The sequence below is a fragment of the Gopherus flavomarginatus genome, chromosome 4 (genome assembly GCF_025201925.1).
Source record: "Gopherus flavomarginatus isolate rGopFla2 chromosome 4, rGopFla2.mat.asm, whole genome shotgun sequence".
Classification (NCBI taxonomy): domain Eukaryota; kingdom Metazoa; phylum Chordata; order Testudines; family Testudinidae; genus Gopherus; species Gopherus flavomarginatus.
In genome coordinates this window covers 28,476,320-28,546,216 of record NC_066620.1, presented here as the reverse complement: position 1 = coordinate 28,546,216, position 69,897 = coordinate 28,476,320, and the positions used below count along the sequence as shown (strand labels likewise).

At 53.1% G+C, this 69,897-nt stretch overlaps 4 non-coding genes across 4 annotated transcripts; 2 read left to right on the top strand and 2 right to left on the bottom strand.

Moving 5' to 3' along the window:
* Positions 1-20,746: 20,746 nt before the first annotated feature.
* Positions 20,747-20,820, bottom strand: TRNAT-AGU (transfer RNA threonine (anticodon AGU)). Its single transcript has one exon. It is a non-coding gene; the product is annotated as a tRNA-Thr (tRNA).
* Positions 20,821-31,341: 10,521 nt separating this feature from the next.
* Positions 31,342-31,413, top strand: TRNAQ-UUG (transfer RNA glutamine (anticodon UUG)). Its single transcript has one exon. It is a non-coding gene; the product is annotated as a tRNA-Gln (tRNA).
* Positions 31,414-33,703: 2,290 nt separating this feature from the next.
* Positions 33,704-33,797, top strand: TRNAI-UAU (transfer RNA isoleucine (anticodon UAU)). Its single transcript has 2 exons — positions 33,704-33,741; positions 33,762-33,797. It is a non-coding gene; the product is annotated as a tRNA-Ile (tRNA).
* A 7,275-nt stretch (positions 33,798-41,072) lies between these two features.
* Positions 41,073-41,154, bottom strand: TRNAS-UGA (transfer RNA serine (anticodon UGA)). Its single transcript has one exon. It is a non-coding gene; the product is annotated as a tRNA-Ser (tRNA).
* Between the last annotated feature and the right edge of the window lie 28,743 nt (positions 41,155-69,897).

Genomic DNA, 69,897 nt, shown 5'->3' with positions numbered 1-69,897 from the left:
CCAGGCTGGCAGTGGACTGAGCAGGCCAGCTGAACCACTCAACCTGCTGTCAGCCTGGGGTTCCATTCACTCAGCCGGCAGCGGGCTGAGTGGGCTGGTGGCGGGCTGAGCAGGGCCGATGGGGGGTTGAGTGGCTCAGTCTGCTGCCAGTCTGGGGTGTCAGCAGCACTCAGCCTACTGCTACTCTGGGGTTCTGGCTGCCGGCCCCTTGCCAGTCAGGAGCTCAGCCGCCAGCCCCACTCTGCCTCCTGCCAGCCTGGGTGAGCAGAATCCCAGGCTGGTAGTGGGCTGAGTGGGGGTTGGTGGCCGGGATCCTGGCTGGCAGGAGTTGGTGGTCAGAATCCCAGACCAGCAGCGGGCTGAGCAGGGCCTTGGATCCTTGTCTAGGGTTCCAGCCACCAGCTCGCTGCCAGTTTGGGGGTTCATTTACTCAGCTGGCAGTGGCCTGAGCAGGACCGGTGGCCAAGACTTCAGATAATAACAATAGTTTATTTATATAATATAGACATAGAGAGAAACCTTCTACAAACATTAAAATGTATTACTGGCACGAGAAACCTTAAATTACAGTGAACTTGGCACACCACTTCTGAAAGGTTGCCGACCCCTGTTATAGAGTGACCATATGTTGTACTAAGATTCTCCTGCTTTTTTTTTTCCCTGTGAGTCAGTATAACTTTTGCCAGCCCAGAAGTTGGGCAGCCAATGTTTTACGTTTTCACAATGTTTTCTCCAACTTTCATAAAGTAAATACATAGTTAATATGAGTTAAAAAGGCCAGGGACACTTCTTTGTGAAGAATCTGTACAGCAGATCATGCCCATAGACGATCCAGAAAAGAAATTTGAGGTTGAATTTTTTAATGTTGTGATGGATAAAGCAGTATCTGCTGTTGATGAAAGGTTTAATACCTTGCAAGTACACCATGAACAGTTTGGATTTTTGTATGACATAACTAAATTCAACGAAATAGGAAAACAAGAGCAACTAATGACAAAGTGCAAGAACCTAGAGAGCCTCCTGAAGCACGGTGATAGTTTTGATTTAAATGGACTTGAACTGTACGAGGAATTGAGTACACTGTCATCAATGTTGCCACATGCAAAATCGGTGATGGACATTGTACAGTTTATTCATACCCACAAACTTGTTGACATATACCCTAATGTGTGCATTGCCACTCGTATTCTACTGACAATTCCTGTGACAGTAGCATCAGGAGAACGGAGTTTCTCAAAACTAAAGCTCATTAAAAACTATCTCCGCTCTACAATGAGTCAGGAATGCTTAACTGGTCTTGCTATTCTTGCAATCGAACAAGACACGACTTTGTCTTTGTCATACGATGACATTATTACTGATTTTGCAGCCAAAAAAGCCAGAAAGATTGCTTTTAATTAAAAACAAATCTTTGTTTCAATACCTTTTCATATACATTTCCAATAAAATATTGATAAATTAAAAAAAAATATTATTTGCATCATTCTATCATATCAGAATTTTTTCTATAGTGCTGCTTCTTTAGTGCTAGTCCATCAGCATTACAGTGTGCTTCATTAAGTTAAACTGGTTTTAATAGCATGAATGTGGCAAGTTTTCCAATACTGTAAGCTTATGTTTATGTTGCTAAGAGCAGATCAGGCACAGGGGCACCAGTTTAATAATCTCACCTAGGGCACCATAAATCCTAAGGCCGGCCCTGCCAGTGGTTCTCAAACTTTTTGAACTGGTGACCCCTTGCACAAAACAAGGTGCTGAGTGCGACCCCCCCCATCAATTCAAAACACATTTTTTCATATTTAATGTTATTTTAAATGCTTAATTTATAACCCAATTCTTTAAAATGAGTTTAACTTTTCTCACCACTTTTAAATTAAGCCTAGAACACACTTTGATTGAATTATTGTTATAAGCAGAAAAGGGTTTTTAAAATAGTTACTGTTCTGTACTGGGGGTGTGAAGACATTTGTCAATATCACTTTTCACAGAAGACTTTGCTCCATTGCCACCCTCATTTCTGCTGCCTGCAGAGCTGGGCGGTTTGTGACCCTCCACATAATAACCTCACCCCCCCCCCCACGAGGGGCTGTAATCCCCAGTCTGAGAACTCCTGGGCTGCCCCCTTCCCGCTCTGGCTGGGACACTTGACCCCTGTTCCATTCCCAGGGGGCTCGTGCTTTCCTGGAGCTGGATCGGCTGCTCCTGAGGGGAGCCAGAGCCGGGGGGTGGGAGATGTCAGTGGGGCCAGCAGCGCTGGAAGCCACAGACACAGGGGGGCAGAGATGAGCTGAAGAGGGGCCGCTTGTGGAGAGTCACTTCCATACCCGCCCCCAGTGCTCCCCCCTCCCGCTCCCCCCATCCCCTGGGGCCTGCCTTAATTCAGATAGTCCCTTTCCCGTCATATCCCCAGCACATCAGTGATTGCAATAGCAGGGGGCAGGTTTTCTCTGGGGCACTGAGCTTTGCCAGGTGGTTGGTGGCTCCTTTCTTTCCTCACCCTGGAGTAAACTCAGCTCTTTATTCCATCCTTGATTTTTCATGGAATAACAACAGCAGCATGAAGAAAGAAGTGGGCACCGCGGGTCTCGGGGAAGAAACAGAGAGGTGCAAGCGGTGGGCTGGGCTGGGCAGGGGAGGGGCAGAGAGGTGTGGGTGGTGGGAAGTGCAGGTCTCAGGGGAGGGGCAGAGAGGTGCAAGTGGTGGGCTGGGCTGACTTGGCAGGGGAGGGGCAGAAAGGCGTGAGTGGCAGGCAGGGTGGGTGTCACAGGAGGGGCAGAGAGGTGTGGGTGGTGGACAGGACAGGGGACAAAGAGGTCTGGGTGGTGGGCAGAGCAGGTCTCAGGGAAGGGGCAGAGAGGCATGGGTGGCAGGCAGGATGGGTGTCACAGGAGGGACAGAGAGGTGTGGGTGATGAACAGGACAGTGATTGCGATAGCAGGGGGCAGGTTTTCTCTGAGGCTTTGCCAGGGGGTTGGTGGCTCCTTTCTTTTCTCACCCTGGAGTAAACTCAGCTCTTTATTACATCCTTGATGTTTCATGGAATAACAACAGCAGCATGAAGAAAGAGGTGGGCACAGCGGGTCTCAAGAGAGGCACAGAGAGTTGCAAGTGGTGGGCTGGGTTGGGCTGGGCAGGGAAGAGGACAGAGAGCTGTGAGTGGTGGGCAGTGCAGGTCAGGGGAGGGGAAAAGAGGTGCGAGTAGTAGGCAGAGCAGGTCTCAGGTGAGGGGCAGAGAGGCATGGGTGGCAGGCAGGATGGGTGCACAGGAGGGGCAGAGAGGTGTGGGTGGTGAGCAGGACGGGGGACAAAGAGGTCTGGGTGGTGGGCAGAGCAGGTGTCAGGGGAGGGGCAGAGAGGTGTGGGTGGCAGGCAGGACGGGTGTCATGGGAGGGGCAGAGAGGTGTGGGTGGTGGACAGTGCAGGTCTCAGGGGAGGGGCAGAGAAGTGCAAGCGGTGGGCTGGGCTCAGCTGGGCAGGGGAGGGGCAGAGAGGCGTGGGTGGCAGGCAGGATGGATGTCACAGGAGGGGCAGAGAGGTGTGGGTGGTGGACAGAACAGGGGACAAAGAGGTGTGGGTGGTGGGCAGAGCAGGTCTCAGGGGAGGGGCAGAGAGGTGTGGGTGGTGGGCAGACCTTGGGGCAGAGGGTGTAGAGGCACGAGCAGCAGGCAAGGTGGCCTCAGGGGAGGAGAGGAGCGAGCAAGAGGCGGACTAGCTTCTAGGGAGCTTCCAGCGCTCATGCCCAGCCTCCCTGCATGCAAGAGTCATGGGCCACCTGTTCTCTGGGTCTTCAATAACCAAGCCCCTCCCCAAGCTGTGTTGCTGGGAGAAGCCCTCCTGTTCACACAGCACTATCTGCATCAGGATTAAGTTGATATAACTGCATTGCTCGGGGTGTGTGTGAATTTTTTACAGCCCTGTGTAATGTAGTTACACCCACCAAATTTTGTAGCGTAGACCTGTCCAAAGAATCACTCACACAAACCTTGGGAGTAAAACGTCACCTGCTCCTCTCCAAACACAAGCAAAGCTTGTCCGGCCCCTGTGGGGGTTGACAGACAGTCAGGTGTGGGCAGATAGGCTGCTTTAAATAACAGCAGGCACCATGGCTTAGCAGGTTAAAGCACCTGTTTAGTAAACAGGTGATCCTATGTTCAACTCCCAGTGGTGCCTTGGGGAGTGGCTTTTGGAGCACCTGGCATTGGCTACTGTCAGAAAACAAAATTCAGAGCTAGATGGACCAATGGTCTATCCTAGTGTGGCTATTTCTGTGGTTTAAATTACACTCACAGGCACTGATAACAGAGTTCCTGAAAGTTAGGGTGTTAAAAGCTGACAGGTCAGTGATCCAGTCCCCTCAAGGATGACCCCCTCCCTCTGGGGCAGGGGCAGGTCTGAGTTCTCACACCAAATGTGGCTCCCAAAATCTGTGGGCGGCTCATTTAGTTTACACCCAAGGTTGAGACCTACGTTGTGCATGGTGTCTGGGAATGAAAATCCTAAACAGCCCTTTGAAATAACGAATGCAGCAGGACGTGATTCTGTCACTGCCCCAAAGCAGACAGACCAATGGAGAAATGCCATTGAGTCCAGGGTAATACTTGACTGCGGTTTTACCATTTCCACTTGCTAAACTCCCTCCCAACCTTCTGGGTTCCTAGAGCAGGGTACTGAGTCTGAGCCCAGACATGCGCACTGCACCTTTACTCCAGACCTAGCTGCATGATCCTGATTAATCCAACACGGGCCAGCCGAGGGTGTTTCATTGCACTGGGGACGTAGCCTAATGTTATGTCTACACTGTGATTAAAACATTCAGGGCACCTGTCTCAAAGCCTGGGTCAGTTGACTCAGGGTTATGAGGCTTGGACTGCAAGACTATAAAATGACAGTGCAGACATATGGACTTGAACCCAACCTCTGAGGCCCCACGAGGGGTGAGGGTTTCTGAACCCAGGCTTCAGTGTGAACACAAATATCTGCAGTGCAGTTTTTAGCCCCACAGCTTTAGCTCCATGGGCCCAAGTCAGATGACCCAGGCCAGCCATGCTGCCATCTTTATCTCAGGAGAAATGGACTCTAAGGGTATGTCTCCATTGCAATGGAAGCCCAGACGGCACGCTATGCTCAAAGCAGCACCCTGGAAGACCCATATTGATCACTCTCATATAATGATGACATGGTTTGTACGAAGTCTGCCTGGTGAGGTATCATTTCAAAAGTCTTGATCTGTTGAACATTAACATCATCTTGGATTGTGTGTGTTAGCATTGGTTGGGAAGATATGAAGTTTTGCTCTGTGTGCATTACTGAAATATGTTATGAGGTTGGGAAATGCCCCCCAGCAGCTTTTCAGGTGTGACAAGGGAGGAGCCAGACTCGCTGCTGGCCCATTGAAGGTATCCACACTCCCAAGGACTATCGCAGGAACTGTGTACAATGCAGACTTCTCAGAGATAGCACAGCAACAATGGACACTGCTTGATTCACGTTGTAGCAAAGGTACTTCCTAGCAAGTTGGAAGGAACTATGAAAGAGGGGTAGAGATATTATAAATTGGCCTCTCTTCCTCACAACTCAATACCTGTAAACACATTTGGAGGACAAACACTAAACTGAGATAAATCAGAAGAGAATAATAATAATACATTCAAATCAAAGCCCCCAAACAGACTAGTATTTGTTTTTCAGCGGAAAATTTTCAGTTTGGGGGATTTTGTTTTCTCAGTCAGACTTTGCTAAGGGAAGCAGGGAGAAAATGTTTGAGTTGCCTCCTTCAGAACAGCTTGGCCTAGACACTAGCTCTGGTTCATGGATGTGGCCTTGCTCAGGATGGGGGTCTTTTAATTATTTGGGAAGGTCCCAGGGCGCTCGGGGGAGATTATGAGGATATTGCCTTTTGAGATAAAAACTAAGAAATACATTACTAGAGAAAATTATTTTTAGAAATCTGGGATTTAGACATTCAATTTAAAGCAAAGGGGAGGGAGGTCTGAGTTTCTGAGAAGGTTTTTGTTTGCAAGAAGCAACATTGTTGGGTCTGTTATTGTACCAAAGGGGGAGATGGTTGTCTATAAAGGAGAGGTGAAAACTAAATGCATCTGTTGAGGATTCACTTTGAACCCATGCGGGCAGAGAACAATGGATTAGTAGTCCATCACCTTAATCACGCTGCCACCTCATCTGAGCTATCAAGAAAGGGACAGGAGGAGAAATCTAAGGCCAGCAGTGATACGGACAATATGGAGTTTTTAAATACTAAGCGGAAGAATGGGCTGAATGAGCTTCTCCCTCACATCTAGTGAGCAGCTGGGGGAAAGACTTCAGGAACATACAGTGTTTGCAGAGACACATCTGCTCTGCTTAGCTATGCAGCATGTGGGGGCTGCTTCCCTAAAATGACCAGTTTTGGCTGGTGTTGGGTTACAAATCACTTTAGCACAGAGTGGAATGAAATGTTTTTATCCTTCCTGTATGAGTGAAGGGCAGCAGAACATACCTAGTCCATCCTGATGGTGGGGTAGGTGGGTGAGAAATAGCTTTTATTGGACTGCATAGAAGTGATTGAGGACATCATCCTAAATCAGTGGTCCCCAAGCTTTTCACACTGTGCCCACTTAACCATGGCTGTGGCCCCTTGGAAGCCGCGTTCGAGAACCAGGGCTGGGACTGGGACTGTGGCTTGCTGGGGAGAGGGCTGCAGACACAGGTAAGGGGGTTGTGGCTGGGCCAGAGGCTCTGGCTGAGGGTAGGGTAGGTGATGAGCTGGGACAAAGTGGGGCTGAGTGGTGCTCCCTCCCTGCCCTCCATGGGGGCTGGCTCAACCCTGAGGTGCCTCCATGAACATTCCTCTGTGCCCCCCTTAGGAGGCATGCCCCACATTTTGGGAATCACTGCCCTAAACTACCCCTAGTCACTAAGCTGGGGCTTGTGATGCCAAAGCCCAGGGACAGGGAGCTTTGCCAGAATGGCGCCTGCAGGTCACATACTGGGGGGCTGACACAGGCTCAGTGCTCTGGAACAGCTCTGAGCCAAACCCAGGCAGAGTCCTCATCAGTGTGACACTGCCCAGGGGACGCTGTCACTGGGGGAAACCTCCTTGCCTTCAGCACATCCTGGGACTGACCTTGGACTTTTCAGCACCCCTGTTCCATGCCAGGAGCTTCTTGTAGTGAGTCACCTTAGCAGTACACCTGGGAAAGCCTTACTGCCACCCCCGCCCAAAGGAGTCATGCACCCCAACTTCCACAATCCCCAGTGACTCTCAGCCAGTGTTGTAAAACAGAAGGTTTATTAGTGGTCTGGAATACAGCCTGGGAAAGTTCTTTGTTAGCACAGGAAGTAGGAAGATTCAGCAAAGTCCATCTTCATGAGACCCAAAACTCAGAGCCTGGGCTCTCCCCTTGAGTCCCAAAACCAGCAGACTCCTTGCTTCCAACAGCCCAACTCAGTCAGGCCCTTTTGTCCCTCTTCTGTCCTTTGTTCTGTTTCCCTGGCAACCTAGTCACCTGGCCTCCATCTCTTTCTTTGTTCTCTGAAGGACGGAAATCACACCATGTAGAGGTCAAGCAGAGGCGTTTATTGCACACAGCACTGGCGGAGTGTCACCTTGCTTATTAGGCTCAGAGGCACTGTCAAAAATTGATTACAACAGAATATATAGATTTTCCATGGGCGGGGGAAAGTGATGGGGTAGGCAGTTCCGCACCCCAGCTTAGGTTTTGCAGCAAGACAAGAGAAACATATTAGCCAATGGTTAACAGGTTACATAATGTCTCTGCCCATGGTCTCAAGTTAGCAAGTTAACGTTTAATGAATACTTTGATAAAATGTTATTAGTGTAAAATATCTATGTTGAATTCTGATTTGGGGTCCATAGGAATGGAGCAACTCCTTTGATTGTCCAACAGATACATTCCTAGGGGTTAAAGCAAAGAAACAGTGAAAGTATATGGCAATAAAGATTGCTTTCTGTGTGTCTTAAGGCAGGCATCGGTTCCTGGGAAGGGAGGTGCAAGGATGCCATATCTTATACTGACATGTGCCAACTTCTCATAAACTCAAGGTTGGATCTGTGGGAAGAAAGTGTCCCTACAGAGGAGACTAACACGATAGGAAAAAGGATTCTTTGTTCAATCTGCAACTCTGAATAAGACACAATTGGTTAGTTCTTAGCTCCAACACCTGGCAATTTGCTGACCAGGCCTATCTTAGCAAGCAAGGCTTTCTGTTTACCCCAGCTTTCTCTTAGCTGATCACGATTTGCTAGGCCTCTGGTCCCTTGACCATACTCTGGACTTTGGGTCTGGAAAAGAACTGGCACAATCCATAGAACAGGTTGTTATATAAACTGCACATGCATTTTAACCTTTCACACCCAGTAATGGCAAAGTTCTTGGCTCAGGCTTGTAGCAGTGATGGAATAAACTGCAGGTTGAAATCAAGTCTCTGGAGTCCATCCACACCTGGTCTGGGTCATTCAGTCCTTTCTGGAGAATTTCAGTTTGTAACAAAGTCCCTCCAGAGGTATGAAGCAGGATTGAAAACAAAATGGAGGTGAGGCATCAGCATTTTATAGTCTCTTGCCATGTGGTCTTCGCTTTCTTTGTCCCAAGGACACTTTATCCAGCATGTGACATAGAAAAACCTTAGAGTTCTGTCCATAGGCAGGTCCCTGCATACTTTGCTGAGTCACAAGGTGTATCTGCCTTCTCTCAATGGGTCAATTGTATAGGTGATGGTCTTTAATGGGCCATCAAGCAGGCTAGGCAGAACTGACACTAGCTTATCTGGGGTGTTCCCTGGAAGCATAGCACCAGTTTGAAATATGGGCAGCATAGAGCCAATATTTACAACATCAACTACAAAAAATGATACACATCTAGAGATAGCATAATTCTAATCAGCCAATCATAACCTCTCCACAGACCCCTTACATGACAACCTTCCTACAATTTTGGCTGCAAATATATAAGAGTGGTCGCAATGGTGATCTGTACAGTTACAGATTATGTCAATAACGTCACAGGAAGTGACACGGCATCAGTGAGACTAATACTGGAATATTGCCTCCAGTTTTGGTGTCCTCATTTGAAAAAGATGTTGTGAAATTGGAGCTGGGGCAGCAAAGAGCCACCAAAGGTTCTTAGGGCTGCAGAAAAATGCCTTCTAGTGAGCTATTGAAAGAGCTGGACATGTATAGCTTATCAAAAGAAGATTGAAAGGTGACTTCATTGCAGTGTTGATGGGCCTTAACGGAGAGAAAAGATTGGGTACGAAAGGGCTCTTTAATCTAGCAAAGAAAGGAATAACAAGACCCAATGGCTGGAAAGTAAAAAGAGACAAATTCATATTACAAATAGGGCACAAAAATTCAACATTGAGGATGTTTCACCACAGAAACAAACTACCAAGGAAAGTGGTGGATTCATCATCTCTTGATGTCATTTAATGAAGATTAGATGCCTTTCTGGTGTTTGCCCCAAAAGTAGCTATTGTGTCATACAGGAGGCCTGTGATATGCAAGGGGTCAGATTAGATGCTCTAATGGTCTCTTCACGACATAAAGTCGACTAATTTCTGAAAAATTGAGTGTAGCATTGGGAGCAGCATCTGATGTTTTCTTGGCTAGCCGGCTTGCTTCCTAGAACAAACTCTTCTTGAATGGGGTGATCCACAGGGAGTAGCTCAAACCTCCAAAGTGCCTAGCCAGGGGCAGGACATTAGCACAGCAAGAGAGGGGTGTGGCAGTGACATCACAAAGGCATTTTGCAGGACCTCAGACTATTGGTCAAAGGTGGTGGGGAGGTGGTGACCTCACAGAGAGATGCTGACATCAGCCAGGCAGGAGAGGGGCAAGGGGCCAGAGAAACCTCAGAGACCCCTGTGGCTTTGCTTCAGCAAGTCTCCTTCTCCAGGTCTCTCTTTGAGGACTGAGAGAGTATTCGGGTTCATGGACGTGAGTGCTAGGAGGAACCTCTTTTGAGTTTTCTCCTTCCCTTTTCCTGATTTTACTAGAAAACAGCCATCCCTGTTTAGAAGGTAAGAACCTCCTCGAGGGAAGGGGTGTCCTGGGCATGTCACAGTTTGGATGCCAGTGGCTCCCCCACACTGTAAGGAAGCTCCCGCCACCCTGCTCTGTGTTCGCAGTGCGGGAGAGAGCAGCATTCCACGGCAGCAATTTGTTCCTGGCTGCCAGAGCAGAGCAGCACGCTCTGCTGTCAGAACTTCCCAGAGCAATGAAAGGGGAGGGGCCCATGGCTCTATAGCAGAAATGCAGGGCAGGCTAGTTTATGGCGAGCATTGTGGGATACTAGAGGAGGCCAGTTATGGTGATATAATGAACAGCAGCATCTACTCTGTCACTTTAAGTTTGCTGCAAAAAGTTCTAGACTTATCATCGAAGTTGTTTTATTTTGTCAGCAAAACAGGGCAGTTCTGTCACCAGACGTGGCATTGCAGTGTGTACACCAGCCACAAGCTGCCAACTGAAGGAGAGTTGTGTGTTTTTCACACACCTGAGCAATATAATTCTGCTGAAACAACTTTGTAGTGCAGACCTGGCCAAAGATTCACTCACACACAACTTGTAAGGAAAACGTCACCTGCTCCTCTGCTGTGCAGAATCCAAACAAAAGCAAAGCTTATCAGGCCCCAGTGGCAATGGCAGGGAGTCAGGTGTGGGCAGACACTGGGTTTCAGCCACCCACAGGCACTATGTGTTAACTGACTAAAGTGTCTGCTTTGTAAACAGGAGATCCTTGGTTCAACTCCCAGTGGTGCCTGGTTGTTGGGGCACATGTTTTTGGCTACTGTCAGAAGACAGGATTCAGAGCTAGATGGGCCTTTGGTCTAGCCCAGTGTGGTTTTTCTTATGGTTTAAATAACACTCAGAGGCACTGATAATAGAGTTACTGAAAGTTTGGGCGTTAGGAGCAGGTAGGTCAGTGGTCCAGTCACCACACAGATGACACTCTCCCTCTGGGACAGGGGCAGGTCTGAGCTCTAATCCAAATTCTCATTGTGGCTGCCAGAATCTGTGAGCAGCTTGTTTAGTTTACACCAAAGGTTGGGTCCTGCTTTCTGCATCGTGTGTGAGAATGAAAATCCTAAATTGCCTTTTGAAATAACGAATGCAGCAGGACGTGTTATTGTCCCTACCCCAAAGCAGACAGACCAATGGAGAAATGCCGTCAAGTCCAATGTAATACCCCACTGCCATTTTACCTTTTTTGCTTGTTAAACTCCTTCGATCTGCCTGGCCCAGGCTGTCCTCTGCCTTAGCTGCTGCTCCCAGCCTGCTTTAGAGTCAAACATGCAGGGGCCCCAGGGAAACAGGCTGGGACAGGGCAGCAGCCTCGGTTGGGCTGGGAAGATGCTGGGAGTTCTGGTTCCCTGAGAACTGGCCCGGCTCCCTTCTCAACAGCGAACAAATCAATTCCACGTCCCCTCCCCAGAAAAATCAGCTTGGAACCAAGAGCAGCACGGGACGATTCCCTCTAGTTCCCACAGAGGCAGGAGAGAACCCAGGGTGTTTCTGGCAGAGCTTTTGGAACTGAGGTGGGGAAACCAGCCTTTAATAACAGGCAGCTCCAGTTTAAGCTTAGTGTTTTTAACAATTTCTACAACATTAAATAACCCTTCAATCGTAGTGTCACCATCCATAAAATTGCTTCAGCCTTATAGGTTCCTAAGTGCAAAACTAAACATCTCTTCAAATCCAAGGGAGTGGAGATCAGTCAATGTTCAGAGTCATCCCACATAAAAGAACCATGTTGTGGTACATACTGGCCCCACCATGTGGCCATCGCCTTTCCCTCCTGTCTCTTAAAAGTTTTAGTATTTTGCACAGAAACTTTCTTCCCTCAGGAGAGACCTGGGAACCAGGGCTGCCAGCCAGACAAACACCTTTAAGAGGAGGCGTCATCTGTCAAAAAATGATCTCCCTCCTTCAGTTCAGTGACACCCTGAAATGTTACTTATCAGGGCAGAGCCTGAGGATTGAAAGCAGCTACATCAAACCCCTGTATATCTAACAGGACTGAACACAAACACTCCCTTGTATCTGAAGAGATGTTTAGTTTTACCCTTGGTAAACTACAAGGCTAAAGGGAAAGGCGGTGGTGGTGTCAAATATAAAGAGTGAAACACAAAACAATCATCATAGTTATGCCCATAGTGACTGCAAAATCTTTCTATATTCTTCTTATTATCATCAGTGTATTATTTTCTCTGTCATCTAGACATTGACTAAACCTTGACCAAGAAATTTGGATCTTGATAAAATAATTGGCTACCCCTGGTTAAGGCAATGGACTTGACACCCACTCAGGCAGTGATTAGCTGCCAAATTCTGTACAACTGGTTCCCTATAAAAAGTTCTGATTTAAGGGGGGGGAGTGGAGGAGGGGCTGGGGGAGGAGAGACATATCTGTGGGGCCTGGAGCCCCTGCAGGGCCTGGGGCAAATTGCCCCACTTGCCTGCCGGCAACTCTAGATCTTGCAGCCCCTTCCCCCCTTACCTTGCCGGCAGCTCAAAGCAGCAGGACAACTCAGGAGCTCAGCTGAGCTGCCCAGCTGCTGGTCATGCTGCAGCTCTGCGAGGGGGTGGGGGGTCTGTGGGGAGACATCCTCGTGGGGCCAGGGGCCCAGGGCAAATTGCCCCACTTGCCCACCCCACCCCCATGGCCCCAGAGCTTGCAGCCCCCTTACCTTGCCGGCAGCCTAGAAGTCAGCTGAGCTGCCCAGTTGCTGGCCATGCTGCAGCTCTTTGGGGTGGGGGAAGCAGGGGAGGGCCCGGGAGAGACATCCTCGTGGGGCCAGGGACCCCTGCAGGGCCTGGGCCAATTGCCCCACTTGCCCCTTCCCCTCCCCTCTGACCAGCCGTGGAGCGTGCAGCAGGACCCCACACACACCTTGCTGGGCCTCTCAAAAAGTGGCAGCAGGACAACTCTCGAGCTCAGCTGAACTGCCCAGCTGGTGCTGGCAGCTGGCCATGCTGCAGCTGGGGGGAAGCGGAGGAGGGGCCCGGGAAGCCTCAGCCTCCCCAGCTGGGAATCCTGGGAGCAACAGGATGGTCCGGCCCATGGACTGGAGTTCTTTGTCCACCTCCTGGCCCTTTAACAACTGGTTCTCCACAGAGGTCTAATTTTAGCAACCAGTTCTTGGGAACCTGTGAGAACCGGCTCCAGCTCACCTCTGCACTCGGGTGTCTCCATGCAGGTTGAAGTGCTAACAACAGTGGCTGCCTTGCAGCCATAGCTTTTAATCAGGGCAATACATTGATACAAATTCCTTTTAAATCATTTCTCAGCCAGAATCCATCACCCACATTCCTTAAGGCACTGGGCCACCATGTGGGCGTTTCATTTCCCGCCTCAATTTCACACAGAGACACAATTTCATTTGCACAGATCCATGAACAGCAAAACCTCCCCATGTCTCTTGTCTGAGCCAGGGCATTTGATTCCAGTGAACTCTTCTCTTCTGCAATGGCAATGGTCAGACAGAGGGGACATGGCCACCTGCATCCCTGCCAGGGAGATATTGGCTGAGATCTTTCTTTCTGCTGCAGTTGTTAGTCCATGAAACATCAGAGATGGAATGCAAGGCTGAGCACACACACCAGTCCACATGGCAAGAGAGTATAAAATGCTGTTGCCTCACCTCCATCTTGTTTTCAATGCTGCTTCATACCTCTGGAGGGACTTTGCTACAAACTGAAGCTCTCTACAAAGGACTGAATGACCCATCTCAATCCAGAGACTTGATTTGAACCTGCAGTTTATTCCATCACTGCTACAAGCCTGAACCAAGAACTTTGCCATTACTGGGTGTGAAAGGTTCAAATCCATGTGCATTTTATATAACAACCTGGTCTATGGATTGTGCCGGCTCTTTTCCAGACCCAAAGTCCAGATTATGGTCAAGGGACCAGAGGCCTAGCAAATCATGATCAGCTAAGAGAAAGCTGGGGTAAACAGAAAGCCTTGCTTGCTAAGATAGGCCTGGTCAGCAAATTGCCAGGTGTTGGCGCTAAGAACTAACGAATACTGTCTTATTCAGAGTTGCAGATTGAACAAAGAATCCCTTTTCCTATTGCGTTAGTCTCCTCTGTAGGGAGACGTTCTTGCCACAGATCCAACCTTGAGTTTATAAGAAGTTGGCACATGTCAGTATAAGATATGGGATTCTTCAACCTCCCTTGCCAGGAACTAATGCCTGCCTTAAGACACACAAAAAGCAATCTTTATTGCCATATACTTTCACTGTTTCTTTGCTTTAACCCCTAGGAATGTACCTGCTGGACAATCAAAGGAGTTGCTTCATTCCTATGGACCCCAAATCAGAATTCAACAGAGATATTTTATACTAATAACATTTTATCAAAGTATTCATTAAATGTTAACTTGCTAACTTGAGACCATGGGCGGAGACATTATGTAACCTGTTAACCATTGGCTAATATGTTTATCTTGTCTTGCTGCAAAACCTAAGCTGGGGTGCGGAACTGCCTACCCCATCACTTTCCCCCGCCCATGGAAAATCTATATATTCTGCTGTAATCAATTAATTGACAGTGCCTCTGAGCCTAATAAGCAAGGTGACACTCCGCCAGCGCTGTGTGCAATAAACTCCTCTACTTGACCTCTACATGGCGTGAATTCCGTCCTTCAGAGAACAAAGAAAGAAGTGGAGGCCAGGTGACCAGGTTGCCAGGGAAACAGAACAAAGGACAGAAGAGGGACAAAAGGGCCTGGCTGAATTGGGCTGTTGGAAGCAAGGAGTCTGCTGGTTTTGAGATTCAAGGGGAGAGCCGAGGCTCTGAGTTTTGGATCTCATGAAGATGGACTTTCCTGAATCTTCCTACTTCCTGTGCTAACAAAGAACTTTCCCAGGCTGTATTCCAGACCACTAACAAACCTTCTGTTTTACAACGCTGGCTGAGAGTCACTGGGGATTGTGGAAGTTAGAGGTGCATGACTCCTTTTGGGGGGGTGGCAGTAAGGCTTTCCCAGGTGTCCTCCTAAGGTGACTCACTACAGGAAGCTCCTGGCATGGAACAGGGGTGCTGAAAAGTCCAAGGTCAGTCCCAGGACGTGCTGAAGGCAAGGAGGTTTCCCCCACTGACAGCGTCCCCTGAGAAGTGTCAAACTGATGAGGACTCTGCCTGGGTTTGGCTCAGAGCTGTTCTAGAGCACTGAGCCTCTCTCAGCCTCCAGCATGTGACCTGCAGGCGCCACTCTGACAAAGCTCCCTGGCCCTGGGCTTTGGCATCACTAGCCCCTGCTTAGTGACTAGGGGTCAGTTTAGGGCAGTGATTCCCAAAATGTGGGGCATGCCTCCTAAGGGGGGCACAGAGGAATGTTCATGGAGGCACCTCAGGGTTGAGTCAGCCCCCATGTAGGTCAGGGAGGGAGCACCACTCAGCCCCACTCTGTCCCAGTTCTTTGTCCACCCTACCTTCAGCCTGAGCCTGAGCCCCTGGTCCAACCGCGACCCCCTTACCTGTGTCTGCACCCCTCTCCCCAGCAAGCCACAGCCCTACTCCCAGCCCTGGTTCTCGACCGCGGCTTCCAAGGGGCCACAGCCATGGTTAAGAGGGCACAGTGTGAAAAGTTTGGGGACCACTGGTTTAGGATGATGTCCTCAATCACTTCTATGCAGTCCAATAAAAGCTATTCCTCACGCACCTACCCCTCCATCAGGATGGATTAGGTATGTTCTCCTGCCCTTCACTCATGCAGGAAGGATAATAACATTTCATTCCACTCAATCCTAAAGTGATTTGTACCATCCAAAACTGATCATTTTGGGGAAGAGGCCCCATCATGCTGCATACCTCGGCAGAGTAGGTGTGTCTCTGCAAACACAGTCTGTTCCTGAAGTCTTTCCCCCAGCTCCTGACTATGTGTGAGGGGGGAGCATATTCAGTCCCTGCTTCCGCTTAGTATTTAAAAACTCCATATTGTCCCTCTCACTGCTGGCCTTAGATTTCTCCTCCTGTCCTTCTTTTAGCAGTTCAGATGAGGTAGCTGAGTGGTTAAGGTGATGGGCTGTTAATCCATTATCCTCTGCACGCATGGCTTCAAATTAAATCCTCATCAGATGCATTTAATTTTCACCTCTCCTTTATAGACAACCATCTCCCCCTTTGGTACAATAACAGACCCAACAATGTTGCTTCTTGCAATCAGAAACCTTCTCAGAAACTCAGACCGCCCCCCTTGCTTTAAATTAAATGTCTAAATCCCAGATTTCTAAAAAAAAATTTCTCTAGTCCTGTATTTTTTAGTCTTTATCTCAAAAGGTAACATCCTCATAATCTCCCCCAAACACCCTGGGACCTGCCCAAATAATTTAAAGACCCCCATCCTGAGCAAGGCCACAACCGAGAACCAGAGATAGTGTCTAGGCCAAGCTGTTCTGAAGGAGGAAACTCAAACATTTTCTCCCTGCTTCCCTTGGCAAGGTCTGACAGAGAAAACAAAATTCCCCAAAGTGAAAATTTTCTATTGAAAAACCAATACTAATCTGGTTGGGGACTTTGATTTGAATGTATTATTATTATTCTCTTCTGATTTATCTCAGTTCAGTGTTTGTCCTCCAGATGTGTTTCATGTATTGAGTTGTGGGGGAGAGAGACCAATTCATAATGTCTCTACTCCCCTTTCATGGTTTCTTCCAACTTGCTAGGAAATACCTTTGCAACGACGTGAGTCAAGCAGTGTCCATTATTGCTGGGCTATCTCAGAGAAGTCTGCATTGTACACGGTTCCTGGGATAGTTCTTGGGAGTGTGGATACCTTCAATGCGCCAGCAGCGAGTTTGGCTTCTCCACTGTCACACCTGAAAGGCTGGTGGGGGGCATTTCCCAACCTCATAACATATTTCAGTAATGCACACAGAGCAAAACTTCATAACTTCCCAACCAATGCGAGCACACACAATCCAACGTGATATTAATGTTCAACAGATCAAGACTTTTGAAATGATACCTCACAATGCAGACTTTGTACAAACCAAGTTATCATTATATAAGAGTGGTGAATATGGGGCTACCAGGGTGCTGCTTTGAGCACAGTGTGCCACACCTCGGCTTCCATTGCAATGGAGACGTACCATTAGTGTCCATCTCTCCTGGGATAAATGTGGCAGCAGGGCTGGCCTGGCTCAACTGACTTGGGCTCATGGAGCTAAAGCTGAGAGGCTAAAAACTGTGGTGCAGATATTTGTGTTCACACTGATGCCTGGGTTCAGAAACCCTCACCCCTCTGGGGGGTCTCAGAGGTTGGGTTCGAGTCCCTATCTCTGCACTGTAATTTTATAGTCTTGCACTGCCTAAATCCCATAAGCCTGAGACAGCTGACCCGGGCTTTGAGACAGGTTCCCTGGGTGTTTTAATCACAGTGTAGACACAACGTTAGGCTACATCTCCAGTGGAATGAAATACACACGGTTCGTCTATGTCACATTAATCAGGATCATGCAGCTAGGTCTGGAGTAAAGTTGCAGTGCGCATGTCTGGGCTCAGACTCAGTACCCTGCTCTAGGAGCCCAGAAGGTTGGGAGGGAGTTTAGCAAGTGGAAATGGTAAAACCGCAGTCAAGTATTACCCTGGACTCAATGGCATTTCTCCATTGGTCTGTCTGCTTTGGGCCAGGGACAATAGCACATCCTGCTGCATTCGTTATTTCAAAGGGTGGTTTAGGATTTTCATTCCCAGACACTGGACACAAAGTAGGTCTCAACACTGGGTGTAAACTAAATGAGCTGGCCACAGATTTTGGGAGCCACAATGGGCGTTTGGTGTGAGAGCTCAGACCTGCCCCTGCTGCAGAGGGAGGGGGTCATCCATGAGGGAACTGGACCACTGACCTATTAGCTCTTAATACCTAAACTTTCAGTAACTCTATTATCAGTGACTGTGAGTGTAATTTAAACTGTAAGAAAAACCACACTGGGTTCAACCAAAGGACCATCTAGCTCTGAATACTGTCTTCTGACAGTAGCCAATGCCAGGTGCCCCAAAAGCCACTCCCCAAGGCACCACTTGGAGTTGAACCCAGGATTGCCTGGGTTATGAAACAAGGGCCTTAGCCTGCTAAGGAAAGCAAATGTGAATTTTGTCTTTATGGGCCACTGACAAAAGCATCCTAGACAGAAGGACTAGGCTAAAAAGAAACCTAGCAGCTGTTGCAGTAGTTCAGTTGGGTGAGTGCTAAGCTAAAGGTCTGCGGTTCAATCCCCAGCTCTGGTAGGCTCTTCTTTCTCCCTTTGTGCAGGGCTGACCTGTTTTCTGAAAGTGCAGCAGTTCCTTTAACTGCCACAAACCCCTCATTTCAGGCTATGCAGCAGGAAAAGACAGCATGGGCTTCTGCACCGAGCTGGCCCACCTGCCCTTTCATTCTTCTCTTGTTCTTTGTCAGCAAGAGGTAGAAAAAGAAGCTTTCCTTCAAGCAAGGTTCAGAAGGGCGACATCAGGATGACTTCCTGAGCACCAGCTCCAGTCCTCTGCTCTGCCAGCTGACCTATTGGAGGGCTGCCACCACTCACTCTATGTTTCCCCATCAGTGTGTGCCAGGGCGAGCACAAGCTAAACGGACAGAGTTTCTGTAGTACAGTGGTTATCATGTTTGCCCAATACACAAAAGGTCCCTGGTTCAAAACCAGGCAGAAACAGGCTGGCTTCCTTTTCTCAGATCCTCTTGCTGTCCAGGAAGGCACTCCTCTTTCTGCTATTGGCCTGTCCCTGGGATAACTCCAACCCCTGCATGACAGAGGGTGCTGACGTCAGTGGAGAAAACACCTTGGTGTCAGTCTGGAGAACCTAGAGCGGTTAGGTGTGTCACCTTTTGGAGGCTTGTGGCTTGGCCTCCTCTCCCCTTGGAGGTTGGCCTATAGATTGATGGCTTTAGAGGTCAGGGGCTGGGCTGGCTGTGAGCAACTGGGAAGCAGGAAACCCCCATCTGCCCTTCTGAGGGCCGAACCTATGGAGGTGTGGTTGGCTTCTGGGAGATAGACCCCTTTGCCTGCCTCTTGGCATCCCAGAGATGGCTACTTGCAGCCCAGGAGAAGCGAGGTCCTGGGTGGAAGGAAAAGAAGCAACGGTGAGGCTGAGTGGGCTCCTTTCTGGCCGAGATGGTGGGCTGTGAAGGGCCTGGGAGTTGCCTGTAAGCCATAAGTGGACTTGGTGCAGTGAAAACTGCTGCTCCATTCTGGCCAACCTGGGGGTGCTATTGATAGCTTGGGAGTGGGGGCAGGGGGCTGGCTGTGAGCAAATGGGATCCAAGAAGCCATAGCCTGCCTCACCAGGGTCCGAGTCTTCTTCTTCTCTCCTGCCATGGGAAGCTCAGCCTTAAGCCTGCCCAACATGTGCTGCAGCTCAAGAATTAAGCCTTCCTGTGGGACCTGTGCTGGAGATGACCATGGACCCCTGTGCGGTACTGGCCACAAGATCAAGCCGTTGGGTCGAATGGGGCAAGCTGGAGGCCTCGAGACTTAGTCCGCGGGGCTAGCAGGTCAAGCTGTTTTCCCACATGTAGGGGAGGCCGCTGCTGTGGTTCGCCCTTCCTGTGATATAATCCAGGGGTGCAAGGCTGCAGATCTGGGGGGAATTGGCGGGAGGCTCTCTATCGTTAGTTTTATGAGTGGCTGGGAGAAGCATTTATGTAACTCAGTTGGATGTGCCCCGACCTGTGGATGTCTGTGTAAGTGCAATATGTGCCAGAGATTTGCAGCCTGTCACAGCATCACAGTGTGAGAGGGAATACAGGTGGTGGGACACAGGGCTCAGGGGTCCCTCTATTCAGGTTTCATCCTGTAGATCCCATCACAGACTTTCAACAACCACATTGGATGCTCACTGAGACAGAGAGAGAGATGCCAAATGGTGATCTCCAGGGCCTGCAGACATCAAACGATAAGGAATTCTGCACACAGAGAGGACCCTGCTAGTGGAAAATGCCTTTGGAAAAGCCCCTTCTGTCACCAGCTGTGGTCCTACAGTGCTCAGTGCTCTGCGTTGTGGCCTCAAGAGCCATGGATGCAAGTTGAGTTACGATGACCTTTTCCTTGTCCCCACGTTTCTTAGGTGCCTCCTTCTGACACTTGTCAGAAAAAAACGACCAGTTTCTTTTGGAAGCATCTGCACTGCAAGGCAAAGGCAGTCTTCTCTGCTTCCTCGAAAGATTGACCAAAAGGTGGGAAGAGCAGACACATTTGGCAAGGCACCACTGGGTGCTACATCTCTAACCTCCACTTTACCTGGCAGGTGCCTTGGCCAGCTTAGCCACGGTGCTGCTCTCTGGGACTTTTCTCTCAGCTGCTCCATTTCTCACCAGTGACAATCAAAAGGAAGGTGACATGGCCTCTGTGTGTGGACATCCCCAGCAAACCCCAAGGACGTGTGGCACAGGCTCTCATGTTGCAGCAATTGCAGTTGAAGCAACCACCATGCTAATGCCAGTCACAGCAGCCTTTTCATCAGCTCCAGGCTTGTGATTTGATTCTTTCCAATGCTTCTCTCCAAAGAAGGGTTAGGGGTTGTTATAAAAGTGGATGGGTAGGGTTCTGTGGCCTGCCTTGTGCAGGAGGTCAGGCTAGATGATCATATTGGTCCCTTCTGACCTATGAGTCTATGAGAAGCCTTTTCCTTAGCAAGCAGTTACTTGGATACCAAGGGAGGTCTCTTCTGTTTCCTAGAAAGACACAGGAAAATGTGAGCAGAGGAGACAAAAGCCATACAACAAGACACCACTGGGAGTTGAACCCAGGATCTCCTGTTTACTAGACAAGTGCTTTAGCCAGCTAAGCCATGGTGCCTGCGTCAAGAAAGTGTTTACAACTGTTCCATTTGATGGTCCAGGACAACACCTGCAAATTCCAAAATACAGACCTTCCCCATTTCCCTCAAGACTTGTAGACTTTGAGGTGTCTGGCTCTCTGTGCACAGAAAGCCACAGCTGAGTTGACAGAGGGCTTCTAACATGTGCTTCTCCCACCAGACACTGTGATCATATACTGGTTAGTGATCTGTGTTTCAGTCACAGCAACCTCGGCTCAGTTCTGAGTCATGGTAACCTTTCCTTCAGCTTTAGACTTCTCATTTGCCACTTTCCAAGTGTGGTGGGGTAACTGCCCCAAACAAGCAGGAAAAAAATTAAGGCAGCCTTGCAGAGGCAGCGCAGAACCCAGCCAGTCAGGAAAGGGCTTATTGGGAGAGGCAATCAGGAGAAGGCTTGCTGGAGCAGCCCATGTATACAGGGCTGCTCAGCACAGCAAGAGTCAGTCACTCCTTGGAGTGTGAGGAGGGAGGATTGGCTGCCCTGAAGGAAGGAGAAGGAGAAGGAGGGGTACCATGGTCAGAGTAGTGCTGGGTGGGTAAGGGGAGCATGAGTGACCTCCTGGCTGATTACTGCCAGACTGAGGCCCTTACACAAAGGTGGAGGAAGGTGCTAGGTCTGTGGGGAAGTGGTCCAGGGAAACAGATGGTGAGGGTTGGAGGTGCACCCCTTTTGCCTCAGTCTCCACTGACACAGGTGGCTACACCCTGGACTGCAGCTGGCCACTGAGGCAAGTGTCTGGGTAAAGGACAGCTGCTCCCTGGAAGGGGGGGAGAGAACTGAGTGGGGCACAGCCGGAGGGCTCTGTCCATAAGAGGACACTGAAGTCCTGAGAGCGACATGGGTCCTAATGATAGAACAGATTGCAGCCAGATGCCACTGGATGAAGGTGCACTGGTGGACCAGACCTAATTGCCAGGATGGCCAACAGGAGGCACAGCAGTGGTGAGACATGCCCCATGGCACCAAGACTCAACCGCAAGGAAGGCTCTCTCTGTCTTGAACCACCACTTAGAAGGATTCTGATGACAGGTCTTTTCTTTCTTATGAAGAGATACGAAAAAGGAGCCAACAGACACATTAGGTTCAGCAAGGAAGAACTGTTAGGCCAAGCCAAGATTTCCTGGTTAGTAGGAAAGCTCTTCAGCCAGCTCTTCCCAAAGACCACTATCCAGAGGCCTTTTAACAGTCACTGCAGGTGTTCACCACAAAAGAGACAAAGAGATGCCAAAATAGAGTTCTCCACTGCCTGCAGCCATCAAGCTACCAGGAGTTCTGTGCACAGAGAGGCCCCTGCTGGTGGAAAAAGGCTTTGGTAGAGACTCTTCTGACTCCAGCCGTGGTCATATAGCGTTTAGCACTCTGTGTTGTGGCTTCAGCATCCACAAATGCAAGTTCAGTTAGGAGATGTTTTTCTTGTCTCCACATTTGCCTAGTGACTCCTTTCAACACTTGTCACCAAAAAGACCTGTTTCTTTTGCAAGCAATGTACAGCTAGGCAAAGGCAGTCTTCTCCATTTCCTCAAAAGATCACCAAGCTGTGGGGAGAGGAGGCACATTCAGCCAGGCACCACTGGGTGCTGGATGCTGAATCTCCTCTTTATTCAACAGCTGTCTGTGGAGGAGATAAATCTAGACCGTGTAGAGGTCAATAAAAGGAGTTTATTACACACAGCGCTGGCGGAGAGTCACCTTGCTTATTAGGCTCAGAGACACTGTCAATCAATTGATTACAATAGAATATATAGGTTTTTCATGGGTGGGGAAAAGTGACAGGGTAGGCAGTTCCACACCCCAAGATAGGTTTTGCAGCAAGACAAGATAGCACATTAGCCAGTGGCTAACAGGTTACATAATATCTCCGCCCATAGTCTCAAGTTAGCAAGTTAACATTTAATGAATACTTTGATAAAATGTTATTAATATATAATAACTATGTTGAATTCTGATTTGAGGTCCATAGAAATGGAGCAACTCTTTTGATGGTCCAACAGGTACATTCATAGGTGTTAAAGCCAAGAAATAGTGAAAGTATATGGCAATAAAGATTTGTTTTCTGTCTGTCTAATGGCAAGGCATTGGTCCCTTGGAAGGGAGGTGGAAGGATGCCATATTTTATACTGACATGTGCCAACTTCTCATAAATTCAAGGTTGGATCTGTGGGAAGAACATCTCCCTACAGAATAATCAAACACAATAGGAACAGGGATTCTTTTGTTCAGTCTGCAACTTTGAATAAGACATGATTATTTAGTTCTTAGCTCTAACACCTGGCAATTTGCTGACCAGGCCTATCTTAGCAAGCAAGGCTTTCCATTTATCCCAGCTTTCTCTTAGCTGATCACTATTTGCTAGGCCTCTGGTCCCTTGACCATACTCTGGACTTTGGGTCTGGAAAAGAGCTGGTACAATCCATAGACCAGGTTGTTATATAAAATGCACATGGATTTGAACCCTTCACCCCCAGTAATGGCAAAGTTCTTGGTTCAGGCTTGTAGCAGTGATGGAATAAACTGCAGGTTCAAATCAAGTCTCTGGAGTCCATACAAAGCTGGGATGGGTCATTCAGTCCTTTGTAGAGAGCTTCAGTCTGTAGCAAAGTCCCTCCAGAGGTATGAAGCAGGGTTGAAAACAAGATGGAGACGAGGCATCAGCCTTTTATAGTCTCTTGCCATGTGGTCTTTGCTTTCTTTGTCCCAAGGACACTCAATCCAGCACGTGGCATAGAAAAAAACCTTAAAGTTCTGTCCATAGGCAGGTCCCTGCATACCTTGCTAAGTCACAAGGCATATCTGCCTTCTCTCAATGGGTCAGTTGCATAACTTGTGGTCCTTAATGAGCCATCAAGCAGGCTAGGGAGAACTGACACCAACCTGTCTGGCTGGGGTTTCCTGGGAAGCGTAGCACAAGTTTGAAATATGGGCAGCATAGAGCCAATATTCATAACGTCAACAACAAAAATGATACACATCTAGAGATAGCATCATTATAATCAGCTAATCAGAACCTCTCCATACACCCCTTACATGACAACATTTCTACAATATTGGCTGCAAATATAGAACAGTGGTCGCAACGGTGGTCTATAGTTACAGAATATGTCAATAACATCACAGGAGGTGACACAGCATCAGTGAGACTGATACTGGAATATTGCTTCCAGTTTTGGTGTCCTCATTTGAAAAAGATGTTGTGAAATTGGAGCTGGGGCAGTAAAGAGCCACCAAATGTTCTGAGGGCTGGAGAAAAATGCCTTCTAGTGAGCTATTGAAAGAGCTCAACCTGTTTAGCTTATCAAAATAAGATTGAAAGGTGACTTCACTGAAGTTCCTTAATGGAGAGAAAAGATTGGCTATTAAAGGGCTCTTGAATCTAGCAGAGAAAAGCATAACAAGACCCAATGCCTGGAAGGTGAAAAGAGACAAATTCATATTACACTTAAGGCACAAATAATCAACGGCGAGGATGATTCACCACAGGAACAAGCTACCAAGGAAAGTGGTGGATTCACCATCTCCTGATGTCATTCAATGAAGACTAGATGCCTTTGTGGAATGTGTTTGCCCCAAAAGTAGCTATTGTGTCATACAAGAGGTCTCTGATATGCAGGGGGGTCAGATTAGATGCTCTAATCATCTCTTCTGGCCATAAAGTTGACTAATTTCTGAAAAAAGGAGTGTAGCATTGGGAGCAGCATCTGATGTTTTCTTGGCTAGCCGGCTTGCTTCCTAGAACGAACGCTCCTTGAGTGGGGCGACCACAGGGAATAGCTCAAAGCTCCAAAGTTCCTGGCCAGGGGCAGGACATTAGCACAGCAAGAGAGGGGTGTGGCAGTGACATCACAAAGGCCTTTTGCAGGACCTCACACTATTGGTCAAAGGTGGTGGGGAGGTGGTGACCTCACAGAGAGATGCTGACATCAGTCAGGCAGGACAGGGGCGAGGGGCCAGGGAAATCTCAGAGACCCCTGTGGCTTTGCTTCAGCAAGTCTCCTTCTCCAGGTCTCTCTTTGAGGACCGAGAAAGTATTTGGGTTCAGGTACGTGAGCACCAGGAGGAACCTCTTTCGAGTTTTCTCCTTCCCTTTTCCTGATTTTACTAGAAAACAGTTATCCCTGTTTAGAAGGTAAGAGCCTCCTTGAGGTTTGAAACCTGTTCAGTCTGATCCATCTGGTGACAGATGAATTCTAGGCATGGAAAACACGAGCTTAAGGTGGCAGAATTTTATTCTACACCTGGGATTTTGTCCCTTAGAATCACTGGGAACATTAGGGTTTGTCCTTTTTGTTTCACCTTTTCCTCCCTCCCTTCCTCCTTTCTCTTCTTCTCTTGCTTCTAGTGTCCCCTCTGGGTGTGTGTGTGTGTGTGTGTGTGTGTGTTGCGGGGGAGTGCTCGGCAGCTCCCACTATGGGAGGTCCACCGAAAAATGTGGGGCTGAAATAGTGCTTGGGCAGTGATTCCCACCAGTGACTTGGCCATCCTTTGGGCTCTCTGGTGAGAACCCTCAGCCTCTCATCCTCAGTCTCTACCCTGATTGGCTGAGCTGGGGTTATTGACAGGGAGGAGTTTCAGGTCCTTGTTGTTCTCTTTGAAGACCAAGGAAATAAGTCATATGTTTGATGAATTTTGCAGCTTCTCTGCATTAATGGTCTCTGAGCAGTTCATGATTCTCTCTAACATTGCAGTTCTCCTACAATACTTGCTGAATAATTACTGTGCACTGTTGTTGATCTGGAGCTCATCTGAGAGCACTTTACTCAAGTCATTCAATGTCTGAAATTCAAGATCCGATGGTTAGTTTGAAAATCAGGGCTCTTGGGTCCTACTCCCAACTCTGCCACTGGCTGGCTGTGTGACCTAAGACAAGTCAATTCTCCTTTCTCAGCCTTAGCTTCTCCCTCTTTCAAGTAGGAATAATAATGATCCACTCCTACCTACCTTACGGTATGTGGAGGCAGGACTGGCTCTAGGTTTTTTGCTGCCCCAAGCAAAAAAAAATTTGTCTGTCTCCCCATCCCCCTGGTGCCCTAGCCCTGGGCTCTCCCCACACTCAGCACCCCCTGCCTCCACAGCTCTGGGCCTCCCCCCACCCCCACACCCCTGCTGCCCCAGCCCTAGGCTCTACCCCATGACCCTCACCCCCCTGCTGCCCCAGCCCTGGGCTCTATCCCCTGACCCTCACCCCCCTGCTGCCCCAGCCCTGGGCTCTACCCCCTGACCCTCACCCCCCTGCTGCCCCAGCCCTGGGCTCTACCCCCTGACCCTCACCCCCCTGCTGCCCCAGCCCTGGGCTCTACCCCCTGACCCTCACCCCCCTGCTGCCCCAGCCCTGGGCTCCTCCCCACCTGCACCCTCCTTCTGCCCCAGCCCTGGGTCACTGGTAACTTGCTCCCAGGTTGGGTCATTCAGCAGGAATTTTGGATGTGCACAGAGCACAGACAGGATTGGTTCCCACATGGTTACAGAGCTGCAGTAAAGTGGAACAATTTTCAGCTTGTGTGATTGGAGGATATCTGGATGCATATTATAAGACTGTCCTCCATAAATGAGGAAAAGTTAAGGTGCCTTTATTATTACTTTTTTGTTCCACTCTTCGTTTCTTTGGGGAATTTGCCAATGCAATATCACGGTCTTCCTTTTAAACAAACAAATAGGCAATGGCTGTTGAAAATAACAATTCCAGTCCTAAAAACCTCTGGGAAGCATTTCTTGCTCAATTTTATCCTACTTTTTCTACAGGAAATTACAGTGGATCAGTATATTTGATTTGGGAGAAATGAAGTACCAGCTGCCCAAACTGAGCTTGAGCACTCCTGAATTTTGAGGTGTTCAGATCTGGAAGGCAGGTGCTAGATTCCCTTTCTGAATATTAGCTAAATCTGGAAAGGAAAAGTCAATTTCTGCTTCCATGGCTCAGAAGTGGAAATCCTCCTACGTGCCTCATACCGTATCTAAAGCTGCCCAGGTCCAGTAGAGCCTCCCCTCCCTTACTTTTCATTTTAAATTCTAGTGGGACCCACATACCTCCCTTGCTAGGCTTCAGATAGAGAGGGGCACTGTCCATTTAGTCCACCCAGTTCCTTCTTTGGGGGCTGCAAGGTGAAGTCACATCAGTATCCCTAAGGCAGTCTGGGGATGTCTTCTGAAGGGGCTATCTGGGCCAAAGCCTTCTACTCCTTGGGCACATTTGTTCCCCATTCACAGTGCCACCCCGCTCTAGCAGTGAGCTCTCCATTCCCAGCAAGCTGCAGCATGAAGTTTCAGCTACTATACTCCCTCCCCCTCCCTTCCCTGTTGATAGCAGCCAAGGGAATGCTGGGAAATGTAGTTCTTTCCCTGCTCCAGGGCTGGCTCTATAGGCAGGGAGCTAACCAAGGAACTACAACTCCCAGGGCCCCCTGTTGTTTCTCAGCTCCCAGGCTTCAGAGTAGCAGCCCTGTTAGTCTGTATCCGCAACGAACAGGAGTACTTGTGGCACCCTAGAGGCTAACAAATTTATTTCAACATGAGCTTTCCTGAGCTACAGCTCACTTCTTCGGATGCATAGAATGGAACACACAGACAGGAGATATTTATACATACAGAGAACATGAAAAGGTGGAAGTATGCATACCAACAGGAAGAGTCTAATCAATTGAGATGAGCTATCATCAGCAGGAGAAAAAAACCTTTTGAAGTGATAATTAAGATGACCCATAGAAGGTGTGAGGAGAACTTAACATAGGGAAATAGATTCAATTAGTGTAATGACCCAACCATTCCCAGTCTCTGTTAAGGCCTGAGTTAATTGTGTCTAATTTGCATATTAATTCAAGTTCAGCAGTCTCTCTTTGGAGTCTGTTTTTGAAGTTATTTTGTTGCAAAATTGCCACCTTCAAGTCTGTCACTGAGTGGTTAGAGGGGTTGAAGTGTTGTCCCACTGGTTTTTGAATGCTATGATTCCTGATGTCGGATTTGTGTCCATTTATTCTTTTGCGCAGAGACTGTCTGATTTGGCCAATGAACATGGCAGAGGGGCATTGCTGGCACATGATGGCATATATCACGTTGGTAGATATGCAGTTGAACGAGCCCCTGATGGCGTGGCTGATGTGATTAGGTCCTATGATGGTGTCACTTGAATAGATATGTGGACAGAGCTGGCATTGGGCTTTGTTGCAAGGAGAGGTTCCCGGGTTAGTGTTTATGTTGCATGGTGTGCAGTTGCTGGTGAGTATTTGCTTCAGGTTGGGAGGCTGTCTATAAGCGAGGCCTGGCCTGTCTCCCAAGATCTGTGAGAGTGGGAGATCATCTTTCAGGATAGGTTGTAGATCTTTGATGATGCGCTGGAGAGGTTTTAGTTGGGGGCTGTAGGTGATGGCTAGTGGCGTTCTGTTATTTTCTTTGTTGGGCCTGTCCTGTAGTAGGTGGCTTCTGGGTACTCTTCTGGCTCTGTCAATCTGTTTTTTCTCTTTAGCAGGTGAGTACTGTAGTTTTAAGAATGCTTGATAGAGATCTTGTATGTGTTTATCTCTGAGGGATTGGAGCAAATACAGTTGTATCTTAGAGCTTGGCTGTAGACAATGAATCATGTGGTGTGTCCTGGATGGAAGCTGGAGGCATGTAGGTAAGTATAGCAGTTAGTGGGTTTCTAGTATAGGGCGGTGTTTATGTGACCATCGCTTATTAGCACATTAATGTCAAGGAAATGGACCCCTTGTGTGGATTGGTCTAGGCTGAGGTTGATGGTAGGATGGAAATTGTTAAAATCACGGTGGAATTCCTCGAGGGCTTCTTTTCCATGAGTCCAGATGATGAAGATGTCAACAATGTGGTGCAAGTAGAGTCGGGGTGCTAGGGAACGAGAGCTAAGGAAGCGTTGTTCTAAGTCAGTCATAAAGATGTTGGCATACTGTGGGGCCATGCGAGAACCCATAGCAGTGCCGCTGACTTGAAGGTATATGTTGTCCCCAAATGTGAAATAGTTGTGGGTGAGAACAAAGTCACAAAGTTCAGCCACCAGGTTAGCCATGATATTATCGGGAATACTATTTCTGATGGCTTGTAGTCCATCTTTCTGTGGAATGTTGGTGTAGAGGGCTTCCACATTCATAGTGGCCAGGATGGTGTTTTCTGGAAGATCACTGATGGATTGTAGTTTCCTCAGGAAGTCAGTGGTGTCTTGAAGATAGCTGGGAGTGCTGGTAGCATAGGGCCTGAGGAGAGAGTCCACATAGCCAGACAATCCTGCTGTTAAGGTGCCAATGCTTGAGATGATGGGGCATCCAGGATTTCCACGTTTATGGACCTTGGGTAGCAAATAGAATACACCTGGTCGGGGTTCTAGGCATGTGTCTGTACAGATCTGTTCCTGTGCTTTCTCAGGGAATTTCTTGAGCAGATGGTGTAGTTTCTTTTGATAATCATCAGTGGGATCAGAGGGTAATGGCCTGTAGAATGTGGAGTTAGAGAGCTGCCTAGCAGCCTCTCGTTCATATTCTGACCTATTCATGATGACGACAGCACCTCCTTTGTCAGCCTTTTTTAAATGATGTCGGAGTTGTTCTTGAGGCTGTTGATGGCATTGTGTTCAGTATGGCTTAGGTTATGGAGCAAGTGATGCTGCTTTACCACAATTTCAGCCTGTGCACGTTGACGGAAGCAATCTATGTAGAAGTCCAGTCTGTTGTTTCGACCCTCAGGAGGAGTCCATGCAGAATCCTTTTTATTATAACGTTGGTAGGAAGGATTCTGTGGGTTAGGATGTTGTTCAGAGGTGTGTTGGAAGTATTCTTTGAGTCGGAGATGATGAAAGTAGGATTCTAGGTCATCGCTCCCAGACTGGATCCCTCTTAGCTGCTGCCCCTGCAAATGGGCTGCCCCAAGCACCTACTTGCTTTGCTGGTGCCTAGAGCCACCTCTGGGACCAACACATGTTTGTTTTCATCCTCTGAGTCTGGAAAACCACAAAAGCCTCTTCTTTTGTACTGGGGCAGGCAAAAATAAGGTGACACTAAATTATTCTGATTGCTAAAAGCAGGTTTAGGGAGTTGTGTATTTTTGAAAAAAAAATAAAAAAAAATAATATCCTTCTAACTAACAGCATGAGATAAAAAAAGAACACAGACAAACCTTGTCAGTAATGTCCTAAATGGGAAATCAGCAGCGGTTTGTAGCTAGGGGAGCGTACAGTCTGAATGTGTATGACCTGACCCCAGCCCCCACCCCCACATAGCAGTAGGGCTTGGCAATCTCTCTGTGCATTGGTGTGGCAGCTGAGTGGTTAACCAAGCAGTGACAATCCAAGGAGGTTCCCTGAGTCAGTTTCACTCCTCAGGAGATTGTGCACAATAAAAATTCTGTGCATAGTGGTTTAAAATTCTGCAAATTTTATTTGCCAATAAATAAATGTGGAGGCTCCAGCATGGCAGTGGGGAGCACAGGCTCCCGGATGCCCAGAGGTGGGATATCACCCTGCAGCCCCCTCTCCCTTCCAGGGAAACAGACTCTGTGGTGAGGCTGCACCCATCTGCCGCCTACTCCAGGAGCCCCCAAAAGACTCCCCAGAACTGCTCGTGACCACTCTTGTGGCTTCCCTTTGCTTCCCCATCAGAAAGCCTGAGCAGCTGGCCCTGGGCGATTTGAAAGGGCCTGGGGGCTCCTGCCACCACTACCGGCAGCACAGGCTAAAGCAGATTCCTGCCCACCCTCACTTCGCACAGCGCACCACTCCCAGAAGCATCTGTCATGTCCCTGTGGGGTGTGTCTCTTGCATGCTGTCCCCGCCTCAAGTGCCAACTCTGCCATTGGACTGCGGCAATGGGAGCTGCAGGGGTGGTGCCTGCAGGCAGTGGTGACAGGAGACCCCCCCCCAGCCTCCTCCATGTAGGAGTTGTGCCAGAGGAGGGTGTGGGTCACTTTTAGGAGCTGCCTGAGATAGGTACCACATCCTAACCCCCTGCTCCAGCCCAGAACCTGCACCTCATGCACCCAAAATCCCTCCCAGAGCCTGCCACTGCCCCCCTTGCACCCAACCTCCTCCCACAGCCCAGATTCCGCATCCCACCCACACCCAAACTCCATCCCGGAGCCCGCCACTGCCCCCCCCTGCTTTGTTGGAGGCTTTGTTCCAGCAGCTGGGGAAACATCACAACATTAAAGAAACCAACCGTACCAAGTCCTGCAGCATCGCCTGTGGTGTTTCTACAAGAGCATCCAGGCTGTGGAGCCAGTCAGAGCGTGACTGTATGACTGGATCAAATGACAGCTGGCCGAGTTCCAGGAGATGAGGCAGCAGCTGGCCGATATGAGCAGTAGCACGGAGTGAAGGGAGGGGCGGCCTCCTCTGACATTTTTGCTGCCTGCAGAGAATGGAGACAAAGCAGCAGGATGCGGGAACTCAGGGCAGGACCCATGGATCTAATGGAAGAAGAGAGAGGAAGCTGCTAGTGGGAAGCAATAAGTGCAGGGTGAAAACCAGCCAGCTGAGAGTCACAGGGGTCTAGAAAATGAAATGGCAGCAGGTCCCATGGTGTAATGGGCAGCACTCAGGACTTTGAATCCTGGAATCTGAGTTTAAATCTCAGTGGGACCTCCTGGAGCAATGCTGGTTTCCTGCAAAGCCATGGAGCTCAATGTGCTTGGCTCCCCTCTCTCAGGGTGAACTGGAGTGAGTTTTTTCCCCTCCTGCTGGGTGACTGATGCCCACTGGAGACAGGTCTTTGGTCCGGCTGGTTCAATGTGCTGGTTGCTATAGGTTGGGGTCCTAGAACTTAACATTCTGGCTAGAGAGCCCTGTGGTTGACCATATGGTTGTTTCTCACTGCTTCACCTGATGTCCACAACTTTGGTCCCTGCAGCTGCCACACTCTTCCTCTTGCCCACATGGCATTCAAAGGAAGGAGTGCCAGGGCCAGGCTTCATAGTCAAGGCTAGGCAGGAGGGAGGAAGAGTCCCAGGCTAGAGCCCAACACATCTTTCCTGCTCTGGGCACCTAGAGCAGAGGCGGCTGGTGCTGACAGCTCCAAGGGAAGGCTTAAAAGCCAAAGAGCAACCGAGGGCAGGGCTAGAGGAGGAGATAACCATGCCTATGTGTGGCCAGCAGACCACCACAAAGACACCCGGTCAGCCTGCTCTCTGCCATGCCAAACCCCCACTGAAGGCCACCCACAGACCAGCATTCGTTCTGTGACCAGCATCACAAGGTGGTTGGAAAGCAGATGGGGCCTCTGACTCAAAGGGCTCCTTTTGGCGGTGGGGCAGGAGATATTTCCCCCAGGAGGCTCTTTCCCAGCTGCTGAGAAGCACAGAAGTGCCTGTTGTTTGCGCTTGCGTGAAAGGGGTTAGGTGGCCTGGCTAGCTCAGCTGGCAGCACCTCTGGCTCTTACTCTGAAGGTTGAAGTTACAATTCCCTGTCTGGGTCCTTGGGGCTCCTCTTCAACAATACAACACACAATCTGCCTAAGCCCCCACCCAGTAACCTGGGGAAACTAGCCCTGGCCACTGGGTGCCTCTAAGAGGCGATACTTTCCCCATTCACAACCACTGAGTGTAGAAAAGAAACTTTAAGAAAAAGGAGGAAACTCACTTTGTATTAACTTGGGAAAACACCACAACGAGGATTCATAACACAACACTATGAGCAAAACACCTGCCCCACAGTGTGCTGGGCAGTGGCCTTTTGGCCCGGACTCTTAAATCCAGACACCAAAATCTCTGTGGATGTGCCCCTCCCTTCACTGCACCTCACCCACAGCTGCTGTCCTGGGTCAGTGAAAACCTAGAGTTCACCTCTAACCTCCCGGTAGGAAAGCCCCTTTCTCCCTCCGCTGTCTGGCCACATTGCCGGTCACTTGCCGTTCCACATTGTCACCGCTCTCCTGGCCACCCTCTCTGCCCTGGGACGTCTTGTGGTCCCACCAGGAGTGGAACAGGCTCCCTAAAAGCAGGGCCATCCAGAGGATTCGGGGGCCTGGGGCAAAGCGGGGTAGTGGACATAAAAAAAGGGGCCACCCCCTGTGGCTCTTGTACTCATTGGGCGGCGTCCGAGTCTTCAGTGGCAGCGGGTCCTTCACTCGCTCCGCGTCTTCGGCAGCACTGAAGGACTCGCCACGGAAGTGCATCCAAAGACCCGGACCGCTGCCGGGTGAGTAAAATTTAAAAAGGCGCCTCTAGCCAGGGAAGGAATTCTTGGCCAGGGCTTACGGGGCCCCTGCGGGGCCCAGGGTCCAGGGCAAATTGCCCCACTTGCCCCCCCCCGGGCAGCCCTGCCTGAAAGTGGCGGCCACCAGAGCCAAAACAGTAACCCCACCCCTTCCACTCAAGGCCACGCCCATGCCCCCCTTCTCCCCAAGGCCCCGCTCCTACGCTGCCTCTTCCCCCAAGACCCCTCCTCCCGCTCACTGCTCTCCATCCCCTCCCCTCATCATTCACCCTTACAGTCATTACAAAGTGGCAAGGCAGAACCCTCCCATTTTGAAAAGTCCTGGAGTGTTGTTCCCCCCTGTTCAGGCACCCCTGGGGCCCTGCACTTCACACAGCTTTCCCTGATTTCAGCTGTTAGTGAGGAAGCCTCACTGCTAGCACAGTCTCGGCAGTTTCTTGCATGAGAAACACTGTCCCAAAGCAGGACTAATGCTTAGACCTGGTTAACAGTGATTTCAGATCTGTTGGTCTGCAGCAAGACTCTACATTGAGTCTTAATCAGCTCTGTTATTACACAGGGAACAACAAAAGGGTCAAATAATGCCTGGAATCCTTAAGAAGAATCCACCCTACCAAGTACAACACTTGTCGCTACCTGCTCTCAGCTCCACAGAGAATGTTTTGGGGTCACTCCTTGTCTTTATCAGCCTAGGTGTCTCAGAGCATCATAATAAACAAGTGCTCCAGTGGCACAATTGGTTAGTGCACAGTACTTATAGGGCAGTGCTGAGAGGAGCTATGCTGAGGTTGTGAGTTCAAACCTCACCTAGAGCACTGGTTTTCATTACCCAAGTGGCATCACCCCCTCATTTGGCCTTGTGGAATGTACAATTCCAGCCCTGGGACACTGAGAAGGGGAAGAATTAAAAATACCCCATTCAATTATTACCTCTTCTCCAGAGTGCAGGTCAGAATCTACAATCCTTTCTCCTCCATCAGCCCCTGAGCCAGGATCCCTTAAGCAGAGCCTAGAGTCCACCATGGCATCTGTACTATTGACAAAGACAAAGTAACAGGGACAAAACTCTCAAATCCCACCTGGTGCAGGGAGCCAGGTTTGTGCTTCAAATTCTGTTGTTGGTACATTTCCAGGCCTGGGAATGTCCCACGACAGTATTTAATGGGAAGCTGCCTGCAGAACAGTTACACTGCACAGAGCTGCTGTGCAGGAGGGGTGGGAATTAGTAACATTTTGAGGACCGTTTGGGAAATAAGCCTTTGCTGACAAGGTTTGTCTCTGTTCATATTTCGCTTTCAGGTGTTATGCTGAGGGATCTTCTGTATATTTCTGTGAGGTTAATAACTATCTCCCCAACATTATTTACTCAACTTAAAATTTGTTGTCACATGATTTTTGCATCTCTTTGTGAAAATACAACTGACTCACGTGGCTTTCTACAGGGGATCATGATGTTAAAGTTGGGGAATTCAGTCTCTCTACTTCTGGAGGGAGTGTTGCTTTTTTACAGCTGCCTCACTGCCAGGCACACTGGGCTGTTAGCTGCACCCACTGTCCTTGCCAGGGGCCCCTGCTGAACCCTGGGCAGCTGCACTGCAGTGCTGGGGTGACTCTGCAGGGGGAGAAGCTGCTATGGAGCAATGTAGAGCAGGTGCAGGAAGGAGACGAGGTCACTACTCACATTCTGAACTGGATTTCAAGTCCATCGCCTTAACCAGTCGGCCACAACTACTTGATGTACAATTGTTTCACTACACGATAATTCTGTTCTCAGTGAATTGTCACTTCAAATTGTTTGCTCAGACCAGCTTCCCCAGCACACTCATGGCTGCACATCAGTGTGAGTGTGTCCTTGGCTGAACAGCGAGAATTCCTGCCCATTTCCCTTTTGGTTGGAGCAGGATTATAGTGCGCTTGTGTGAATGACATTGCTGTAGATTGTTCATTCCCAACTCTGACAATTCAGACAGTCCTTTTTCTATTCAGATCTCCAGCACATCACTCCAACAGCAGGGGGCAGGATTTCTCTGGGGCACTGAAATATTTCAGGGAGTTGATGTGCGAACTCAGCCTTGCATTCCACCCTTGGATGTTTCCTGGACCAACAACAGCAGCAGAAAGAAAGAGCCAAGCCAATATCTCCCTGGCAGCGATGCAGGTGACACGACCCCTCTGTCTGCCCATTGCCATTGCAGGAGAGAAGGGTTCACTGGAATCAAATGCCCTGGCTCACACAAGACACACAAGGAGGTTTTTCTGTTCATGGATCTGTGCAAAGGAAATTGTGTCTCTGTGTGAAACTGAGGTCAGAAATGAAACGTCTACATGGTGGCCCAATGCTCTAGGGAATGTGAGTGAAGGACTCGGGCTGAGAAATCATTTAACAGGGGTTTGTTTCAATTTATTGACCTGATTAAAATCTACGGCTAAAATCTATGGTTAAAAGGCAGCCATTGTTGTTAGTACTTGTATCTGTGTAAGGACACCCCAATGGGTGTAAAGTCCATTGCCTTCACCAGGGGCAGTCGATTATTTTATCAAGGTACAAATTTCTTGGTCAAAGCCTAGACTCCAGAGAAAACAATACACTGATAATAAGAAGTATATAAAAAGATTTTGCAGCCACCATGGGCATAACTATGATGTGTCGTGTTTCACTCTTTATACCTGGCGCCACCTCCTTTCCCTTTAGCCTTGTAGTTGACCAAGGGCAAAGCTAAACATCTCCTCAGATACCAGGGAGTGTTTATGTTCATTCCTGTGAGCTACACAAGGGTTTGATGTTGCTGCTTTCAGTCCTCTGGCTCTGCCAGGATAAGGAACAATTCAGGCTGTCACTGAACTGAAGAAGGAAGATCAGTTTTTGACAGGGAGAGGGACGCTTCCTCTTAAAGGCGTTGTCTGGCTGGCAGTCCTGGTTCCCAGGTCTTGCCCGTGGGCCTCCAGCAGTTTTGGGACTGGGTCACTCCCTTGGCCCCACCTGCCACCCCCAGGCGCTCCCCGTAAGGGGCCCTGGCAGTGCAGCGAAGCTGAGCAGTGTCTGCTTGCTCGCTCCAGTGGCTGCCAGCCCCTCCCAGAGTCTGCATGCCCTCCTTCTACACCCCCCAGCCCCCAAGCTCCCTCCCAGAGCCTGCACGCCCCTCCACACATGCCTGCCCCCAACTCCCTCCCACAGCCTGCACCCCTACCCCTCCTCTTTTTCCCCCTACCCACTGCCCCAGCCCAGAGCCTGCACCCAGCACCCAAACTCCCAGAGCCATAACAAGGAATTTTTTTGCCCAAGGCAAGGGCCGGCTCCAGGGTCTTTGGTGGCAGGTCCCTGAGTCCCTCTCGGAGAGAAGGACCCACTGCCGAATTGCTGCCGAAGAAGCAGTAGCGGTAGAGCTGCTACCGAAGCGCCACTGATCGTGGTAGAGCTGCGCCCCTCCACTTTGCGCGCTCGAGGCAAGTGCATCACTTGCCTTGTCCTTGTTACGGCGCTGCAAACTCCATCCCAGAGCCTTCACCCCAGAAACCCTCCCCCACCCAAACTCCCTCCCAGAGACCAGCCTCTCACCCCTTCTGCACCCAAACTCCCCCCAGAGCCTGCACCCCTCCTGTACCCCAATCCCCAGCCCCAACCCAGGTTGTGAACCCTAGACCTCCTCCCCCCACCCAAACTCTTTCCTAGAGCCTTAGGCAGGTGTGAGGCAGAGTTTTGGGGGGCAGGTTCTGAGCGGTATGAGTGACATTATTGGACTACTGGGAGGATTGGAGGATTGGCACTGGCCCTAAGGTAAATTGAGTTTGAGACCCTGCTTTAAGGTATTGGAGCAATGCTGGAGAGACTGACGGGCATGGAGCTGGGGAGCTGTGTGTGCTCCAAGAAGAGCTGTTGTTGTGCTCTGGTGACACAGAGCGGGGGTGGGAGTTTGTAAGCTGTGGTGTTTGTATAGAGAGAAAGTTACTAACCCCCAGGTTCAAAGCTGTTCCTACTCTGAGCTATACATGACACTCTCTGTTGAGAGTATAGATCAATGGGTGAATGTTTCTCTGCAGGATAATGGCTTCCTAGTTCCCATCTAAGTTATTCCCTTGAAAAACTTTTTTGAATGAAAATCGATTTCCAGACCCATCTCCAATATGTTCAGGAGTTCGCTGAACGGAGGCGGGGGGCTTGAGATGAATTTAAACACTCAGCATTTTCCTGTTCAAATGAATAAAGACCTAGCAGAGCTGTCCTGCAGCTGAAATCAGTTCCAATCCTCGGCGTCTCTAAGAGGGACACTCTGTATCTGAGGCATGTGCGACACCTCTGTGGTGATGACAGGTGAAAAAATGCTGGATTGAATGAAAGCTGAGACCATAGGAGGGGAAAGTGAATGGCAGCACCACACAGGGTCATAACACTGAGACACGGGGCTTCACTGTCACTGCCCCTGTGTTTTCCATCATTTATATCCTAAGGAACACACACTCCCCCTCCCCCACACACTGTCACACACAACCTTCTCCCCTTGAGCCCTCTCCCACACACACTCCATGGGACACAGCCTCTCGGTGACTCACCCAGATGGGGGTTTGTCTCTGCATCTCCCCAGCAGGGGAGCAGAGAGCCGAAAGGGCCGCAGGAGACCAATGGAGCTAGGCAGGACTAGAAAAGACTTCCCCTCCCTTCTCCCCTCTAGAGTCCTGTTAATCTCACCCATGGGACATTCCAGCACCAGGTGGGTTCAAAGCACCAACCTTCCCCTCAGCAGTGGAAGGGGGAACCATCTCTATCACACAGAAGGAGACTCCCCACCTCTTCTGCAGCCATTAATATGGATTTGTTTTAGCTAATGCAACCCCCTCAACCCCTAATCCAGCCATGAATCAAGGAGACAAGCCTCTCATTCAGGCAGCAGAGGTGCAGTGGGTTAGTGCACAGAACTAATAGTAGCAGTGCTGAGTGGAATGATGTTGAAGCTGTGAGTTCAAACCTCACCTAAAGCACTAGTTTTCTTTAAGCAAATAAGTTCTGCCAATCAGTTTGCCCTGCAGAAAATACAATTGCAGCTCAGAAAACACCAAAGTCCCCTTGCTTTACAGAGAGCAGGGCAGATTCCACAGATCTATCAGGCTCTGCTCTCCACCAGCCGCCTGTGTCAGCAGGGGTCAAGCAGAGCCCAGAGCACTGCCTCCGACTCTCCCTCAATCTTTGCTCCCCAAACCACCTTAGTGCTCACCCTCTTCGCTGTGAGACTCAAACTGTGCCTTGCTTTCTGTATGTTGGCGTGGTTTTCATCTGTTGTGTTGATGTGCATGTGGGTCCTGTGTGATTTTGGTGGATGCCTGGCATAGTTTTGTGTGCGTGTGTGTATGACTTTTGCATACAGATTGGTTTTTTGCTTAGTATTATTTTGGTATGTGGGTTTTGTGCTTTCTTGTTGTGGGCTTTTGCTGGATTTTTTGGTGTGGATTTGTTCTTTCTATATTTTGTGTGGCTTTCCCTTATGTGGATATGGCTCTGTGCACTGTGGGGCTTTGGTTTTTGTCATGTCTGTGTGGGTCTGTGCAGTGTCTGATTTTCTCATTCTCTCTGTGTGATTGTCTGTCTGTTTGTATCTTCATGTGTAAATTCACTGGAACTTTTCAAAATCTCCACAGCTTTGCCAATTTTCACCAGGAATTTTTTTCCATTAACAAATTCTTACTTGTTCTCTACCAGTTGGTGACCATTGCCCCAGGGGCTGTCAGTCTCAGGGTCCTGATTTCCCATGGACCCTTCCCCCTTCTATTGGGACTGGGAACTAGCCAAGCAAAAACCCCACTAAGTTTTAGTAAAGAGCCCACAGTCCCTTACATGAGCCAGCCCCACGAGGGTCACCGATGTGCAGAGAAAGCAGCATAAGCTGGTCCCATGGTGTAATGGGCAGCACTCAGGACTCTGAATCTTGCAGTCTGAGTTCAAATGTCAGTGGGACCTTGTGTTGGTTTGTGGTAAAGCTCTGGAGCTCAAAGTGCTCAATTTCCCTGTCTCCAATTGTTTAAGAGTGAGTCTTTTCCCTCCTGCTGGGTGACTCACACGCACTGGAGCCAGGTCTTTGGTTGGGATGGCTGCAATGGATTGGGGTGCAGAGGTGGCTATGGCTGCCTGTAGTTCTGTGGTTTGACCTGGTTGGGATTCTTGCTGCTTCACCTGATGCCCACAAGTTGCGCCCTTGTGCTTCTTGCCACACTTTTCCTCTGACCCACCTGACGCTTGAAAAAAGTAGTGCCAGGGCCGGGATTAATAGTCAGGGCTTGGCAGGAGGGAGGTGGAGCCCAGCCTGGAGCCCCTCACACCTTCCCTTCTCCAGACACCTAGAGCAGAGGCGGCTGGTGCTGACAGCTCCACGGGAAGGTTTATAAGCCACAGAGCAACTGAAGGTGGGGCAAGAGGAGGGGAGGAGCATGCCTATGCATGGCCAGCAGACAGGCACAAAGACCCCCAGCTAGGCTGCTCCCTGCCATGCCAAACATCCACTGAGAGCGACCCACAGACCAGCATGCAGGGCAGCTGCTGATGCCCAGTGGCCAACATCAGAAGGTAGGAAAGCAGGGCCAGCCCCCTGGTGTGGCCTCTATCTGTTCCCTCTCACAGTGCTCACCTTTGCAGTGGGGCAGGAGATTTTACCCCAAGAGGCTTTTCCCCAGCTGGCGAGAAGCAGAGAAACACCCAGGCTCCCAAGGTGCTATTTACCAACCCCCTCAAGCACAGGGGCAGGTGCACACTTGGAAGAGGGAAACTGCTCTACACGCCAGCCCGGGCAGCCGCTCATTATCTTTGGGAAGTCAGAAATGGCAAGGGCTTGACTGGAAGCACCTGCGGCTCATGCCCCAGCCTTTGTGACCCTCAACCCCCAACTCCTTGCCAGGACTCTAGCTGAAGCCAGAGCATTGGTCTGAGCGGCCAAGAAGAGATTCCAGCCCTGAATGGAGCAGGACTTTCAGCACGAAGGTAAAACTGCAGCAACACAACCATGAAGAGACTTAAACCCTCAATCTTCTGATTTGAAGTCAGACATCTTATCCATTAGGCCAGAGAAGAAAAGCCCCTCCAAACACTTCTTTACAAAAGGCAGACACTGTGTTTCTCAGCTCTTCTACTGAGTGGGGCCGAGACTCCCTGGACACAAGAAGTAGAGTTCCCAGCGACACGTGAGAATTAATTCTATGGAGCCAGGTGCAGGACTTTGGCAGGGAGGCTCAGGCATGAGGGATTGGGGTGCAGTGGATGGGCTGGCTGTCTAAGTGAGGAGATTTAGTGACCCTCAGGTGCAGGAAAGAGGAAGAGAAGGAGGAATTGGCAGTGGTCATGGAGAAGAAGAGGAGGGGTGGAGGCTCCTAGCAAGCCTGGCTAGCTCAGTCAGTAAAGCATCAGGCTCTTAATGGGAGGAGCCAGGGTTTGAGCTGCTGTCCAGGGACTCAGCTTTTAAGTTGCCTTGTGTGCCAGGAGCCAAATGATTCCTGGTGGTGTCCAGAGCCATGTGTGGGACAGAGGCTGAGACTTGTGGCACTTGCTCTGCGGCAGGGATCCTGGCAGCTCAGGCTCAGGGAAGGCTTCTGCGCTCAGAGGTGCTGACTTTGAGAGTTCCCAGGCAGTGCTCAATGCCTGCTCCACCTCAGGCCCTGCCCCCAAATCATCAAATCTCTTCCCACCCCACCCTGCCCCACTTCTTTCTCTCCTCACTCCTCCAGCACACCCCATCAATGGCCAGCAGGAGGCGCTGAAGGAGAAGAGGAGGAGCTTATCAGCCAGGCCTGCTAGCAGGTGGGAAGTGCAGGGGCAGAGATGGCTGCTGGGCACCTTTTTTCCTCTCTGTTGGTTCTGCAGCCCTGTAGCACCCATGGAATTGCTGACTTGGCTCCTTTCGCACGCTAGAGAGAGAAGCAGAACCAGGGCTATGGCTGATCTATGGAGCACTAGGTGAGTGCCAGAGGCTTCAGGTGCTGAGAAGTGGTGTCCCAGGAATCTCTATGAAAGGAGCAGAACAGGATTTACTTGGGGGTGGGGAGAGAATTGAGAGTGTCTCAGGGGGTTGTTGAGGGGTATTGCCCGGGTTAGAGAGTAGCTAAAACACAGGCCTCACTGTGAGCAGGATTTGAACCTGCGCAGGGGAACCCTATTGGAGTTCAACTCCAACACCTTAACCACTCAGCCATCACAGCTGTGAGCACAAAACTGCCCCCCTGCCAGAGAAACTGGTAAAGAATCACAATGCCCAGGCATGAAGTCATCTGAACTACAGAATTCCCACCGCAAACCTGGCTCCCAAAGCACAGGGGGGATTTGGGGTTTGTTCTCTTTGCTTAGCCATGTGCAGTCGCACAGAGAGCGCGTTTAAAAGTCTCCCCTCCCACAGAGCGGGAATGGGAAATGATTCTCAACTTGAAGCTTGATGTGAATGAGGATGTCTGGGCCACAGGGCCGGGGACTGATCTGTGCTATAGAAACCAGTGACACACGGAACCAGGCTAAGGAAAATGTTTCCTGGAGTCAGTAACTGGAAGAGCAGCAGTATTGTGCAGAGAAATGTCTCACAAGAGGAGTCAGCGCACTGGTGGATCAGTAGCAGAAGTCACAGATACAGCGGGGGAGGTCTGTGGATCGGGACTGAGGGGCACTGGCAGAGCAGTGAGAGGGGAGCCCAGGGCTGGGATAACAGGGGCTGTGGGTCAGGACAAGCAGTTCTGCATGGAGTGTTCAGAGGTGCCCTGTATCTGCCTTTCTCTGCACTGTCCCTGCTCCCAGAATGCACCAGGCCCTGGACTGAACTCTTCCCCTGCAGGCTGAGCTGCTTTCGTTTGCTATGATCCTGTTGGATAGGGAGGGAGGAAAGTGACAGTCCCAGCCCAGAGCCAACGCCCCCCTGTCGCCCAGCACCCTTGGCCGGATCCACCCAGCCTAGTAGAGAACTCAGCAGGGCAGGGCAGCCAGGAGCTGTGCCCTGCCAGGTGCTCAGGGGCATCTACCCTGCAGCTGGGGGATCTCCCCAGCGTGGTCCATGGGAGCTCACGCACTAATGGGGTAGTGGCAGCAGCTGCGTGGTGGGTTGGGCTGGTGACCCGGGTCCATCTCCTGGGGTCAGCTGGGTTCATGCTCAGGCGACTGGCCCCAGTCACCGGCCGAGCCCCCCAGCCACGCTGCTGCTGTTAGCGCTCTAGCCTTGGGTGGAAGCTGCTGGCTGGCTGGACCCTGAGGGTGGATCCGGCACTAGGGGAAACCCTCCGGCCTGGAGATTCGTTGCCGAGATTCCTGGGAGCTGCCCATCCCCATGGCTTGTGTGGCTTCTCCCCGGGGCCCAGCAATGGCTCTGGAGGGCGACTCGCGTCACCTGGGGGAGGTGATCCAGGCAGTGGGCTGCCGGGGGTCTGACTTACTGATAAAATTGGTCTCTTCACTCCATGGTGCTCGGCGGCCTGGATCAATACCGACACCTCCCAGGAACAGGTTTGGGTTGAATGGGGTTAGAATTTCCCTCCAAATCGATTTTAGGGTCTGATCCTGCAAGTCCCCCATGTACCCAGTACAGGATGGGTCCAGGCACCTCACCCGCTCCGGTGCTGGCGTGTACAGCAGAGAATTGGAAGCGGCAAATCGGGGGGTCCTATAAAGAGACTAGAAATACAAGAAATTACTTTTGAAAGGAGAAAAGAAAAAGACGACATTCCCAAGCTGTTTAATAGGGTGAACTGTCCCTTGCAGGCTGCGAAGGGAAATCTCAGGGGTTGTGTTCACCTGTTCCCAGGGCTGTGTCCTCAAGACAGATTTGTGGGAGAAAGAAAATCACCACCGAGAGAGGAGTTGGGCTCAGGGTGGATTTTTGTGCTTTGGCAGGAAATTTAGGACCTGGGACTGGAGCCTTAAAGAGGGAGCGGGTGAAGGCTCCCCTCTGCTTTCAGGCTGAAGGAATCCTGGGTTTGGTCAGTCCATCTGGGGGGTCACATCGCTCCCAGGCAAAGAGAGGAGGAGAACTCCTCTCACAATGACACATGCGGATCCTGGAAAAGAAGAAAGAGACAAGAGACCAGCAGCAGGTGAAGGTGACTGAGGAGGGGAATCCCTTGTGCATGTTACAGAACACTTGGGCAGCTGTGGCCATTCAAACACATTGAGCTTTACTAACGAGTAAGGCCAGACTGCTGTGACTCGGAGAAGGGTTTAGGTGTCATAATGGACAAAGAACTCAGCATGAAATCCCCATGCGATGCTGTGGTCGTCCTTGGATGTACAGACAGGAGAACAGTGACTAGATATAGGGCACTAGTGTTATCTCTGTATAACATTGGTCAGACCAACACTGGACTTTTGCACACAGTCATCCTGGCCACATTTTAAGATGAAGAATGTAAAATTGGATGGGGGGGCAGAGAAGAGGAAAAAAAGCGCTGAAAAGTTGCCTTCCAGTGCGAGACGAGCTCAATCTGCTCAGTTTATCACAGAGAAGACCAAGAGGTCACTTGATGACAATGCATAAATCCCCTCCCAAAGAGAAAATCCTGGGTACTGAAGGGCTCTTTAACCGAGCAGCAAAGGCAGAACAAGAACCAGTGGCTGGAATTTAATGGCAGAGAAACTAAAATGAGAAATAAGGGACACATTTGCAATTGGGTGATTAAACACTGGAACAAAGTACCCAGGGCAATGATGGATTCTCCATCCCACATAGGAGTGGCAGGAGGGGACGGGGGGGACGGGGGCTGAAGAGAGTGCTCACAGGTGAGATAGAAAACCATTTATCTCCGGTGCTTGGCTGGTGGCCTTGCTCTCATGCTCAGGGTCTCCCTGATCTCTATTGCTGGGGTCAGGAAGGAATTTCCCCCAGCTCACACTGGCAGGGATGTTGGAGTTTTTGTCATCCTCTGCGGCATGGGGCACAAGTCACTTGCCAGGATCAGCTGGGTACATCTCACCAAATCAATTCCAGTGCAGGGGCCTCCAGTATTGGTACCCCTCTGCCTCTCCTATGCTCTGCCTGTGGCACACAACAGGATATTCTCCTAAGGGCTGCAATATTTTGGTTTAATCCCGGTTGTTGGGGTCAGTGCAGGGGTGACTTTGTGGCCTGTCACGTGTATGGAGGTTAAACAGGATTATTTAGTTGTCTTGACTGGCCTTAAAATCTAGACAAGGATGTTCTGGCTACAATGTTGCAGTGTCTGACCTGTGGTCTCTCCAGCTCCCAAGGGCCTCGTTCCAATCGAATCCCAGGCCAGTATTCAGAGACTGGCAGCTGCAGCGCAAGGCAATGGGGGCTGGTGGGAGTCACTTTGGGGCTGTCACTAGCCACAGAAAACAGAACCTCTCCCAACATCCCGACTGCTGCCCATCAGGACATCTGGCCGTAGAGGAGGCGGGCCAGTGACCCCCGTGGAAGGAATCAGGTGGGATGGAAACCCCCAGGATGGGGAGTTGTGTGTTTCAGCCATGTTGGTATCACTCAAACACATGCACTGTACCCACATGCAGAGCCAGTTCGTGCTGTAAAACCCCCAGACCCGCGAGAGATGTGTTAATCTCAGCACAAGTTCTGCTTTAACCCATTAGAAATAACCCTGTAATTATTGTGGTGTCTCAGTGCCAGAGGACGCCAAACCCCTGAGCTGTCAGTAGAGGGCCAGGTGTAGCGTCACTGGACACTGTCAGTGCTTCAGCAGCGAGGGCTTGTACTTGCTGGCCCTGGTGGCTCAGACACATGGCTAGGGAAAGGGGAAGGTTACATACACCCCCAGCCGGAGCCCTCACCCCCTCCCGCACCCCAACCCCCTAGCCAGCCTGGAGCCCCTTCCTGTACCCTGAACCCCTCATTCCTGCCCTTCACGCCCCTTTACAGCCCTCACCCCAGTCCCACCCCCACCCCCCGTTGCAGCCCAGAGCCCCTTCTCATACCCTGAACCCCTCATTCCTGCTCTTCAACCTTCTTTACAGCCCTCACCCCCTCCTGCATCCTGCCCAGCCCGGAGCCCCTTCCAGTACGCTTAACCCCTCACTCCTGGCCTTCACCCTCCGTTAGAGCCCTCACCCCCCTCCTACACCCCAACCCCCTGCCCAGTCCATAGCTCCTTCCTATACCCTGAACCCCTCATTTATGGCCCTCACCCCCCATTAGAACCCTCCCCCTCTCCCGCATCCCCACCCCCCATCCCAGCCCGGAGCCCCTTCCCATACCCTGAACCCCTCATTTCTGGCCCTCACCCCCCATTTGGACCCTCACTCCCTCCCGCACCCCAACGCCCTGCCCAGCCTAGTGACAGTGAGTGAGGGTGAGGAAGAGCGAGCCACCGAGGGAGGGGGAATGTAGTGAATCAGGGGTGGGGCCTCAGGGAAGAGGCGGGGCCTTGGGGAAGGGGCGAGGTTAGGCTGTTTGGTTTTGTGCGGAAAGTTGGTAACCCTACTTCAGGCCTAAAGCCTGGGGTGACCTCTCCACTCCAATCTCTAGCCAAGCAAATTGGAGCCTGCAGGTTTCCAGGCCAGGTTCACTTCGTGTCTCTCATTGGAGCTGCTCTGTACTGGCTCCCTGCCCAGCCGTTGCTGCTCCCCCAGAACCCCACCCAGACCTGCAGCCAGCTGTAAGCTCTGGGAGTCACAGCCTGTTCCACATGTGGCTCTGCATCCGTTCCTGGGGATTGCCCTCCGCATCCAGCTCTCTGCAGCTCCTCAGTCTGTCATGCGGCCACCGCTTCCCAGAACAGCCCGGTCCTTTCCTGCCTCAGGACCGTTCCCCTCACCTGGCCAGAGGAAAGAGAAGTGCAGCGGGAAAGGAAATCGTGGGGATTGTAGTCTCATTCTTAGCAGATCTCTCACAGTCCCAAACATAGGCTGAAAGACGCTGCAAACAGACAAAGTTCCTCTCTGCCCTATCAGATTATAAGTCCCGCGGTTGCTGGGGTCACATTGATTGCCCCCTCTTGCTTAAAGAAACAGTCTTATAGTCTGCAGCTGCCTTTTCAGCTCCTTTCTGTACCTTTAACTGCAAACTTTATATTATATCCTTGTGGTAACACTCTGATTTCCTGTAATTTTTTACCGATTCAACTCCAAAAGATCCATGAAATGCTACCAAGAAATAGGAAATTGAGAAAGTCAGTGTGTTTGTGAAAATGTTCATATTTTTTAAAGCCATCTCTTGGGTCAGTGAACCCTGATCCATGGACATTCGAGCCACACTGAAGACTGGGCACCTGAAGGGAATGTCCATTTGAGAGACAAAGTTTCCCTCTTCCCCAGCAGCAGGCTCAGCAAAGCCAGCGTCACATGAGCTGGCAGAGACCATGTCCAGGACAGGTCGGTACATTTCCAAAACCTTGGAGACCATGGCCTGAGGCTCAGTAGGACTGACACTCTGTAGACCCGAGTTTAGGAAAAGAAAAGGGATGGACAGTGAAATGAAATGAAAAAAAATTCTCAATATTTTAGCTTTGGGTTTAGATTTCCATTGAAAACCACAAAGGTTTCTTGAGAAATTAAAAAAACCCTTCAGCCCAGGCAGCCCGAGGTGCCGGGCTCCCTGGCAGGCCGACACCTCAGCCACCTCTTGCCTCATGGCCTAGGCTCTCAATGCTCTGCTGGTTGCCTCCTCCCTTGAAGGCCCCCAGCTTACAGAAACAAGCACATGCCTAGCAGAAGACGGTTTTGATTCATCGACTTTGGGGTTATGGACCCAGCACACTTCTGCTGTGTCACTCTGCTGGCTCTTTACCTACAACCTCCAGCACCTACACTTGCCTTGTGAGCTCTAGCGCTGGCAGGCAGATGCACAGGCTGCTAGGCAGCAGCCTTGGTAACAGCAGACATGTGTCTCTGTGGCGCAATGGGTCAGTGTGTTTTGCTGTTAATTGAAAGGATGGTGGTTTGAGCCCACCCAGGGATGGTGATAACCCCTTGCTCCTCAAGACCTGCTGGGAGCCTCAAAGGCCACCTCAAACCCATCTCTCTTGGCCTCAGTGGTTTCAGCTCAGGCCTGAAGACTGTGCTGGATGCGATTCAGAAATCCATCTCCCAACACCCATGCCGGAGGCTCAGGCTTAATCCTCAAGGCCGAACGCAAAACCTTCAGCCAGGCATGTTTTGCTCCATTCCCGCCTCCGCCCAAGCGGCAATGGAGAAATGTAGGAGAAACGCCGGCTAAAAGACGCCTCCCTCTCACTTCTCTGTAGGCTGTGACATTATTAATATCAACTGGGACCATATAGATCATTGCTGCCACCACTGTTATATATTTGCAGCAAATATTGTGCAAAAATTGTCGTGTGAGGTGTCTGTGACAAGATTATGATTTGCTGGTTATAATTATACTAGCTGTATGTGTGTACCATTTTTGTATCTGAAGTTATGAATATGGGCTATGTACTTGTATCTCAAATGTATTTGATTTCAAGTAGCCTCAGTGATGCATTTGGTCAGCTTCTTGAGAAAGGACTATTCTCAGTTAGTGCCCAATCAAGAAATGCTTCACTGACAATGGACTTTGGAAAATGCCAATCCACATCTGAGCTTTCCTGGGAACATTCAAACTAACATGTAAACAATGGCGTAGGCCTGCAAATTGAATCATGCATGGACATGTGACCTGCCCATGTGACTCCAGACTCCATCTTGCTGCTGTGATTTTCCTAGGTCAGCCCTAGGACCAATCCTATTCAATTTATTCATAAATGATTTGGAGAAAGGGGTAAAGAGTGAGGTGGCAAAGTTCACAGACGATACTAAACTGCTCAAGATAGTTAAGACCAAAGCAGACTGCGAAGAACTTCAAAAAGATCTCACAAAACTAAGTGATTGGGCAACAAAATGACAAATGAAATTTAGTGTGGATAAATGTCACGTTGGAAAAACATAACCCCAACTATACATACAATACAATGGGGGTTAATTTAGCTACAACTAATCAGGAAAGAGATCTTGGAGTCATCATGGATAGTGCTCTGAAGACGTAGCAACGAATTGACACATATGACCCCAAGATGAGATCATTAATACACTAATCTGAGAAGAAAGACACCCCAACACTAGTAAGAAGAAGAAATACAAAAAGGGAAGAGGGGAGAAACCCCTACTGAACATGCATTACACCTAGTGACGGCAGCAGAACAGATTATTGGCTACACAACCCAAGAACGGGATCTGCATGTTGCTGTAGACAGATCAATGAAAAGCTCCACTCAATTCACAGCTGCCAGCAAAAAAGTTAACATCATGTTAGTATTCATAAGGAATGGGCTGGAGAATAACACCGAACATTTGTATACAAACCAAAGGGGAAGCCTCCAATACCCTGGGACCACCCTGCCTACTACAGCGCTGCACACAGGATATTTTATATCTATCTTTGAGAACTGGGGAAGAAATGGGTCTAAAAAGAAACATTTGCTAATGAGAGAAAACCACCCGAATATGAAGAGATTTTATATTAAGTGAGAGTAATTGGACAGTGGAAGTTCAATTAACAGACAGCAGTAATTTCCCCCCCACCCCCCACCACACACACACCGTTCACATGGCAGCAGGGAGCCCTTTGGGGAGGTGCTTTAAGAGGGTACGTGAGGGGAGTGTGGAGCAGGAAAACTCCCTGGCAGTGGGGAGGAGGCAGAAGCAGGGGCAGGCAGGTGACTGGCAGTTGGGGGTAGCAGTAGCCAGGACTGCGTAACTTTATGCTGGACAGTCTCCACTGGGGACTTTTTCCTTCTGTCCCCTTCCTCGCCAGCAGAGAATGGCCACCCCAGCCCACCCCAGAGGCAGCTGTGTCTCAGGGCTCTGCAAACTGCATCCATTAAGCCTCTTCTCATCTGGCGAATGATTCAGGACAATTTCCCAAAGAAAGGAAGAAAATTTGCTGCAGGTCAAATGGGTGTGAAAATATGCCAAATCTGAGATTGTTAAATTAACATTGGAGAATTAAAGAGAAAATGAGGCAAAATCTGAAAAGGAGACTAGAGAAAGTGTCAATAATTGCTCCACCAGCACCGACCCCTCATGGAGCCCTTGCTGCTTTTACAGCTGAGAGGAAACTTCCTCTCTCTGATGCCTGGCCATGGTGGAACTGGTGACCCAGTGAAGCTGACTTGAGGCTGATGCAAGCTAAGCAAAGCTGAACCAGCTGCCCAGGGTACGGGGTTGGAAGTCAGAATGGGGGGGTGGGCCTGGGTTCCCCTACATCAGTGGTTCTCAAGCAGGGGTACGTGTACCCCTGAGGGTACGCAGAGAACTTCCATCAACGCATCTAGTTAATTGCCTCATTTTACCACAGGCTACAGAAAAAGCACCAGCAAAGTCTGTACGAACTGACATCCCCGCACAGAGAGTGACTCGTACACATGGCTCTGTGCCCCAGGCACTGACAGGGGAGCGCAGGGCTCACACCCCCGGGGTGTATGGATAATTCTCAGGTACAAGGAGACGGTTGCCAGCCACGCGCAGTCCCCAGGCGTGGGGACAGGCAGCTGTTTCCAGATCAGACACTTGGGGCCCACAAGTGACCTGCTGCCTGACACCAGCTCCTGGATTTGCCTCTTGGGCAGGAGACCCCCCCGCAGCCCCTCCCCCACTCTACCCACTAAGCTGCACTCCCCTCCCCGAGCTGCAGGAGAAACCAGCAGTCCTGGCTCTCAGTCTTGCCCCTCCCCGAGCAGAGGGAGAACCCAGGAGTCCTGGCTCCCAGCCCTGCCCACCCCTGTATTTCCATAGGGTTCCACCCAACGCCCCCCCCCGAGTGGGGCAGCCCCGCGGGGCACATCGGGGCGGCACAGACGAGGCCAGGGGAGAAGCAGGCGCCCAGCAGCCCCCACCACACCGAGGGACTCCGCGCTGCGGGGGGGCGGGGCCAGCCCGAGACCCCGGGACACGAGAGTTCGCGTCAAGAGCCGGAACTTGGGGAGGGCGGGGCCAGGGATCTCTGGGGGGCGGGGCGGGAGGTGTCCGATTGACCCAGGGACCCGCCCTCTCCTGGGCTCAGGAGGACGGAAGCGCCCCGGGGCAGGCTGGGAGTTGTAGTTCCTGGCTCGTCTCAGAGCGGAAGTGACGAACGGTTGCTCAGGCAACGCGCCCCCTCCCGGTGCGCACTGGGAAGCGTAGTTCTCCCTCTCACACGCGGCCTCTATTGGAGGAGGGGCCGTAGCTCGTCAGTTCGCCGCGCCCCTCCCCGCTCCCTGATTGGCGGAGAGAGCGCGGGACAGAGACTCGGCGCGTGGGGGGAGGGCCTGGTTCCCTCGCCCCGAGGCTTCGCTGCCCCCGCCCCCTCCGCCACGGGGAGCCGGGGGGGCACCAGTGGGACCCGCCCCGGCGCTGCTGGGGGACGCGGGCTCGGGGGCAGCCAGCGGGCGGGGCCGGGCCGAGGGGCGCTGAGGCGGGACGGGGAGCGGCGGCTCCGCACGGGGGGGGCCGGGGGCTCAGACACCCAGTTCCAGGCGCCAGGCCCAGCCCCTCCCCGGGAGCAGCCCCGGGCCCGTGGGAGCCGTGCGGGGGGGGGGCACGGGGCAGAGGCAGCACGGAGTGAAATGGCTTCACCCCCCGCCCCCCCCGCTGGGCCTGGAGGGCAGCGGGGGGGGGGGGCGGTAAGCTGCCTGGGAGCAGCCCCACAAGTGGCGGCCTGGGGCCGTGGGGCCTTCAACCTCCCCCAACCTGCCCCCCAGTGTCCCCCCCCCGTTCGCTGTGACTCTCCTGCCATCACCGCCCCTCCTCTCCCTCTGTAGAGCCCCAGCAGCCCCTTCAAGCCCCCCCAACCTGCCCCCCAGAGTCCCCCCATCTGTTGTGACCCTCTCACTAGCTTCACCCCCATCTGTGGGGATCCCTCAGCCCCCAGCATCCCCTCCCCCATCATGTACACTCTACCTGGCCTTTCCCTTCGCCCCTGACCTCCTCCTCCCCCTCCGTCCTCAGCACCCCGATACCGATCTCCTCCTCTCACCTCATCTCCCACATCCTCCTTCCCGTCCTCAGCACCCTTCCCCCCCCTTCCTCCTCCGCCCCCCCATCCCCATCCTCAGTGCCCCACCCCTAATTGCCTCCAACCCATTTCTCATTGCTGGGCCCCACTTTCCCATCCTCCCACTCCCCCAGTCCATCCCCAAGGTGTGAGGTTCCTCATCTTCAATCTCTGCTACACCCAAACCTGACAGGTTCCCCTTTTCAACCACTGTGGGGTCGTCCAACCCGCCGATACCCATCCACTCTGGGCTCTCTAAATCCCACATTCCTACAATGCTCCTTGGTAACGCCACTCTTCTCTATCCTTAATCCTCCTATTCCCTTCCCTTAGGTCCTCCTGGACACCCCAACCCACAGTCAGGCCTCCACATACATCCGTCATTCACATACTGAGCTAGTTCTTCAGGGACCCCCACAGCCCACCAAACTTCTCCTTCCATGAGCCCCATGGACCTGTGGCCAGGAAGGTGAGGAAACTCCCACTTTGGCTGGGCTGGGTGTGGGTGTTAATCTTTTCCTGTCTTGTGTGTGCTGTGCTCACAAAGGCTTTTTGCTCCCTCGGGGTGGGGTGTGGTTTTGGCCGAAGATGAGGTGTTTTGGTAGCCCTGTGGATGCTGTGTGGTGTCTGGAATGGGGCGTCTGTGTTCCCACCATGCCCCTTCCCCTCTGCCTGCAGAGCTGAGGAGAGACAGGTCTGAGGAGCGGAGCAGGATCTCTGGGAAGGAGAAGAGCAATATGAAAATGGAGTGTAAGATGAGGCCAGGTAACTTCTGTGGAGGGAGACATGCTGGACAGGGCCTAGGATTGGGGAGACAAGCAAGTGTGAGCCCCGGGCTCAGATTTCTAATTGTAGCTGTGATGACAGAATGGGAGGAGGGTTGAAGCCGAAGCCCTGGTGTGCGGGAGTAGCGAGAAGAGGAGCCTCACCACCATTGCTTTTTCTTTTCCTCTTGTGTTGTGTTTCATAGCAAGGGAAAAAAAGTCACAGGGACAGAGTCCAACCCTGAGGTGAGATGGATAGTGATCGTGAGCAGTGACAGCATGACTCCTGTTGATGACAGGCAAGACCTGCCCAACTGGGACAAGAGTAACCGTCTCTGTCTGTGAGATGTGTATCTGGTTTGGGAAGGGCTCTGATCACAGCTCTCCTGGCTCCAGGCAGGGACTTCTCGTTACCTGGGTGTGGGTTTCCGGACTAGCTGTGGCTTCAGGGGAGATGATGTTGCCATTTGCGAGAGCTGATCATCTCTCTGGCCAGGAGTGGTTTGTGCTCCCTAGCAGAAAGTTGGATCCATGAGGGTAACTCCCTGTTGTGAATTTCTTTCGTCCTCCTAGGTTTCTCTCTCTGTATTGGCCAACTTTCACTCAAACACTCTCTCTCTCCTTTCATGGACAGCTGTCATGTTCAGTTGCCTGCATTCTCTTCCTCTGCTCCCCCTCCCCCAGTCTCCTATGGGCTCATCTTGATCTGTCTGCCCAAGGGCAGGGTCTCTGCCATACTGGGAAGGATGTGTCCTGCCTGCCAGGATAAGGGAGTTGCTCCTCCCACCCCCTGTCTTCGGGAAGACCTCATTGCTGTAACTGGGTCACAGTGTGAGTGGCCAGTCATGTCTTTGTGGCTGTGAGGTCTCAGAGTGAGAGGGATGGGCTCGCGGTCGTGGCTTTCGGCAGAGGAGAAGTGGGGCTGGGATTAGAGATGCCCCTTTCACCCGCTAGCTCCATTATTGCATCACCCAAAAGCCTCGCTCAGGGTCCACTATGCTTCTTTGTGCAGGGCACTGCAGGGACAATCAGAGGGACAGCAGGATGCATGAGGAAATAGATGAGTGTGTGAGGCAGATGGGTGAAGGGGTGTGTGTGGCATACATTGGGGATGGATGGGGGGTTGAGGGTTGGACAGACAGCAGGACAGATGGAGAGCTGTAGGGACGGATGGTGATGTCACAGGCTGGACTTGTGATGGGTTCAGCTCATGGCCGCTGACTCTGTCATCTCCTGCCCCTATCTGCCCGTCTGACTCTGCCGCTGTCTCTTGCAGGCAGCACTCAGCAGAGTCTGGCCCTGTTGTTACACTGGTGCCTACATCCAGCGCACACCTTTGTGTAATGTGCTCCTGGAGAACTCAGGCAGGGAGAAGCATGTGGCTCACGGCTGCTGAACCAGCTACTCCAAAGAGTGCCGCAGATCTCCCCCTCCTTGGGCAGCGAGACCCTGGCCTGGGGGTTCCCTGTCCCTCCTCGCTGCCAAAGCAGCCTGCTCAGCGCAGAAACCGAGGTCACCTGTCTCCACCCAGCCTCTAGCTGGAGCTGCTCCAGCCCCGAATTGCTGGTATCCAGCCTGGCTGGAGTTGGTGCAATGTCCTAGTGGAGTCCGTTCTTTCTCCCCGGTAGATTATGATTTTCCCCACTGCAGTTAATTGCTCTTTCTCCTCTTCCCCATAACCCCTCTCCAGTGATAGTGACCTCTGCTGGCCATGCATGGGAGTGTCCTGTAGGTGCCTTCTTGTAGGAGCAGTGACTCCTGGTGGCGAGGGGCAGCAATGCCTGGCATGTATCCCCCGTAGCATTGCTGCAGCGACCCCTGGTGGCAACTGAGGTCAGTTGTCTATGTGACCCCACTACTGCCATTATGCCTGTGAGTGCTGGTGGGTAGCTGAGGCAGGGCCTTGTATGTATATCAGCCATTGGAGCAGAGCCCTCTGCGTATCCCACTCTCATCTCGGTGACTCGTGTTGCCCAGGTGGGGCAGTCCTCTGTGTGTATTTACTCCCCCCAACCTCTGCATTGGGCCTATGACCACTGGTAGCCAGAGGAGTCAGTGCCCAAGCTGTATTCTTCACCTCCCCCAAGGTGGCAGAGTGCCTGGGTGGCTGTGTCAAGCAGTGCCCAGGGTATCTTCTAAGCCCTTTGTAGCAGTGAGCCCTGCTTCTGGTGTGTATCACTCCCCCATTAGGGATGTGCACTGGTGGCCAAGTATGGCAGTTGCCTTTGTGTAGCCCCCTCTCCCCTCCCACCCCCCCGCAGGGTGACTAGATAGAAAGTGTGAAGAATTGGGATGGGGTGGAGGATAATATGCACCTACATAAGAAAAAGGCCCCGAATATCAGGACTGTCCCTATAAAATCGGGACATCTGGTCACCCTATCCCCTCCACCCCTGTGCCAGGTATGGCAGTCATTGATCCCTGGCATCCCTGTGGGGTAATACCCTCTGTCTATCCCCCAATTGGGGCAGTGACCACTGCTGGACAGGTGGGGCAGTGCCCTGTGTGTGTGTGTGTCCCCTATTTAGGTAGTGACCCCGATGGCTAAGTGAGGCAGTGGCCTTTGATTTCCTCTTCTTTCCTCAGCCCCCTCTGTCTCTGGGGTAGGGCCCCCAGTTGGGGCACTACTCGATGTGTATCTCTACTAATTGGAGCAGTGACCTCCCCATGGTGCCCTGGTGTGGCAGTGCCCTATTGGTATCTCCCTCCCCCTCTCCCCACGCCATTGTGGTAGTGGCCACTTCAGGCAGTGGCCCGTTTATCATCTCCCCCCCACCAGCACCATTGCAGCAGTGCCACCTGGTGGCCATGTGCAGCAGTACCCTGCCTGTATCCCCCTCAACCATTGCTGCAGTGACCCGAGGTGCCCAGTTTGAGTAGTAGCCTGTGTGTGCCTCACCTCTTGGGGCAGTAACTTGTGTGGCCAGCTAAGACAGTGCACAGTCTGTGACATCTGGTGGCCACGTAGGGCAGTGGCCTGTATGTACCATCTCCTCTGGAGCGGTGACCACTGGTGTCTTGGTGCTAAAATGCAGCCACCTCTGGATTACGTGGTGGGGCTGTTTACAGGACAGTGGGGACAGCTCCCCCATTCCAGGAAGTAGGGGAAAATCTGGTGTTCGGGGCAGAGCATTCCACCTTCTATTGAACTGTGATGCTCTGAGCACCTTTCTCCTTCCATGAAGAAGACCCTGTGTGACTCCAGAGCTGGTCCAGTAACAGGTATCACCTCACCTGCCTTGTCTCTCTGGTATTCTGGCCAGTGTCCAACTTCCCCTTCACTGTTGGTCTTCAAACCTCCTCCAAGCCTCCTCTACAATCCCTTAAGATGCCAAACCTCCCCTGGAGCCGAACCCTGGGGAAGGCACCTCACCTGAAAACCCTGCGGCAGCATGGGAGTGGTAGTGTCCACTGCCTCCATCTCCCACGAGCCAGGACAGACCCCACAGCACCATGGGAGTGGTTGTGTCTCCTGCTTCTATTTCCTGATAGCTGCTGCCAGGCCCGACCCAGACTTCCCATTTCTGGTGTGAGTCTGGAAGCAGGTGCTGCCGTGAGGCGGTGCCGGGAAGGGTGGTGCTGGTGTCAGGAGAAAACAGGAGGAGTAGGTGGGTCTGTACTGCTCCGGAGATGTGCTGCCCTTGCTGTGAAAGGGCCTCGCAATTAGAGGAGATGTCATCTCCCTGCCCTTCCACGCTCTGCACCAGCCCCTGCTTGTCACGGGAGCAGGGCTGGCTCCAGGCACCAGCGTACCAAGCAGGTGCTTGGAGCAGCCAATTCAAAGGGACGGCCCGTCCGGTATCAGGGCAGCACGTCTGGGTCTTTAGTGGAAATTCGGCGGCGGGTCCCCCATTCCCTGTCTTAGTCTTTGAGCTGCCACCAAATGTCTACCAAAGAGGAAGAGAGGGAGGACTTGCCGCTGAACTGCCGCAGAAGAAGCATTGTGGTTGAGCTGCCGCCGAAGAGCCACAGCGTTTTTTTCTTTCTTATTTACTTTCTCCACACTGGTCATGGTTTTGTAGACCTCCGTCGTATCCCCCTTTAGTCGTCTCTTTTCCAAGATGAAAAGTCCCAATCTTATGAATCTCTTCTTAGACGGAAACTGGTCCATATCCCCTCATCATCTTTATTGTCCTTTTCTGAATCTTTCCCATTCCAATAGATCTTTTTTGAGATTGGGGCGACGGCATCAGCATGCAGTATTCAAGATGTGGGCGTTCCATGGATTGATATTGAGGCGATATGATAGTTTCTGTCTTCTTACCTATCCCTTTCTTAATGATTCCCAACACTCCACTGCACATTGAGTGGATGTTTTCAGAGAAGTATCCACAACGACTCCCAGATCTCTTTCTTGAGTGGTAACAGCTAATTTAGACCCCATCGTTTTATAGGGATAGTTGGGATTATGTTTTCCATTTTGCATTACTTTGCACTTAAGAGCACCGATGTTCATCTGCCATTTGGTTGTCCCATCACCCAGTTTTGTGAGATCTCTTTGTGGCTCTTCGCAGGCTGCCTGGGACTTAAATATCTTGAGCAATTTTGTATCATCTGCAAATTTTGCCACCTCACTGTTTACCCCTTTCCCCAGATCATTTATGAATAAGTTGAACAGTACTGCTCCCAGTACAGACACCTGGGGATAAGAGAGGGAAGATCCTCTTCTCACACTGGCAGACCAGGTGCCAGCTCATGCCAAGGCCCCTAGGCCTTACTGAAAAGTGACAAATGCATGGCTGGAAACTAGTCTTGCTCACCTGTTTGTTAGTGTTGTTAAAACAGGCATTAGATTAATAAAAATGTGTTTAGTGTTTATGACAAGCTCGTGAGTTGCTGCATGCATTATTTTCACCTATAATAGCCGTAGCCCATGTTGTAAGGTGATCTATAAGCGTTGGCACTACAGCTGTAAACTCCCTTGCCGCCACCCTGCCACCAGTCAGGAGAGAAGCATTATGAAGTGTAAAATGCTAGGTTACCAGAAGAGGTGTCATCTCCTTTCCAACAAGAGAAGGCCCTTACTGAGACATCAGACAAGCCACTGTGGATCATCCGTGGACAAAAGACCTGGTTGATTGCTCCCCGTAACGCACCCACGAGGAGGCAGAGACCTACGCAAACACTTGCCCCCATCAACTTGAGCTCTGGGGGAATGGAATAAAAATCCCTGTCAGGAAGAAACTTCCCACCCCCCGGGATGCTGCTTGGACTTCATGGAGACAGCATGCCTTCTAAGCCTACGAAAGGAATCCCAGCTGCTTCAACACCTGGATGGCAAGATAGAGTCAGGATGCCCAAGGAGAATGTCTATGACTCCATGTTCAGGCTATTCTAGTGCCTGAGAAGTTCACACTGGATACGTGGTGGGTGAAATCAAACTGTGGAACACACAACCATGAGGAGCCCCACTGCCTTAGGGTTAGCGTTATGCCGTTTGATCTCTTTCAGGGTATGTTTTGGTTCTGAGAGGTAAAAGGCTGCTCTGTGTGTGTGTGTGTGGTGTTATGGAGTGAGGTAGCAAAGGTTGGTTGCAGAGGTGGTGCATGTGCCACAAAAATTGTGACACTCCCCTCCCAGCTCTGGTCCCAGAGTCCAGAATTTGCATAAACCCACCTGCTAACCTGTGACTAAGAATTTCGCACTGCTAACTCTTCCAGCAAAACAGGCCAAAGAAAGTGTGTGCAAGCACCGTACCACAGCCCCAGTGCTCTTTTCGGTTCCTTCCAACAGAACTTTCACTGCATACCAGTCCAGTTCCTTGCTGTGGCTTGTCTAAGAGCTGCATGCATATGCTAGAGCATACCCTGAGCTGATTCCCGAATTTGGGCTCCTTCATACAGCCTTGCGCCGTAATCCCGCAGGAATGGTCGCTCCCCAGTGGTATCGCAGAGCTAGGGAGAGAAGGCGGCGCCCTAATCCCGCAGGAAGGGCCGCTCCCCAGTGGTCTCGCAGAGCTAGAGAGAGAAGGCGGCGCCCTAATCCCGCAGGAAGGGACGCTTCCCAGTGGTCTCGCAGAGCTAGGGAGAGAAGGCAGCGCCCTAATCCCGCAGGAACGGTTGATCCACAGTGGTATCGCAGAGCTAGGGAGAGAAGGCAGCGCCCTAATCCCGCAGGAAGGGACGCTTCCCAGTGGTCTCGCAGAGCTAGGGAGAGAAGGCAGCGCCCTAATCCCGCAGGAAGGGCCGCTCCGCAGTGGTCTCGCAGAGCTAGGGAGAGAAGGCGGCGCCCTAATCCGGCAGGAACGACCGCTCTGCAGTGGTCTCGCAGAGCGAGGGAGAGAAGGCAGCGCCCTAATCCCGCAGGAAGGATTGCTCCCCAGGCCCCTGGCAGAGCTGGGGAGGTAAGCCAAAGCCCCGCCCCCGCAGGAAGGGCCACTCCCCAGTGGTCTTGTAGAGCTAGGGAGAGAAGGCAGCGCCCTATTCCCGCAGGAAAGGCCGCTCCCCAGTGGTCTTGCAGAGCTAGGGAGAGAAGGCAGCGTCCTAATCCCGCAGGACCAGCCGCTCCCCAGTGGTCTCGCAGAGCTAGGGAGAGAAGACAGCGCCCTAATCCCGCAGGAAGGGCCGTTACCCAGTGGTCCCGCAGAGCTAGAGAGAGAAGGCAGCACCCTAATCCTGCAGGAAGGGCCGCTCCCCAGTGCACTCGCAGAGCTAGGGAGAGAAGGCGGCGCCCTAATCCCGCAGGAACGGCCCCTCCCCAGTGGTATCGCAGAGCTAGGGAGAGAAGGCAGCGCCCTAATCCCTCAGGAACGGCTGCTCCCCAGTGGTCTCATAGAGCTAGGGAGAGAAGGCAGCGCCCTAATCCCACAGGAACGGCCGCTCCCCAGTGGTCTCGCAGAGCTAGGGAGAGAAGGCTGCGCCCTAATCCCGCAGGAAGGGCTGCTCCCCAGGCCCCTGGCAGAGCTGGGGAGGGAAGCCAGAGCCCCGCCTCCGCAGGAAGGGCCTATCCCCAGTGCTCTCGCAGAGCTAGGGAGAGAAGGCAGCGCCCTATTCCCGCAGGAAGGGCCGCTCCCCAGTGGTCTCGCAGAGCTAGGGAGAGAAGGCGGCGCCCTAATCGTGCAGAAAGGGCCGGTCCCCAGTGGTCTCGCAGAGCTAGGGAGAGAAGGCAGCGCCCTATTCCCGCAGGAACGGTCGCTCCCCAGTGGTCTCGCAGAGCTAGGGAGAGAAGGCAGCACCCTAATCCCGCAGGAAAGGCCGCTCCCCAGTGCTCTCGCAGAGCTAGGGAGAGAAGGCAGCGCCGTAATCCCTCAGGAACGGTCGATCCCCAGTGGTCTCGCACAGTTAGGGAGAGAAGGCAGTGCCCTAATCCCGCAGGAAGGGCAGCTTCCCAGTGGTCTCGCAGAGCTAGGGAGAGAAGGCAGTGCCCTAATCCCGCAGGAAGGGCTGCTCCGCAGTGGTCTCGCAGAGGCAGGGAGAGAAGGCGGCGCCCTAATCCCGCAGAAACGGCCGCTCCCCAGTTGTCTCGTAGAGCTAGGGAGAGGAGGCAGCTCCCTAATCCCACAGGAAGGGCCACTCCGCAGTGGTCTCGCAGAGTTATGGAGAGAAGGCAGTGCCCTAATCCCTCAGGAACGGGCGCTCCCCAGTATTCTTTCAGAGCTAGGGAGAGAAGTCAGTGCCCTAATCCCGCAGGAAGGGCCGCTCCCCTGTGGTTTCGCAGAGCTAGGGAGAGGAGGCAGCGCCCTAATCCCGCAGGAAGGGCTGCTCCCCAGTGGTCTCGCAGAGCTAGGGAGAGAAGGCGGCGCCCTAATCCCGCAGGAAGGACCGCTCCCCAGTGCTCTCGCAGAGCTAGGAAGAGAAGGCGGCGCCCTAATCCCGCAGGAACACTCGATCCCCAGTGGTCTCGCAGAGCTAGGGAGAGAAAGCAGCGCCCTAATTTCATAGGAAGGGCTGCTTCCCAGGCCCCTGGCAGAGCTGGGGAGGGAAGCCAGCGCCCCGCCCAAGCAGGAAGGGCCGCTCCCCAGTGGTTTCGCAGAACTAGGGAGAGGAGGCAGCGCCCTAATCCCGCAGGAAAGGCTGCTCCCCAGTGGTCTCACACAGCTAGGGAGAGAAGGCAGCGCCCTGATCCAGCAGTAAGGGCTGCTCCCCAGTGGTATTGCAGAGCTAGGGAGAGAAGGCAGCGCCCTAATCCCGCAGGAAGGGCCGCTCCCCAGTCGTCTCGCAGAGCTAGAGAGAGAAGGCAGCGTCCTAATCCCGCAGGAAGGGCCGCTCCCCAGTTGTCTCGTAGAGCTAGGGAGAGAAGGCAGCGCCCTAATCCCGCAGTAAGGGTCGCTCCCCAGTGGTCTCGCAGAGCTAGGAAGAGAAGGCAGCGCCCTAATCCCGCAAGAAGGGCTGCTCCCCAGTGGTCTCGCAGTGCTAGGGAGAAAAGGCAGCGCCCTAATCCCGCAGGAAGGGCTGCTCCCCAGGCCCCTGGCAGAGCTGAAGAGGGAAGCCAGCACCCCACCCCCGCAGGAAGGGCCGCTCCCCAGTGGTCTCACAGAGCTAGGGAGAGAAGGCAGCGCCCTAATCCCGCAGGAAAGGCCGCTCCCCAGTGGTCTTGCAGAGCTAGGGAGAGAAGGCAGTGCCCTAATCTCACAGAATCGGCCGCTCCCCAGTGGTCTCACAGAATTAGGGAGAGAAAGCAGCGCCCTAATCCCGCAGGACGGGCCGCTCCCCAGTCATCTCGCAGAGTTAGGGAGAGAAGGCAGCGCCCTAATCCCGCAGGAAGGGCCGCTCCCGAGTGGTCTCGCAGAGCTAGGGAGAGAAGGCAGCGCCCTAATCCCGCAGGAAGGGCTGCTCTCCAGTGGTCTCGCAGAGCTAGGGAGAGGAGACAGCGCCCTAATCCCGCAGGAAGGGCCGTTACTCAGTGGTATTGCAGAGCCAGGGAGAGAAGGGAGCGCCCTAATCCTGAAGGAAGGGCTGCTCCCCAGTGGTCTCGTAGAGCTAGGGAGAGAAGGCAGCTCCCTTATCCCGCAGGAAGGGCCACTCCCCAGTGGTCTCACAGAGTTAGGGAGAGAAGGCAGCGCCCTAATCCCGCAGGAAGGGCCGCTCCCAAGTGGTTTCACAAAGCTAGGGAGAGGAGGCAGCGCCCTAATCCCGCAAGAAGGGCTGCTCCCCAGTGGCCTCGCAGAGCTAGGGAGAGAAGGCGGTGCCCTAATCCCGCAGGAAGGGCCGCTCCCCAGTGCTCTCGCAGAGCTAGGAAGAGAAGGCGGCGCCCTAATCCCGCAGGAACACTCGATCCCCAGTGGTCTTGCAGAGCTAGGGAGAGATGGCAGCGCCCTAATCCCGTAGGAAGGGCCGCTTCCCAGTGGTCTCGCAGAGCTCGGGAGAGAAAGCAGCCCCCTAATTTCGTAGGAAGGGCTGCTCCCCAGGCCCCTGGCAGAGCTTGGGAGGGAAGCCAGCGCCCCGCCCAAGCAGGAAAGACCGCTCCCCAGTGGTTTCACAGAGCTAGGGAGAGGAGGCAGCGCCCTAATCCCGCAGGAAGGGCTGCTCCCCAGTGGTCTCGCAGAGCTAGGGAGAGAAGGCAGTGCCCTATTCCCGCAGGAAGGGCCACTCCCCAGTGGTCTCATAGAGCTAGGGAGAGAATGCAGCTTCCTAATCCTGCAGGACCAGCCGCTCCCCAGTGGTCTTGCAGAGATAGGGAATGAACGTAGCGCCCTAATCCCGCAGGAAAGGCCATTACCCAGTGGTCTCGCAGAGCTACGGAGAGAAGGCAGCGCCCTAATCCCGCAGGAACGGTCGCTCCCCAGTGGTCTGGCAGTGCTAGGGAGAGAAGGCGGCACCCTAATTCCGCAGGAAGGGCTGCTACCCAGTGCTCTCGCAGAGCTACGGAGAGAAGGCGGCACCCTCATCCCGCAGGAAGGGCTGCTCCCCAAGCCCCTGGCAGAGCTGGGGAGGGAAGCCAGCGCCCCGCCCCCAGAGGAAGGGCCGCTCCCCAGTGGTCTCGCAGAACTAGGGAGAGAAGACAGCGCCCTATTCCCGCAGGAAGGTCCGCTCCCCAGTGGTCTCGCAGAGCTATGGAGATAAGGCAGCATACTAATCCCGCAAGAACAGCCGCTCCCCAGTAGTCTCGCAGAGCTAGGAAGAGAAGGCGGCGCCCTAATCCCGCAGGATGGGCCGCTCCCCAGTGCTCTCGCAGAGCTAGGGAGAGAAGGCGGCACCCTAATCCCGCAGGTACAGTCGATCCCCAGTGGTCTCGCAGAGCTAGGTAGAGATGGCAGCGCCCTAATCCCGCTGGACGGGCCGCTTCCCAGTGGTCTGGCAGAGCTCGGGAGAGAAAACAGCGCCCTAATCCCGCAAGAAAGGCTGCTCCCCAGGCCCCTGGCAGAGCTGGGGAGGGAAGCCAGCGCCCCGCCCACGCAGGAAGGGCCGCTCCCCAGTGGTCTCGCAGAGCTAGGGAGAGAAGGCAGCGTCCGAATCCCGCAGGAACAACCGCTCTCCAGTGGTCTCGCAGAGCTAGGGAGAAAAGGCAGCGTCCTAATCCCGCAGGAAGGGCCGCTCCCCAGTTCTCTCGTAGAGCTATGTAGAGAAGGATGCACCCTAATCCCGCAGTAAGGGTCGCTCCCCAGTGGTCTCGCAGAGCTAGGGAGAGAAGGCAGCTCCCTTATCCCCCAGGAAGGGCCACTCCCCAGTGGTCTTGCAGAGTTATGGAGAGAAGGTAGTGCCCTCATGCCGCAGGAACGGGCGCTCCCCAGTGGTCTCTCAGAGCTAGGGCAAGAAGGCAGTGCCTTAATCCCGCAGGAACGGGCGCTCCCCAGTGGTCTCGCAGAGCTAGGGAGAGGAGGAAGCACCGTAATCCCGCAGGAAGAGCCACTCCCCTGTTGTCTCACAGAGCTAGGGAAATAAGTCAGTGCCCTAATCCCGCAGGAAGGGCTGCTCCCCAGTGGTCTCGCAGAGCTAGGGAGAGATGGCAGCGTCCTAATCCTGAAGGAAGGGCTGCTCCCCAGTAGTCTCGCAGAGCTAGAGAGAGAAGTCAGCGTCCTAATCACGCAGGAAGTGCTGCTCCCCAGGCCCCTGGCACAGCTGGGGAGGGAAGCTTGCGCCCCGCCCCCGCAGGAAATGCAGCTCCCCAGTGGTCTTGCAGAGCTAGGGAGAGAAGGCAGCGCTCTAATCCCGCAGGAAGGTCTGCTCCCCAGTGGTCTCGCAGTGCTAGGGAGAAAAGGCAGCGCCCTAATCCCGCAGGAAGGGCTGCTCCCCAGGCCCCTGGCAGAGCTGAAGAGGGAAGCCAGCACCCCGCCCCCGCAGGAAGGGCCGCTCCCCAGTGGTCTCACAGAGCTAGGGAGAGAAGGCAGCGCCCTAATCCCGCAGGAAAGGCCGCTCCCCAGTGGTCTTGCAGAGCTAGGGAGAGAAGGCAGTGCCCTAATCTCACAGAAACGGCCGCTCCCCAGTGGTCTCACAGAATTAGGGAGAGAAAGCAGCGCCCTAATCCCGCAGGACGGGCCGCTCCCCAGTCATCTCGCAGAGTTAGGGAGAGAAGGCAGTGCCCTAATCCTGCAGGAAGGGCCGCTCCCGAGTGGTCTCGCAGAGCTAGGGAGAGAAGGCAGCGCCCTAATCCCGCAGGAAGGGCTGCTCTCCAGTGGTCTCGCAGAGCTAGGGAGAGGAGACAGAGCCCTAATCCCGCAGGAACAGCCGCTCCCCAGTGGTCTCGCAGAACTAGGGAGAGGAGACAGCGCCCTAATCCCGCAGGAAGGGCCGTTACTCAGTGGTATTGCAGAGGCAGGGAGAGAAGGCAGCGCCCTAATCCTGAAGGAAGGGCTGCTCCCCAGTGGTCTCGTAGAGCTAGGGAGAGAAGGCAGCTCCCTTATCCCGCAGGAAGGGCCACTCCCCAGTGGTCTCACAGAGTTAGGGAGAGAAGGCAGCGCCCTAATCCCGCAGGAAGGGCCGCTCCCAAGTGGTTTCACAAAGCTAGGGAGAGGAGGCAGCGCCCTAATCCCGCAAGAAGGGCTGCTCCCCAGTGGCCTCGCAGAGCTAGGGAGAGAAGGCGGTGCCCTAGTCCCGCAGGAAGGGCCACTCTCCAGTGCTCTCGCAGAGCTAGGAAGAGAAGGCGGCGCCCTAATCCCGCAGGAACACTCGATCCCCAGTGGTCTTGCAGAGCTAGGGAGAGATGGCAGCGCCCTAATCCCGTAGGAAGGGCCGCTTCCCAGTGGTCTCGCAGAGCTCGGGAGAGAAAGCAGCCCCCTAATTTCGTAGGAAGGGCTGCTCCCCAGGCCCCTGGCAGAGCTGGGGAGGGAAGCCAGCGCCCCGCCCAAGCAGGAAAGACCGCTCCCCAGTGGTTTCACAGAGCTAGGGAGAGGAGGCAGCGCCCTAATCCCGCAGGAAGGGCTGCTCCCCAGTGGTCTGGCAGAGCTAGGGAGAGAAGGCAGTGCCCTATTCCCGCAGGAAGGGCCGCTCCCCAGTGGTCTCACAGAGCTAGGGAGAGAATGCAGCTTCCTAATCCTGCAGGACCAGCCGCTCCCCAGTGGTCTTGCAGAGCTAGGGAATGAACGTAGCGCCCTAATCCCGCAGGAAGGGCCATTACCCAGTGGTCTCGCAGAGCTACGGAGAGAAGGCAGCGCCCTATTCCCGCAGGAACGGTCGCTCCCCAGTGGTCTGGCAGTGCTAGGGAGAGAAGGCGGCACCCTAATTCCGCAGGAAGGGCCGCTACCCAGTGCTCTCGCAGAGCTACGGAGAGAAGGCGGCACCCTCATCCCGCAGGAAGGGCTGCTCCCCAAGCCCCTGGCAGAGCTGGGGAGGGAAGCCAGCGCCCCGCCCCCAGAGGAAGGGCCGCTCCCCAGTGGTCTCGCAGAACTAGGGAGAGAAGACAGCGCCCTATTCCCGCAGGAAGGTCCGCTCCCCAGTGGTCTCGCAGAGCTATGGAGATAAGGCAGCATACTAATCCCGCAAGAACAGCCGCTCCCCAGTAGTCTCGCAGAGCTATGAAGAGAAGGCGGCGCCCTAATCCCGCAGGATGGGCCGCTCCCCAGTGCTCTCGCAGAGCTAGGGAGAGAAGGCGGCACCCTAATCCCGCAGGTACAGTCGATCCCCAGTGGTCTCGCAGAGCTAGGTAGAGATGGCAGCGCCCTAATCCCGCTGGACGGGCCGCTTCCCAGTGGTCTGGCAGAGCTCGGGAGAGAAAACAGCACCCTAATCCCGCAAGAAAGGCTGCTCCCCAGGCCCCTGGCAGAGCTGGGGAGGGAAGCCAGCGCCCCGCCCACGCAGGAAGGGCTGCTCTCCAGTGGTCTCGCAGAGCTAGGGAGAGGAGACAGAGCCCTAATCCCGCAGGAACAGCCGCTCCCCAGTGGTCTCGCAGAGCTAGGGAGAGGATACAGCGCCCTAATCCCGCAGGAAGGGCCGTTACTCAGTGGTATTGCAGAGCCAGGGAGAGAAGGGAGCGCCCTAATCCTGAAGGAAGGGCTGCTCTCCAGTGGTCTCGTAGAGCTAGGGAGAGAAGGCAGCTCCCTTATCCCGCAGGAAGGGCCACTCCCCAGTGGTCTCACAGAGTTAGGGAGAGAAGGCAGCGCCCTAATCCCGCAGGAAGGGCCGCTCCCAAGTGGTTTCACAAAGCTAGGGAGAGGAGGCAGCGCCCTAATCCCGCAAGAAGGGCTGCTCCCCAGTGGCCTCGCAGAGCTAGGGAGAGAAGGCGGTGCCCTAATCCCGCAGGAAGGGCCGCTCCCCTGTGCTCTCGCAGAGCTAGGAAGAGAAGGCGGCGCCCTAATCCCGCAGGAACACTCGATCCCCAGTGGTCTTGCAGAGCTAGGGAGAGATGGCAGCGCCCTAATCCCGTAGGAAGGGCCGCTTCCCAGTGGTCTCGCAGAGCTCGGGAGAGGAAGCAGCCCCCTATTTTCGTAGGAAGGGCTGCTCTCCAGGCCCCTGGCAGAGCTGGGGAGGGAAGCCAGCGCCCCGCCCAAGCAGGAAAGACCGCTCCCCAGTGGTTTCACAGAGCTAGGGAGAGGAGGCAGCGCCCTAATCCCGCAGGAAGGGCTGCTCCCCAGTGGTCTCACAGAGCTAGGGAGAGAAGGCAGTGCCCTATTCCCGCAGGAAGGGCCGCTCCCCAGTGGTCTCACAGAGCTAGGGAGAGAATGCAGCTTCCTAATCCTGCAGGACCAGCCGCTCCCCAGTGGTCTTGCAGAGCTAGGGAATGAACGTAGCGCCCTAATCCCGCAGGAAGGGCCATTACCCAGTGGTCTCGCAGAGCTACGGAGAGAAGGCAGCGCCCTAATCCCGCAGGAACGGTCGCTCCCCAGTGGTCTGGCAGTGCTAGGGAGAGAAGGCGGCACCCTAATTCCGCAGGAAGGGCCGCTACCCAGTGCTCTCGCAGAGCTACGGAGAGAAGGCGGCACCCTCATCCCACAGGAAGGGCTGCTCCCCAAGCCCCTGGCAGAGCTGGGGAGGGAAGCCAGCGCCCCGCCCCCAGAGGAAGGGCCGCTCCCCAGTGGTCTCGCAGAACTAGGGAGAGAAGACAGCGCCCTATTCCCGCAGGAAGGTCCGCTCCCCAGTGGTCTCGCAGAGCTATGGAGATAAGGCAGCATACTAATCCCGCAAGAACAGCCGCTCCCCAGTAGTCTCGCAGAGCTTTGAAGAGAAGGCGGCGCCCTAATCCCGCAGGATGGGCCGCTCCCCAGTGCTCTCGCAGAGCTAGGGAGAGAAGGCGGCACCCTAATCCCGCAGGTACAGTCGATCCCCAGTGGTCTCGCAGAGCTAGGTAGAGATGGCAGCGCCCTAATCCCGCTGGACGGGCCGCTTCCCAGTGGTCTGGCAGAGCTCGGGAGAGAAAACAGCGCCCTAATCCCGCAAGAAAGGCTGCTCCCCAGGCCCCTGGCAGAGCTGGGGAGGGAAGCCAGCGCCCCGCCCACGCAGGAAGGGCCGCTCCCCAGTGGTCTCGCAGAGCTAGGGAGAGAAGGCAGCGTCCGAATCCCGCAGGAACAACCGCTCTCCAGTGGTCTCGCAGAGCTAGGGAGAAAAGGCAGCGTCCTAATCCCGCAGGAAGGGCCGCTCCCCAGTTCTCTCGTAGAGCTATGTAGAGAAGGATGCGCCCTAATCCCGCAGTAAGGGTCGCTCCCCAGTGATCTCGCAGAGCTAGGAAGAGAAGGCAGCACCCTAATCACGCAGGAATTACTGCTCCCCAGTGGTCTCGCAGAGCTAGGGAGAGAAGGCAGCTCCCTTATCTCCCAGGAAGGGCCACTCCCCAGTGGTCTTGCAGAGTTATGGAGAGAAGGTAGTGCCCTCATGCCGCAGGAACGGGCGCACCCCAGTGGTCTCTCAGAGCTAGGGCAAGAAGGCAGTGCCTTAATCCCGCAGGAATGGCCGCTCCCCAGTGGTCTCGCAGAGCTAGGGAGAGGAGGAAGCACCGTAATCCCGCAGGAAGAGCCACTCCCCTGTTGTCTCACAGAGCTAGGGAAATAAGTCAGTGCCCTAATCCCGCAGGAAGGGCCGCTCCCCAGTGGTCTCGCAGAGCTAGGGAGAGATGGCAGCGTCCTAATCCTGAAGGAAGGGCTGCTCCCCAGTAGTCTCGCAGAGCTAGAGAGAGAAGTCAGCGTCCTAATCACGCAGGAAGTGCTGCTCCCCAGGCCCCTGGCAGAGCTGGGGAGGGAAGCTAGCACCCCGCCCCCGCAGGAAATGCAGCTCCCCAGTGGTCTTGCAGAGCTAGGGAGAGAAGGCAGCGCTCTAATCCCGCAGGAAGGTCTGCTCCCCAGTGGTCTCGCATTGCTAGAGAGAAAAGGCAGCGCCCTAATCCCGCAGGAAGGGCCGCTCCCCAGTGGTCTCGGAGAGCTAGGGAGAGGAGGCAGCGCCCTAATCCCGCAGGAAGGGCCGCTCCCAAGTGGTTTCACAGAGCTAGGGAGAGGAGGCAGCGCCCTAATCCCGCAGGAACTGTCGCTCCCCAGTAGTCTCGCAGAGCGAGGGAGAGAAGGCGGCACCCTAATCTCGTAGGAAGGGACGCTCCCCAGTGGTCTCGCAGAGCTAGGAAGAGAAGGCGGCACCCTCATCCCGCAGGTAGGGCCGCTGCCCAGTGCTCTCGCAGAGCTACGGAGAGAAGGCGGCCCCCTTATCCCGCAGGAAGGTCTGCTCTCCAGGCCCCAGGCAGAGCTGGGGAGAGAAGCCAGCACCCCGCCCCCGCAGGAAGGGCCGCTCCCCAGTGGTCTCAGAGAGCTAGGGAGAGAAGGCAGCGCCCTAATCCCGCAGGAACGGCCGCTCCTCAGTAGTCTCACAGAGTTAGGGGGAGAAGGCAGCGCCCCAATCCCGCAGTACGGGTCGCTCCCCAGTGGTTTCGCAGAGCTAGGGAGGGGAGGCAGCGCCCTAATCCCGCAGGAAGGGCTGCTCCCCAGTGGTCTCGCAGAGCTAGGGAGAGAAGGCAGTGCCCTATTCCTGCAGGAAAGACCGCTCCCCAGTGGTCTCACAGAGCTAGGGAGAAAATGTAGCGTCCTAATCCCACAGGACCAGCCGCTCCCCAGTGGTCTTGCAGAGCTAGGAAATGAAGGCAGCGCCCTAATCCCGCAGGAAGGGCCACTCCCCAGTGGTTTCGCAGAGTTATGGAGAGAAGGCAGTGCCTTAATCCCGCAGGAATGGCTGCTCCCCAGTGGTCTCGCAGAGCTAGGGAGTGGAGGAAGCGCCCTAATCCCGCAGGAAGGGCCACTCCCCGGTGGTCTCACAGAGCTAGGGAAAGAAGTTAGTGACCTAATCCCGCAGGAAGTGCCGCTCCCCAGTGGTCTCGCAGAGCTAGGGAGAGATGACAGCGTCCTAATCCTGCAGGAAGGGCCGCTCCCCAGTAATCTCGCAGAGCTAGAGACAGAAGGCAGCATCCTAATCACGCAGGAAGTGCTGCTCCCCAGGCCCCTGGCAGAGCTGGGGAGGGAAGCCAGCGCCCCACCTCCACAGGAAGGGCCGCTCCCCAGTGGTCTCGCAGAGCTAGTGAGAGAAGACAGAGCCCTATTCCTGCAGGAACGTCCGCTCCCCAGTGGTCTCGCAGAGCTATGGAGAGAAGGCAGCATCCTAATCCCGCAAGAACAGCCGCTCCCCAGTGGTCTCGCAGAGCTAGGGAGAGAAGGCAGCACCCTAATCCCGCAGGAAGCGTCGCTCCGCAGTGCTCTCGCAGAGCTAGGGAGAGATGGCAGCGCCCTAATCCCGCAGGAAGGGCCGTTACCCAGTGGTATCGCAGAGCTAGGGAGAGAAGGGAGCGCCCTAATTTCGCAGGAAGGGCTGCTCCCTAGTGGTCTCGCAGAGCTAGGGAGAGAAGGGAGCGCCCTAATCCTGCAGGATGGGCTGCTCCCCAGTGGTCTCGCATTGCTAGGGAGAAAAGGCAGCGCCCTAATCCCGCAGGAACAGTCGATCCCCAGTGGTCTCGCAGAGCTAAGGAGAGATGGCAGCGCCCTAATCCCGCAGGAAGGGCCGCTTCCCAGTGGTCTCGCAGAGCTCGGGAGAGATAGCAGTGCCCTATTCCCACAGGAAGGGCTGCTCTCCAGGCCCCTGGCAGAGCTGGGGAGGGAAGCCAGCGCCCCGCCCACGCAGGAAAGGCCGCTCCCCAGTGGTCTCGCAGAGCTAGGGAGAGAAGGCAGCGTCCTAATCCTGTGAGAACTGGCGCTCTCCAGTGGTCTCGCAGAGCTAGGGAGAAAAGGCAGCACCCTAATCCCGCAGGAAGGGCCGTTACCCAGTGGTATCGCAGAGCTAGGGAGAGAAGGGAGCGCCTTAATTCCGCAGGAAGGGCTGCTCCCTAGTGGTTTCGCAGAGCTAGGGAGAGAAGGGAGTGCCCTAATCCTGCAGAAAGGGTTGCTCCCCAGTTGTCTCGCATTGCTAGGGAGAAAAGGCAGCGCCCTAATCCCGCAGGAACAGTCGATCCCCAGTGGTCTCGCAGAGCTAGGGAGATATGGCAGCGCCCTAATCCCGCAGGAAGGGCCGCTTCCCAGTGATCTCGCAGAGCTCGGGAGAGAAAGCAGTGCCTTATTCCATCAGGAAGGGCTGCTCCTCAGGCCCCTGGCAGAGCTGTGGAGGGAAGCTAGCACCCCGCCCCCGCAGGAAAGGCCGCTCCCCAGTGGTCTCGCAGAGCTAGGGAGAGATGGCAGCGCCCTAATCCCGCAGGAAGGTCTGCTCCTCAGTGCTCTCGAAGAGCTAGGGAGAGGAGGCAGCACCCTAATTCCGCAGGAACGGCCGCTCCCCAGTGGTCTCTCAGAGCTTGGGAGAGAAGGCAGCGCCCTAATTCCGCAGGAAGGGTTGCTCCCCAGTTGTCTCGCAGAGCTAGGGAGAGAAGGCAGCGCCCCAATTCCGCAGGAACGGCCGCTCCCC